Here is a 72,089-nt window from a genome sequence, read left to right as displayed (position 1 = left end):
TTTAAAACTATAGTTGATTTACAGTATATATTAGTTTCAGGTGTACAACATATTATTTCAAACTTTAATAGATAATACATCATACAAAGTTATTATAAAATATTGACTATATTCCCTGTGCTGTACATTATATCCCTGTGACTTATTTATTTTATAACTATCAGTTTGTGCCTCTTAATCCCTTTTACTGATTTCCTTTCTCTGCCACCTTTCTTCCCTCTGGCAACCACTAGTTTATTCTCTGTGAGTCTGTTTCTGTTTTATTATATTTGTTCATTTCTTTGCTTTTAGGATTCCACATATAAGTGAATACATATAGTATTTGTCTTTCTTAGTTTGACTTATTTCACTGAACATAATACCCTCTAGGTCTATCCATGTTGTTGCAAATGATGAGATTTTATTCTTTTTCTATGACTGAGAAGCATTCTTTTATTCACACACACAAACATGTATACATACGTAACACATCTTTTTTATCCATTTATTCATCACTGGGCATGGTATTTTTGTTCTCTTCAGACTGATATACAGTGATGGGATTACTGGATCTCATGGTATTTCTATTTTTAATTTTTTGAATAACCTTCATATTGCTTTCTACAGTGGTTGTACAAATTTATACTGTTTCTTTTCTTATACCCTCACTGACACTTGTAATTTAGTTTCTTTTTAATGAGAGCCATTAGGACATGAGTAAATGTATATTTCATTGTGGATTTGGCTACCATTTTTCCTCTTACTTTTTATGAAGTCTTTATGTATACATTTTCAATGTTAATTTTGTTATTTATTCAATTAATATTTATACAAGAACTGATAAGAAAGCTCCATAAGCACATCCTGGAATGGCTTTACTCTTTGGTAGAAATGTGCCAGGGAGAAAAATAAATTAGAGGCCGAGAGATTAGCTTTCTTTCTTTTGTGCTTTAAGTCATAGGGATCTTTGTTAAGGAAGGGGATTTCAAAAGCCTTTGAATAAGAGAGGAGTGACATGACTGAATAACAGAAATGTCGAACAGGATTTCCTAAAAGCTGTGAATGGAATAATTGGGGTGATGGAAATCTGTGATAAATGAGTGCAGTGTCTCAGTGTGTTTATATTTTGCCTCAAATAAATGTAAAGTGGAAATTAAATTCTGACCAGGTGTTAGGGATACGATTACTTCTGTTTTGTTAATCTGCAAAGGTGTAGAAGACCTTCTTGCCTGCCTGCCTGCTAAGTCGATTCAGTCATGTCCAACTCTTTGTGACCCTATGGACTGTAGCCTGACAGGTTTCTTTGTCCATGGGATTCCCCAGGGAGGAATACTAGAGTGGGTTGCCATGCTGTTCTCCAAGAAGACCTTCTTATGCAACTGCAAAACTGAAAAAGTCTACATTTGCCCTGTCTATACATTGACTTTTTTTTAACTTTTTTTTTTTGTCAATTAACATTGTTGTGATAGTTTCACATGAACAGCAAAGTGACTTAGCCATACATATCCATGTATCCATTCTCCCACAGATTCCTCTCCCATCCAGACTGCCACCTAACATTGAGCAGAGTTCATACAGTAAGTCCTTGTTGGTTATCCATTTGAAGTGTTGCGGTGTATATATGTTGATCCCAAACTCCCTGATTGGAATTTTTCTGATGATTAGTGATGTTGAGTATGTTTTCTTCTGCTTATTGACCATCTGCCTTTCCTCTTTGGAGAAACGTCTTTTTCTATTTTTACTATTTTATTTTTAAATTTTTACCTTCTTAAAGAGTTGACTTAGTTTACTGTAAATTTGAAAATAAAACATAAAATAATTGCAATCTACTATATAATTTGACCCAAATAATGGTAATACCAATTTTAAGAACTAAACCAGTTTGGGCATCTTGAAACCCCTTCCCTGGTAGGTCAGCTGGTAAAGAATCCTCCTGCAATGCAAGAGACCTTGGTTCAATCCCTGGGTTGGGAAGATCCCCTGGAGAAGGGAATGGCTACTCACTCCACTATACTGACCTGGAGAATTCCATGGACTTAGTCCATGGGGTCGCAAATAGTCGGAAAGGACTGAACAACTTTCACTTTCACTTTGATTCATATCACATGTATAGTACCCTGTATATCTTTGTGTGTGTGCTCAGTTGCCCAGCCCTGTCCGACTCTTTGTGACCCCTGACTCTGTCTATGTGTTTCTCCTGGCAAGAACACTGGAGTGAGTTTCATTTCCTTCTCCAGGGAATCTTCCTGACCCAGGAATCAAACCCGTTCTGGATTGGCAGGTGGATTCTTTACCACTGAACCACCTGGGAAGCCCAGGATAGCTATTCTTGGAATAGGTGGTTCAAGAATCCACCTGCTAAGCAGGAGATACAAGATACTTCTTGATAGCAAACATGTTCCTTAATGTGAGTTAACAGTAGATTATTAATTGGGAAATATATAACTTCAACCTCCTAACTGATGCACTTTTGATTACTGTGGTTCGTGTACACAAAACTGCACTAATGTAGATTGAACCCAAGATTCTACCTTGTGAGACATAATTGAGTTCTATTAGCAGGAGACTGATTTATTATATTTGTTTCTAGTAAATCAGTCATGTCTATGGTATTATGGAATCGAGAGAAAAGAACCACATACGTTTCTCCCTGCTAGTAGAAATGATTCAGTTCTCACCAAAAATTTTCCTTACTTGAAATGCTGGCATTCTGTTTATAAAAGGAACCATCGCACTGCAGACTTCTGGTGCAGTACAGTCCATGGGGTGGCAGAGTTGGACATGACTGAACAACTGAGCACATACACATACATTTATCTTATAATATCCAGAAAATATGTAAGAAACAATGCTGTATTACTAGCTTTCAAAATGTGGAGTATATAAAACAGTTGCCTGAGGCACACCAATACGTCCATTGTGAATACCAGCCTGTCACCACACCTAGGCCACATCTCCTGCAGGCCTGCTTCATCTGTCATTGCTAATACAGTTCATTTTCAAAAGAAATAAAACAGAGAAGACCATGCTCCTGAATACATCTTTCCTGTTTAAAAGCCTCAAATGTATTCCCATTATTATTTTAAGTAATTAACTCACAGTATCAGGCTCAAAGAGCAATTTAAATGTTTTCTCTAATGCTGTGGTATCTCTGGAATGTAGGTGATAAAAAATGCCCACATTCTAGATAAATCTTTGAATAACTCCTTGAAATAAGTTTATTCTTGTTGAAGAGAGCTGTCATTTCTCTCTCATCTCTTGATGAGTGGGATTTGGGAGGTCTCCTTTCAAATGAACTCATGATGGCTAAGTTTGTTGCTAAGATGGTCTGCGTTTACTGACTTCAGAGCATATGTTCCACAGTGTCTGCCTCTCTAAAGCACTGACAGATCTGCAATAACAAGTGAGTTTTAAAATTCAGAATATCCCATCACGCTTAATAAGATTTTCACCATCGAGGTCAAAATATTCAAAAAGGGCAATGTAAAGATGCAACCTGTGCAGCTGCAGATTTACTGACATGGAAGCATTTAATTTCAACCTTGGGTCTTAAAATAGATTTATGTCAGGCTATTGGAGGAGTTGTAAAGAATTGTGGATTATAATTCCAGAAGCTTTCATAGAGATACTTTTCCCAAGACTGTATGATTTGATTAGGCATCGTTACTTTGGATATTGACTTCAAAAATAAGTGCACTTACTTCCCAACTTATGTTAGGAAGGCAACCATAGCCCTGATACCACAACTTGATTAAAGATGCTAGTAATAAGCTGATATGCCTCAACTATAAATGTTAAAATCCTTAAGAAAATATGACACAAATTGGATTGGGCAATATATAAAGTGGGTATATCATTACCAAGTGGTATTATTTCTAAAATGCACTGAAAATCAAAATAATAACCCTCATTTAAAAATTTAAAGAAATGACCATTTATAATCTCAATAGTTATAGAAACAGTATCTCTTTATAATATAAAATTTATTAAGACAATCTTAAAATAGAAAGTAACCCCCTCACTCTAATAAAAGGTATATATGAAAAAAATCTTTCCGTAACAATGATGGAAGTTTGAAATATTCTTTTCATAGAGTATAAAACAATGCAAAGGTATTTTTTCTACTTGCCATTAGGTAAGAATTAGAAATTAAGAATTAGAAAGGTCACAAAGGCTACATAAGGAATATTTATTTTTCTGTATATTCTAGCTTTGGAAATTGATTTTAAAATTCACTTTAATAGTAGCATGAATAAATATCTGATGAATAAGAATGACTGTCATGCAAGATGAGTAAGATCTCTATACTGACTCCTATAAAATATTGTAAAAATAAACTAAAGACATAAATAAAAGCATAAACAAGTCATACTCATGGATTGTAAAACTCTACATTATTGATGTGTCTATTCTCTCCAAATTGATCCATCGATTCAACTCTAACCCATATTAAAATTTCAGTAGGTTCCTTTAAGGTAGTAGAGAATGTGGTTTGAAAATTCATATGGAGGTAAAAATAATCTGGAGTAGACACAATCATGAAAAAATATTATGAATTATTTGTATATATTTATAAATATATAAATAGTGTAATTATAAATTGCAGTACTTGAATTCAAGGCTTACTATAAAGTTATAGTTCTGAGACATTGTGATATTGAAATATTGGTAAGAAAATACATCAGTTTAACACAATAGAGTTCAGTAGTAAACCTACATATAGAAAGTCAAATTTTTCATAAGATGTTAGGAAAAATTCAGTGGAGAAAATACTGTTTAGCAAATGATGCTGGAACAAAAATATATTCATGTAGATTAAAATGACTATTATTGTCTCTCAAAATTAGCTTGAGGTAGATTATTGATCTAAACATAAAACCATAGAACTAGAAGAAACACAAGCAAATATCTTCATAACTTTAGGTTAATTTTAGATTAAGTCTGATGACACAAAAATCACAAACCATAAAAGAAGTGATGCACTGGAACTTATTAAAATTAAAATATGTTTTGATCATCAAAAAATGATATTAGGAAAATGAGTAGACAAAGGACATGATGTAAAAATATTTAATTATGCATATTAGACAAAGAACTTGTATACATAAAATGTTTCCATTAATTAATAATAAAAAAGTTTAAGTGTCTCCAAAATAGTCAAAAAATTTGAACTCTATAAAGAGTTCTCTATAAAGAGAATATAAATGGTCACTAAGCCATGTTCAGCTTTGTTAGTCACCGGGGAGATGCATATTAAAAGTCACAGTGCAGTACCACTTCAGACCCAGCAGAGTGGCAAATAAAGATTTCTGACAACACCAGTCTTGGTGAGAATTTAAGTAATGCTCATACCTTGCTAGTGGAAATGTAAACTTGTCAAGTACTCTGAAGAACTGCCTGAAAGTTTCTTACAAACTAATAAAATAATATTTAAAAAAAATAAATAAATAAAAATCATCATGAAGTTTAAAAATAAATAAATAAATAAATAAATAAATAAATAAATAAATAAATAAAATATTCCCAAAAAATTGATTATACATTTACCATATAACTCAGTTATTCAACTTTTGTTTTTCACCCAAAGGGGATGAAAATGTACCTATACAAAATATTGTAAAATAAAGTCCATAGTAGCTTTATTCAGAATAGTCAAATATTAGAAACTAGTCAAACAACAGAAGAAAGAATAAACAGCCTATGGGATAGCCATACCATCTAATATACTCTGAAGTTAAAAAAATAAACAAACTGCAGAACAGTAAAACAATAAGGAGAATCTCAAAACACTATATAGGCAGATAAAGTCAAATACAAAGGATTGCAGAGTGATTTCATTTATCTAAATCCAGATACAGGGGAAAACTAACCTATGATTAGAGTGATTGTGACAATGACATAAGAGTACTTTCTAGGGTCTTGGTGGTGTTGCTATTTTGATTGAGGTATTAGTTTCAGATGCATGCATTTAGCAAAACTCATTGAACTGAACTACTAGGAAATGTACATTTAATTACAGGCTAATTATATGTCAAAAAATAGCATATCGTCTAGAATATAGATATTCTATCTTGGGGAACTGAACTATCCAACACTGTCTATAAGTAAAATAGTCACCTCTTCTGTATTGAATTTGTGTTTATGTTATAAAAGAACCCCTTAAATGCTGCATTTCCTTTGTAAATACTTTATTATAAAATATTGTTTTCTTAACTTTCTTATTTCTCTTTGTGATACATGTTCATGTAAAAGGTGAATTCAAGAAACATAAAACTTAAGAATTCATATTACAAATCAGAAAACAAAGGCAAGCAAATAAAAAAACTCCACCATTAAACTTTTGTTGAATAACTTTCCAAATATATTAGGAAATTTCAAGACCAAATCCAGATAAAAATGCATTGCATCATAAAAAAAAAACACAAAAGAACAAAATGAATTTATTGAACCAACCATTTGCTGGAATGAGGATGTGTAATTGGAGGTAAATTTTAAATGGATAAAGGTGTTATCTAACAGCTAGTGTTTTGGCAAGCTTCCTTTATGATTAGTGGTTCCCTGGGGCATTGTAAACTGTAGTGTATAACTTCTTTAAACCCTATCCTGTCTTAATATCACTTTCTTACATTAATTCCTTATCTGTTGAAATTTTCCAGGGACACTTCTGTGATCACTTTAGGGCCCTCTCTTGATGAAGTCATCCACAATTACAGAGTTAACAACCCTCTTACACTGAGAGTCCATAAATGTCTATTTCAAATCTAAATCATTTTCTGAGATTTGGAGACAGCCTTTTAATGTTCACAGGTATTAAAGAGTCAACATGTTCAAGATCAAGACAACTGTCTCCTTCCCCACACTTGCTAACTAACCTACCATTTGCCATAGAATACGTTAAATAGACACTTTGCTGTACATGGCATAAACTAAAGAATCTTCTCAATTTTTCTGCTTCTTAACATTTTAACACCCACATGTCAAATTATGTTCACTTTATTTCCAAAATTTGTCATAAAATTTCTTATTCTCTATTGTTACTGACACTATATATTTTTAAATTCTCCAATTTCTTTTGCTGTTGCTTGTCAGTGCCCTGAAACTGTCTTTTTCTCTTATGCATCTTCTATTGGCTATCATGAAAATCCCCCTGTAATAGTAATCTTATAAGATCATTTCCTGCTGATATCACAGCAGGAAACATTCTTCCGTTTAGGCTATTCCTACATATTCTGAGTTTCAAAGCATGTGTAATTTTCTCAAAGGAGCTATCATTTATATGCTTCTTTGATTTTGCAGCATCATTTAACAAACCTTATAAAAGCACTTAAAACTCCCAATAAATTTTTGTCTGTCTTTGCTTCTTGACATTGACCTCAATCACGACAGCAAATTTTTCCTATTTCTTTATACTTAGCAACTAACCTTGGACTTGTGTACAGTAAGTGTTCAATAAATATCTTTGAATGAAAATCGTACATGTATTTTGAAGAGTAAGCATAAATCTGTTTAAACACAAAAATTTTGAATATAACTAGATAATTTCAGTATTGGTTTTTAATCCATTCATCATTTCAACAAATGTTTAATCAGCAAGTCTTTGTAACACACAGGGTGCTTGGTGCTGTGCATTTGTGATAAATTAGGCAAGATTCCTATTTTTAAAAGTTTCATTCCAAAAGTGAAAGATCCTGGTAAATAACAAGGGTTATCAACAAAAAGCTGTTGGCTATTCTTAAATTATAATATAGACAATTGGTTCTAGAGTGGGAAGGGAGGTTGTTGGAATAATCTTCACATTTGAAGTTTATCTTCAGTAATGAGTCAAGTAAAAAGAGTGTATCAATTTGTAGAGAAGATTTTTGATATAAAAGTAGTAGCTTTGACAAAGTCATGCAGGTGTGAAACATCTTGACATTTACAGAATGTTTATAGGGCCTCAGGATCCCTAGAGTAGGGAATAGAATACAAGTTTCTACAAGAAATGAATTTTGCAAAGACAACTAGTTTTTTTCAGGCTCCTGTATGCTATGCTAAGAATAATGGTGGAGGGATAAAGAAGTCAAACTGGGAGAAAAGAAAGCATGAAATGTAAGATAAGGAACAGGGAAGCAGGTAATGCAATGCAGAAGCCAGAACTGTAACTGGAGCCCAGGAGACGTTAGAAAGACAAAGAGGTAAGATGAGTGCAAGTGTGGGACGTGTCAGACACAGAGACAAAATAGCCAAAGAAGGATTGATGCATAGGGTCAGAATAAAGTCAGTTTCAGATATTATGCAGACTCTTAATAATTCTGGCTGTCTTCTCTATTTTAAGCATTTACTGCACTGTTATCTGGACATGGTGAAATGTGCTATGTTGTTGGACAGGCCGCTGTTTGTATTATTTCTGTTCTAAAATAGAAGTCTGTCATGGAGTATTTCATAAAAGAAACCTCCTCTAGGACATCCATCCATTTTACATAATCATTGGCAATTAGCATGTTCAGTTCAGTTCAGTTCAGTGCTCAGTCGTGTCCAACTCTTTGCGACCCCATGGACTGCAGCACGCCAGGCCTCCCTGCCCATCACCAGCTCCCAGTTTACTCAAACTCATGTCCACTGAGTCAGTGATGCCATCCAACCATCTCATCCTCAGTCATCCCCTTCTCCTCCCGCCTTCAATCTTTGCCAGCATCAGGGTCTTTTCCAAAGAGTCAGTTCTTCACATCAGGTGGCCAAAGTATTGGCGTTTCAACTTCAGCCATCAGTCCTTCCAGTGAATATTCATGACTGATTTTCTTTAGGATGAACTGGTTGGATCTCCTTGCAGTTCAAGGGACTCTCAAGAGTCTCTTCCAAAAGCATCAATTCTTCAGTGCTCAACCTTCTTTATAGTCCAACTCTCACATCCATACATGACAACTGGAAAAACCGTAGCTTTGACTAGAGGGACCTTTGTTGGCAAAGTAATGTCTCTGTTTTTTAATATGCTGTTTATGTTGGTCAGTGGATGAATTTAATTCCTATTTCTTAAAAAATAGATTTTCCAACCTTTTATCTAGAAAACTTTCTAATTGATAGGAAAACTGGTAAAATAGTAGAATCAACACTCATTATGTACTATTCACCTAAAATCATCAATTGTTAACATTCTGTAAGGTTTACCTAATGAAACTTCATATCATTTTCCTAACAGTAAGGAATTTCCACAGTATACCAATGCCATTGTCATAGAAAGGAGGACTCCTGATTGAGTTAGCTTAGTAGTGAAATAGTTATCTGCAATATTCCCCTTCCATTATAGCTGTGGTCAGATCCTCAGATTGCTCAAGGTGATGGCCTGATGGCTTTTCACCTTTTACCTCTCACAGAAATGTACACTTAAAGGGGCTTTTCTTCACGGCCCTTTCGATCATATTTCCCAACTCTATCATTTCAGTATGCTCCATTTTCATTACCTGCTTTATTTTTCTTTTCTTACATTTATTTACTAATTTTCTACATGTATATTTTATTCTCCCTCTTCACTAATGTGTAAATTCTATGAAGGAAAGGATTTGTCTTATTCACCATTTTGCACCAAGACTAAATTGATTTAGTGCAGGGCCGAGATGCAGGAACTAGTTCCTTCTACTTTTAAATTTACAAGTTTCCTTACATCTCCATCCCTTTTCAATTACATAAACAAAACAAAATAAGACACTTTTGTCTTTTTTTTTTCCACTTTCAGTATTAAACTTTTGATTCTGAACAGGGACATGTACTAGATCTTTTAATAAAAATCAGCATTTTCTTGCATACTGGTACATGATGAAGGGGTGAAAATAATTCACCTCACTATTTTATTTTATTTTTAATGACTTTATGAATTGAACATCATGAGACAGTGATACTACAGATACTCTTTGTGTTGGCTAGACATTAAGTCACTGTATTTTGGATTTCCTTATATAAACATTAGATTTTGTTTGGAACATATTCAGGTAAATAGGAGCACATGGATTCTATTTTCCAACGCAGAACTATTTAGAAAAAACTTCTATAGGACCCATGCCCAGAACCCTGATCACTTTCCATTTTGTAATCCTATAAAGTTTGAAGTATTTCTATAATTTGCAATTGCTGAATGCAGCTCAGTAAGCATTAAAATTAATGTTGCCTCTCAAATTTGTTTTTATAAGCACCTGAATCTGGAAATCTGTCAAGGGGCACTTTTGCTTACTGAAACAAACAGCTTGATTTAATTTAGCATTTGTACTGCTTAAAATGTACATCTTGTCATGTGATAGGGTATCATCCCACATGGCAGATATGTACCACCGAAGCTTTGTCAAGCACTTAAGCATTTCCATTTGGTTTGGAAAGCAGTCAAAGATGACTAGGAGTTCATCACAGAACTGCTGAATGTGGATGGAACTAATTTCCCTTGCATGCTATCACCTGCCTTTTAGACCTCCCTAAAGGAAATTAAAAAATCCATAATTTCATAATTTGTTCAGCAGACTTTCATATTTTGCATGGTAAGCACAAACCTTTAAATTTTGTTGAACTAAGCATTATTTTTAAATTTCTTTTTAAAATTTGTATTCAAATATAGTTGATTTACAATGTTGTGTTAATTTCAAGTGTATGGCAAAGTGATTCACATATATATATGTGTATATAAATATATATATATTCTTTTTTACATTCTTTTCCATTACAGGTTATTACAAGATATTGAATATAGTATGTTATTTTTATTATAGGCTTTCACATTTTTAATTTCCTTCCATTCATCTCTGTCTTTCATATACACATGCACACATCTGCACACTTATCATAGCTGAACATATTCACTCTTCCTTTGCCTTCTTTCAGATTAAGATTAGTTCTTTCCTCCATACCAGAATATGCCAACATACTTTATCCATTTTTTCAAACTATTTGAACCACATTATTAATACCATTAGAGAACTTGTTATTTATAAGTCACTCTGTTGGGAACTGATGAAAGTGATGGGATGATACTTAAAATATAATTTCTGTTTGCAGGAGTTACTTCATATTCATATACTTTCTGATGCTTAAATCTCTGCTAAGTTTATTCAAAATGTAAAATTTAGGTATTATTTTAGACTCATGAATCTGGCTAATTTCTGTCTTTTAAGCATGATTACTTGCTATACTAACATCTAGAGAACTACTTTTATTTAGTATCAGCTTTACTAAATGACCCAGTGTGATTTTAAAAACTATTATATGTGTGTTAGTAGTGTTTATAAATTTATAAATTATTTATAAAAATAAATGGATAATGTTAAAATTAATAACAGTAATACATTAAAATTTAAGAAAAAGATTTTAGTAATGATAAAACAAATTATGATCAATAAAATTAACTCAAGGTTCATAGGAATATACTTTCTTATACTGAATAATAAAGAGTTGTTAAAAATATATTTTAAGTAACAATGCTAGCATTTAACACAAGATATGAACTTGATGTATAAAAGAGAGTGAAGTCAGTTCAAAGAAGATGAAGGTATTCATTGAGATGGTACACTTACAGGCTCATTTTTGGGTGTTGGCAGGTACCTGATTCCTATTTATGAGCTCCCAAATCAGAAGGAGCTACATTTCTGAACTCCTGCTTAGAGAAGCAAGGATCTAACTCTTAGCACCTTAGGAGAGAGAAAGAAGTGACTGGCAGTTGTTCACATTTGTCTTGTAAACAGAACCTTTATTGATTCTTGTGTTTCTCTTCCTCCTGATAACTGAAGCCTGCTATTCCTTTGTTGTTGTTCATTCACTAAGTTCTGTCCAACTCTTTGCGACCCCATGAACTGCAGTACACCAGGCTTTCCTGTCCTTTACTATCTCCAGGAGTTTGCTCAAACCCATGTCCATTGAATCAGCTATTCCTTAACTAAGTAAAATTTCATCCTGTAACTATAGATAAGAAACTTAACCTGTGGATGTTTGGAAGTTAATCTTCTGAAAGACATGCATCCTCAGGGCAATTTTCCATCTTGCATATCTGATTTATCTGATTGTGGATAATATAAAGCCTGAGTGCAATTGTCAAATTTGAGGACAAGATAGAAGCCTTATATTTGACAAGTTCTTCTTTTTCCTTCCTGTTCTCAATATTGCTTCTATTGCAAATATGGGGGAAAAAATAGAAAACTTTCTTAATGTATTAGTTATGGTGACACATGAAGATAACAGCTTGTTATAGTTCATGAAAAAACATTTAACAGGCAAGACTTATTTTGAAGGAGTATAGCATACCTAAGGTATTTTCATTCATATTTCATAGTAACATTGTTAGGATTTTTCTGTTTTTCAATAATGTTTTCTAGGAACAGGAGATACTGAAGAAAAAATATCACTTTTGCCTTTTAAAAACCCATAGTCTGTAGGATTTAGATCTATGCTATCTTAAAGATGCATTTGAGGATAAAGTCACAAGGATAAAGAAAAGGGAGACATTAACTGTAAGACTAACCTGAATCTGAACTAGAGTCATCACATGCCTGATGCATAGAGAGGCTGAACAAACCGAAATATCACAGAGTTCAAAGCAGAGAAAATTTTATTGTAAGCGTCCTGCAGGGAGAACAGGTTGGCTCATGCTCAAAATATCTGAACTCGTCCGATGAATTTCAGGGCAGCACTCTTAAAGGAGAGATAAGGAAGGGGAGCCAAGCGTGCCTGATCCTCTTGGCTATGACTCTCTGATTGGTTGATGGTGAAGTAACAAGGCAGTGTCACAGGGGTTAACATCATCAATCCTCACACTCCAGAAGGTCTGGGGATTAAGTGCTCTTGGTCGTTAAGTAGTTAACTTCTTCCATTTGATGGGTATTTTAGCATCTACGAAATAACTCAGGAAATATGCACCAGATACTGTTGTCTAAGTACCTCAGGAAGAACTAAAGATTCTGTTGACTGCCATATGGCTGCTTACTATTTAAATTGTTACCAGTTTTCCTGGCCCACCTGCTACTTTCGTCACTACATGTTCACATCCTTTCAAACATTAATTCTTGAGCCAGGCTTTTGTAACCCAGGGGAGGCCCAGGAGGTTACAGCTTTTCTACAAATAAGAGGCAGGCAGAGGACACAGGGAGAAGAATCTGTCCCAGGAAGGCCCCATAAGTTCCGCTCTGTAACACTGATGCAGGACCTTAAGTAGCCTTTCTGATCCTCAAATACAATGAGAAGAAAGGTAGGTACCTGTCTGTTTTTCTTTGATTGGTACAGTAGATCAAATTATATGACATATTAAGTGAAATTGAATTATTGCATTTATCACTTACAAAAATTAATAACTGCACATTTGAATTTTGTTTATAAATCCAATCAAGGGTTGTTGTTGTTGTTTAGTAACTAAGTTGTGTCTGACTCTTTTGCAACTTCATGGATTGTGGCCTGCCAGGTTCCTCCATCCATGAGATTTCCCAGGCAAGAATACTGGAGTGGGTTGCCATTTCCTACTCCAGGGGATCTTCCTGACCCAGGGATCGAACCCATGTCTCTTGCTTGGCAGGTGATTCTTTACTGATGTGCTAGCTGGGATGCTCCCTATCTAGGGTAAACCCTTCTAAAATATTTCTTTTAAAATTTGACATATTTCTAGTGGCATTTATGTTGTTGGAATTTTATGAATTGTTACAAAAGAATTCTCATTCCTTTATCTTAGGCCTTGACACTGTTCAGCAGAGAATCTTACAAGCAAGCAAACTTATATTTTAATTCAATTACAATTTACCTTTTTCAAATTGATAGCTATATTTTCTACATGCTGACAGTTTTATCTAGACTTAGCCCTACATAATTGAGCAATGTTTATAAATAAAATCAGAAAAAAATAAATAAAGGGAAGCCAAATATAATCATATTCCATCCTAATATTAAATATTTGCAGCATAAGAAAAAGTATAATGGTTTTATCATAGGATTTTGACTTTATAATTTAGTTACTATTTGTTATTTGAAATAAAGATTGTTTATCAAACTAGGGTGTTAGATTAACTCTCTGAAATAGTCTTCATCTCCAAAGACTAGAATGAGTTATTTTGTCACTACACTGAATACTGTATATAATTTTCTGAATTTTAAGATTTTTCTCCCTCAGTATTGGTACTTAGACCTTTACTCCAACTCATCAGCTAATAAGTATCAGCAAACTATATCACATATAAATCAATACTTATATTCATTAATGGAAGTAATTAAAAATGGAAAATTATGCTATACTGCCAACTTATCTTTTCTGTACTTTAGAATATAATTTATTTTGCACAGTGGCTCAGATGATAAAGCGTCTGCTTACAATGCAGGAGACTCGGGTTCAGTCCCTGGGTCAGGAAGATCTCCTGGAGAATGAAATGACAACCTATCCCAGTATTCTTGCCTGGAAAACCCCAGGGATGGAGAAGCCTGGTGGGCTATAGTCCATGGGGTCGCAAAGAGTCGGACATGACTGAGCGACTTCATTTTCACTTTCTTTCTAATGTACTCATATTTATCCTGAAAGAAATGTTTCCAGTTCATATGAGAGAATTAAATATGTCAGCATTGAGAATGAAGAAAATTAAATATTTCTTTTGTCATGGGTACAAAAATCCTCAAAGAGCTCTATGACTTCAGGTGCTTTTCCATATTAGCACTGGTTTAGATGATCTTTAAAATCTGTTCCAGTTCTTCATTTCTATAATTACTCAATTAAAAATTAGATGTAGCCAAAATGAACTAAAACATGAATGTAGGCTTTAAATGGAATTATTGACTTTAAAAACACTTAGGAAAAGTAACTAAATGATGGGCCATAATTAGTGAGGGCTCAATCAGGGTCTGGCCAGAAAACTAAATACCAGTGATTTTAGTAAAGAAGCATTTTAATGTGAGAAATTGTGTAAGTATTGGAGAAGTGGAAAAGCAGTTAGGGAACACTGAGATATCACAGAGGTAGTAACTAAGGAAAGCAGGGCTGCTGGGGCTGAGGAACAAAGGAAGAAGTTAACAGTGGAAGGAGGCCTTGAGTTTAAAGGAGGGATCTTGCCCTCAGTGATGAGAACCTGACCTCTGAGAAAAGGACATTAGTCAGTGAGGGCTGGTACCTCAGCAGGTCAGATGAGGGCCCTGCCCACATGAAATTCAGTTTTCAGAAAAGAGGGTGCCAGCCAATTGTTGCTACTATTTCTGAGGAGACCCAGTAAAGCTGGTTTTAAGAAGATGGAAACAAACTGCAAACTGGAATCAGCTTCAACTGCCAGAATAAAGAACCATTACTGGAATAATGCTGCCAGGAGGGAACTGGAAGCAAACAGGAGGAGTGAGTCTTTTCTCTAGTTCAGACTTTCCATCTTCCTCTAGTGAAAATGAAGAGAGAGCCAGCTGGTAATTGAGAAATGCAGTTCTCCAAGTTCCAGTCTCTATCTCACAAAGCGATGTGCAGAAGGGAGGAGTTGAAGCTGAAAAATAATAGCTTAATAGCCTGTACAATGAGGAGACAATCATAGCAATGACTTAGAGTACAAGTAAATAATCAAAAGTAACATGAGGAAGAAACTGTGTTAGATTATTGAAGCAAAAGCAGCATTTTCCTGAGGTTTGTATTTCTCCAAGTGGTCTTGAAGTTACAGCATATTTATTTTATAGAAGAAAAAGTTCACCTACCTCATCATTATACTGAACAAGAAGTTATTTACTAGTTAGATGATAAGTAATGGCAATTAATAACTGCCAACTCTTTCCATTAAATGAAACCTGAAGCTCTTGTACAAAAAGTAGTTGTTTTTCTTCCCGTAGAATTCACATACATTATACATGTAAACACATGGTTAAACAGCTTTTTTTAAAAAACTTGATAATTTTATTTCCCAAAATGTAATATTAGCAACTAATGGGCATGCATTTACAAACTTTATGCCAGTATGCTATTTTGAGAATTAAAACCTAAAATATATGGTAAAGCACATACTTTTAAAAATAATTGGTCCATTTAATGAAAAGCAAATCAGAACATGAACTCTTTTTATGTCAAAAAGAAAAGAACTATTGTAGTAAAACACACTGAATCATGTACTTACAATTTCAGTTCAGTTCAGTTGAGTTGCTCAGTCGTGTCTGACTCTTTGTGACCCCATGAATCGCAGCATTCCAGGCCTCCCTGTCCATCACCAACTCCCGGAGTCTACGGAGTCTACCCAAACCCATGCCCATCGAGTCAGTGATGCCATCCAGCCATCTCATCCTCTGTCATCCCCTTCTCCTCCTGCCCCCAATCCCTCCCAGCATCAGGGTCTTTTCCAATGAGCCAACTCTTCACATGAGGTGGCCAAAGTACTGGAGTTTCAGCTTTAGCATCAGTCCTTCCAGTGAACACCCAGGACTGATCTCCTTTAGGACTTACAATTTAGGTAACTCTAATTGCAAAAAAATTGGTACAATGTTGCTGTACAGCTCTTGGAGTGTTCCAGCTGCATTGACGAGGTAATTGATCCACCCAATTATTTTACACTTTTGAAATTGATTGACTAATGGAAGTGACTCAGTTAATTAGTTACTTAGGGATAATGTGATATAACAGATTTGATTGAAATTTAAAATCTATTCTATATCTAATACTCAACATAATTATCAATGAAGATAAAAGTTAAAGTAGAAACTGCTAAACAGATGATACTTAACTTTGAGTAGAAGAAATTATGTGTATATATTTTATATATATACCAATATATATATGAATTTTATATAGCAGTTTTATATAACCATTTAGATATTAGATAGATATAGCTATAATTCATTTTGCAAAGCTTGGAAAAGTCTATACCAGTTTTTGTTCAACCACATTATAGATTTTAAGCCAAGTTACATTTATAGGATTATATTCAAATTTTATTTTTTTTACTAAAATGTGAACCTTTTTGCTCTTTATAATGTGATTTCAATGAGACTGGCAGAATTTAAATATTTTTGCACATGATTATGCACCTTTGAAACTTTAGGGGAAAGAGATTCATATCTTCATCCTTTTAGTTTAATTCACTTTGATAGAATGGAATCAAGATGCCAAGTAAACTATTACATGTTATCCAGTCATTAATGTAACATTCAGAAATCCAGAATAACTAAACCTGGGTGAAAGCTTTAATTAGTATTAAATTAGTTATAATTAAACTAATTATAACTTCAATTGCTACTTTGCATAATTCATGCATTAATAATTTTTAACTAAAATCTATTATGAAAGATGAGGAGAGCATGATTACACATTCCAGTATTCTTCCCTAAAGAAACCCAAGAACAGAGGGGCCTGGCAGGTTATGGTCCATATGGTTGCAAAGAGTTAGACATGACCTGAAGCGACTTAGTATGCATGCATTATGAAAGATATGGTGCTAGGAGCTATGAGGAATTTAAAATGGTTTAGCTCAGTCACAATAAATTCCAAGTTTTCTAAGACATATCAAAGTTAACAAGTTATCCCTATATCAGACCTATATATTTTAATTTTTAGTTCATAAATAGTCTCAATAGTATAAAACATACTAAAGAGAACTCTTGAGGTTCTTACAAGTAATACAAGTTAGTGGAGTCAGTAAATTGTATAAAAGATTAAATGCCAGACAGCTTCCTTAACCAGATTATTATATAGGGCAACAAGGATAGAATGGATAGCCTCTGAAGTCTTTTTTATGAACCAGAATTGTTTTGACCACTCCTGTTGGAATCTATTATTTAGTAAATTTTTAATCGCGGTTGCTGTGACACTCTGCATTATCTCAGGGATCTGGTGGCTTCTGGGAGAAAAGTCATCTGTTTAGTGATGTATCAGTGGCCTGTTTGAACTTTTCTGTGTCAGAATTCAGTAGTCTTGACAGTTACTATTGTTTTCAATGGCTGAATGTTGCAAAATTGTGACACCTGCAAATTCCTGAAATATTGAGAACTGAAAAATCTAGACAGGAAAATTGATGTCCATTACAGGTAATTATAGACTGAATTCCTGGGTACTTTTCCACATTCAGAGAAAGCAGCTGTTGTTGCTCTAAGTCTTGAAACTTTTTCTTGGAGAATAGAGGAATAGTTGTCTATCACAAAGAATTCTTGATTTCTGAAATAAATATGATTTTCTCAAATACTCTGATATTGGATAGATATATGAGGTTTTAAGAAGAGACTTATTGGCTCCTTCCTTACAGATACTCTCCTGAAAATGTCCTTGTTTTTGTGTCCTGTTCTTATGCATAAACGGATTTAGAGACAAACTTTTTACTTTCTGTAGTACTGTATTTGGCCAAAGAATTCTGTAATGGCCTCAGTCTGAGAGTGTTATGAAAATACGACTATGTATTAAACATGACACATTGTCCACAAAGAAGTAGTAGTTTCACAGAATTTTGTTCATTGCAGTGATGCTTCATTGGCCTGTAAGTTATTTCAAGGCAGGTGGAATAGCTTCTGCATTGTCTATTATGCTTTTCATGTTTTCAGTAGACTGTACCTAAGAACACAATTTAGAAGCTTTTAAATCCTTTAATACTTAGCTGCTCTTTTATTTAATAAATGCTAATATTGCTAATTCTTTTGACTAATTGGATAAACAATAAAAATATGTCTAAAATGTTTTGGTTCAGATCTAATAATCTTTCTGACAAAAATAGAAACATTTATCTACTTTGCCAATTTCTTTCATTAAATTCCTCAAGGAATTTTTGGTTTCTTTTCACCTGCTTACATGAGAAGTATATTGTCTCATCTTGTTCTCTTTGTTATTTATTAATTATCCTCTTAACCTAAGTTACTTTTTAATAAAGCTGCTAAATCACTTCACCTACCTTCCTAAAATAAACTATGTGCCTTTCCACTTTAATAGTATTCTTGGTTTTCTTTTGGAAAAAAAGACAAACTTTGTTATATTTCTGTCTGTTTTTCAAAAACAAAACAAAACAAAAAAACTAAATTGAGATATTTCAGTCCATTGCTTAAATTCTTCTGATGATTTCTGGACCATTATGTTGTCATTTGAATAACTGAAGACTTCCTTTAATGAGGTACCTATGCCAGGTTGCATTAGATGAGTGATTAAAAGCTCCCCCGAGGTCCACAGCTCTTGTATTTCCTTGAATCTGATTTGCCTTCTGAAGGAGTTTGATTTCCCACTCACGCTTTGTTTTTCCTTTTCAACTCCTAACTCCAAAGTAGTTTATAAATATCTCATTATTAGAGGTCATCTTTCTGAATGTACAAGCTTATTTCTCCTATTAATTTCTCTAAAAAAATCAATGTTGGTAAAAAAGATGAAAATAGTTAAAATTCCAAGTTCTTTATTGGGATATTGTGGTTGTTGACCCACTTGATATTCTGGTCTGGGGTTTCAGAATTGTGGCAAAGACAAAGCTTTTCTGTTGCATAAGACAGACAAAATAATCTGTAAGATCCCTAAAGGAAAGTCAGGCCATGATTTCAAGGTGTCATTGAGAGATCCCCATTCCACCTCACACAAAGAGCTGGTTTTTCAGAACCTGGTTTATCTGCTTCAGAAAGAGAAAGGGTTGGTTGACAAGACTTAAACCTCTGGCTCCAGGCAGTCTAGGCTCTCTCATTTGGATTCCTAGATCACTAAGCCAAGGCCTGCCACTCTCAGAAACTTAGTCTTTATACATAGATGATGATTATGCCAATCAAGTTGACTTTGTAGTAATACAAATTTCACCACCTTTCACTTCAAATGTATTATTGTTTAATCTCATCATGTGAGTCAAGTTGAATCAAGGTCAGTCTGTCATTTTTTCCTCCCAATATCAATTACGAGTAACTTCATTTAACTTACTTTCATGCATTTATAGATTCTTTTTCCTCAAAAAAATCAGAGTTGATGTCGACTAAATATTACAATCTTCTCTTATCTACAAAAATACAGTGAAAAACAAAGTACAGATTTATCTTAATTGCAATAAAATCTATGTTGTATGTTGATAATGATGTTTGTAAATCAAGAATTATAGAAATAGAACATGCATTTTGTGTTATTTTCATATTACCTTTGAGGAAAAACCCTTGCAAATCTCCTTTTCAGATCAAATTTGTTCTACATTTATTATTGTGCATATTTGGCTTTTTTAAGAGCTAGATCACAAATTTCTGGGCATCTGAAATGAGTAAATAGGGAAATATAACTCATAATTAAATTGCAGTTCTTTCGCAGGACTGGCAAAATGTTCATGGCTAGTTTAATCTCTATATAAAATTTTGGCAGGAATAATGACATAAGTACTTCTAAATAATAATATAGATTTTTATGCTGATTTTTAGAACAAATATTCATTAGCATGTATTTTCATTTAAAAAAAAGAAAATGTCACAATTGCTAGTGAAATATAGCAGTTAAATTTTATTTGTATTGAATACAGACAGAATAAGAATGGCAGATAGTACTGAATATTTATTTCTTGATATTGGCTATTACATGTACATATGTAATTTAGTAAATGAAATAAAACAATGGCAACCATTTGGTACTTAGGGAGATGGCAAATTGACCTTGTCTGTAGGTTTTGCATAACGTGAATTTGAAAACTTTTACATTATGATTGAACAGCATTCAGCATTAAAGTATTTGGTATTTGTTAAAAGAATCCCTTCAACTCTAAGTCATCCAGAATAATGTAACAATAGACACACCCCTTGCCCCTAATCCTAGAAAATTAAAAAAAGATCAAAGTTATACTTTGACCTGGATCTCTTCTTTTTAAAGATTATATATTCTGTCATTTTTATTCCTTACTCTTTTTCTCAGGTGTTTATACAATTCTCCCTTTTGAGGCCAATAGGGAAACAACTAAGTCATTATTTTTACTTACACACTTCAAAATTTGGCCCAATTTTATATTTCATTTGGATAAAGATGAAATCATCTTTGGGGTAAAGTTGGTTGTAGCTTATATACTCAAGCATAAGCCATCTTCTTCTATACATCATATTTCTCCCACATTTCTAGGCAAATTGAAGTATACTAGCTAGCAGTTCAAATATGTTTGACCCCCAAGTAACTGGAATAAACGAAATTCATTTTAAGTGAGTTTGAGACAAGAAAAGCTGAAAAAGTTATTTCTGAATGAACTGTACTGCAAGCTATTAAGTAAAAACATTCATAGTTCTCTTACGTACAAGATATCTGAATCAAAGATTATTTTTTATATATACCTCAGAGAAGCTCTGAAGGCACAGTATTGAATAATACAGCCGTATCTCTTAATTCTAACTTTAAGGTAAGAGAGAAGAATTTTACTATGAAAGTATGCCAGACTTGTTCAGTTACAAAGGTGTGTCTGACTCTTTGCGACCCCATGGACTGCAGCACACCAGGCCTCCCTGTCCATCACCAACTCCTGGAGCTTGCTCAAACTCATGTCCATTGAGTCAGTAATGCCATCCAATCATCTCATCCTCTGTCGTCCCCTTCTCCTCCCACGTTCAATCTTTCCCAGCATCAGGGTCTTTTCCAGTGAGTCAGCTTTTCACATCAGGTGACCAATGTATTGTAGTTTCAGCTTCAGCATCAGTCCTTCCAAGGAATATTCAGCATTGATTTTATTTAGAATTGACTGGTTTGATCTCCTTACAGTCCAAGGGACTCTCAAGAGTCTTCTTCAGCACCACAGTTTGAAAGTATTAACTCTTTAGTGCTCAGCCTTGCTAATGGTCCAAATATCACATGCATACATGACTACTGTAAAAACCATAGGTTTGATTATATGGACCTTTGTCAGCAAAGTAATGTCTCTGTTTTTTAACACACTGTCTAGGTTTGTCATAGATTTTCTTCCAATGAGCAAGCGTCTCTTAATATCATGGCTGCAGTCATCGTCCACAGTGATTTGGCATCTATTTGCCAAGCTATTCCTTTTGTAAAAGTGTAGAGTGTAAATTAGACTGAATTTAAAATATCTAAATTCTCATCCAGCATTTTGAAACTCCCTATCAATCAGTAGTCCCATCTTGCATTTTATACATTTTTTTCACATGCATCTTTCTTCATGAATATTTCTACATAATTGAAAAATACCTTATTGCATTTTAGAAAGCTGAATTCACATTCAAATTATGTCTCACTTTACTATTTTAGTGAAACCTCTAAATTAAGTTTAAAGCATTCATTTGACTTTATTCTTTTACCATTTATTCTGTCATGGATCCTCTCATAAATCAGAAAGCAAGTGGTATAGTGTCAAAAGTGTTAAATAGTATATAGGAAGCATTTAAGCAGAAAACAAACTTTATACTTTAATCAAATGGAGAATTACTTTGGCTGTCTCATTGCAAGATGCCATTATGTGAATGGCATATATTGGGTTGAGTCATACACAACCTGTGCAGCCATATACAGGAGCAAAAGTAGTCAAACAAATCGATATTGTAGAGACTCAATATGCATGCCTTACTTTCCTATCTTCCTTAACAATAGTAAGAAAAACTTTGCTGACTCTTTTTATTTTGGTGTTCCTGTAACCACACTAAAAAATAGTACCAAATAGACACTTACAATGTACTTGGCACTATTGTAAGCATCTGCTATTGATTCCCTTAATACTCACAAGAGTCCTATGAAGCAAATTTTATCCTCATTTTACAAAAAAGGAAATTGAGGTACAAGAGGGCCAAGTAGCCAAGGCCAAACATCTGGTAAGCAGTAAATATCCTGAGCCTCTTTAGATTGCCTTTTACAATTGAAGATCCTAGGATTTGTATCCGTAACTTTTCTTTTCTCAGTATTTCTTATTTATCTGGACATTATAAACCAGCCTATGGTTTATTATTACCTATATGTCAGTGGTATATTGAATGAATGAATGAACAAATGAATAATGAATGAATAATGTTTGTGTTGCTAATGATATTTCTCCTATTCTACAGATATACATAAATATTCAAGCACATGCATTCTACGTATGTATCTCACAAATGCTTTATACTGAATTGGTTCAATTCTGTATTTATTATCTGCCCCATCTGCACTTGCACCTCTAAGCTATTTACTCTACCTATGGTCTCTATATAACTGTGCTAACTATGTACCTATTTTTGTCTCAGAAACAATTACTCTTTTTTAAAATTTATTTTTAACTGGAGGATAATTGCTTTACAATACATGTTGGTTTCTGCCATATATCAACATAAATATCTCTTTAAAAAAGCAAACCAGAATCTGTGAAGAATTTGAAAATTGCATTTCTCCTATACTACTGGACTTCCTTTTAGTACCCGTCAGTAGCAATGCAGAGAGATTGGCCAGCAGGAGGAAGGGAGAATATAATTTCTTTCATGTGTTTGCTATTCCTGTCAGCATCGTCTTCGCAGAAATTGGTTCTAGCATCTAGCTCCTTCTTGCACACACAGAACAAGCTTTATTGTTTCCCTGCAGCAGCAAGTTACACCGGCTTTCAGGGCTCTGAACTCTAAATCCATAGAAACTTCCTTCTGAGTCTATGTTCTGATGACTGCAACTTCTTCCCTTTGTTCCCTCAGCTCTAGGTAGTAGCTGCTTCCTGCAATTATATATTTTGTTATAGCTTTAATTCTCCTTGCCTCTAACACCAGTGTAACCAATCACCTATATTGAATTCCATCTGTTAAAAAATCTAATATGGTTTCTATTTTCTATCTGGTATACTCATGTGAACTTCCTTTGATTAGATTCTTTCCCTATTTCAGGCGTTTTCTTTACCTACTCCAGTTCCTTTCTTTTCCACATTCAGCTGATTTCTGAAAAATGCCAATTATAATCTACAGTATGTACAAAATCTATCTTGTCTACTTTATATCAATCAAAATCCAGTGATGAAGATCAAGCAGTTTTAATCTAGAAGGCCTGAATTCAAACACTAGACCTGTTTATTAGCTTTAAAGACCTGGGGAAAATTTGTTGGTTAGCTGGTTTATCACCAGCCATCCTGAAAGAGCTAATTTAGGGAAGAATATTGATGACTATAACCTGAAAGAAACTGCTATTGAGAGAATTATAATCTTTGCACTTCATTGTTTCAGAATTATACTTTTGTCCTCTTCTATTTTGCAGTCAAAGAGAAGAAAAGAGTGTAAGAAAATGAGGGATATAAAGTGTAGAATGTCAGACTTGGGGTGAAGAAAGAATCCAGTTAGAGACAAAAAAAAAATGATAATTGTTTCAAATGAAAAGGCAGAAACACATAAACACATGCACGTATATATGAAACTGTATATTTGCAGACATATATATGCATATATATGCAAACATAAACACATATTTTTTATATATTAATATACAGGTAAACATATTTGGTATATGTTACATTTTATGTATCAGTTTTATGTTAATTCATAACTTTAACATAATTACATACATGATCATTTCATTAGTACTTGCAATCTGATACCGTGCTTGCCCAAATGACTCTTTTTGCTATTATTCCTTAAAAATTACGAAGAACTTAGTTTCTTAGGAATATGACAAATGCTAGATTTACTGAAAATAACCTGCTATTTAAAACATGTTTTATCTTTCGTCTTTTAAACAATTATCTTTAATAAAATCAATTAAAATTATATTCTGTTAAATATTTTAGCCTTGTTTTTGATGTATGACACTTTTATCAAAACTCCAAATATGGTTGGTGAAAGTTTGGGTGAAAAGATACCAAAATACAAATATAAATATTGACTTAAGATATGGTATACTTACATTGCAAAATTATGGTATGCTTATCTGGCTAAATGTAGCCTTGTGATTAATAAAATTACTGTTGTCTTGTGTTTAGATAACAACAAAAGGAATTAACTTATAACATCTAGCTTTTTAGAGCATTCTTAAGATGTATCTATATAATTCAGTTTGGTAGTTATCATTATGAATTGTAAAGAGCTACGGATGAGTCAATGGGTAGAAATTCTGGTGGGCAGAATGCCATTTTTACTGCTTTCAACATTTGTTGAGCCTTGACCTGTCTTGCCTAGGCAATATTAAAATATTAAAAGGCAATATTGAAATTTCTATAAGGAAAAACTCTTTATGTTCTTTAACTGTCTACTTCATTGTGTTTGGCATGATTCCCAGCTATATCCTTATTCATACAATAATTGTGTTGAGTTTTTTAAAAATTCATGTGAAAGAGGGCACTTCCCATGTTAAAAAGAATAAAATCAGTTTTCTAGTTAACTGTGCTGATACACTTTCCACATCTTAATTATTTTAAATAAAGGTGTTATGTTTTTTGTTTTTGCACCACAAATGTTTCTTAAAATGTTTGGCGTATGTGGTTCATGGAATCAGAACAAATGGCAAATTTTCTGAATGTTTGTAAAGTTAGACACAGGTGTTTCAATAATTTCCTGGAGATATAAGCTACATTAAAATAGTTTTACATGACAAATACTACCAGTGAAACAAATGCCGAGGTGATTTAAAAATAGCCGTAGGTATTAAAAAATAATACTTAGAACAGTCTTATTGCTTAAAATAGACTAAATAAAGGGCTTATGTCTCAGCTCATGAAAAGAAAGGGATTTGTGTCTATGAAAAATGCCTCCAGGGTAGGGAGCCATACCTTGTATATCTCTTTTATTTTTCTGAAGCATCTGGTTTGGGAATACATATATAAAAATGTTTTTACTTAATGACTACCTAGACTAATAATTGTTAATTTTTACTTATGGATCTCTAGAGATGGTAGGAATAACTCACTGCATTCAATCAACACATACCTATCTAACTGCTTCCTAGAACTCTGACATGAACTGAGGATACTATGTTGAACAATGCAAGTTTTGTCTTAGATTCCATGAAGTTAGAGTCTAATTGGGGAAATGGATAAAAATAAATAAATAATTGTAAATAATCAAAAAAATCTATAAAAATTAGTGTATTTACTAATATAGCTGACTATAATTTTGTATCTTATATAGGCTATCAATAGCTAAAAGTATAAGTGGAAAGGCAATCTAGAAACTATTTATAACACATATTATGTCAAATAATCAGTATCTAGAGTATATGAAATATTCATTGGAATCAAGTTTTAAAAGAAAGACAAAGCATAAAATAAATAACAGAAGAAATATGAATGGGGATTTCTTAACAGAGGTATCAAATTTGGTTAGTTGAACTGTTCATGCACATTAGTAATTAGGAAAATAAAAATGAAGACTTCAATGAGATGTATTCTTATATAACTTGCTTTGGCAAAAATAGGTATTTATACCAAGTGTTTGAAAGCATATCAAACAACCAGAAACTTACATAAATTGTTGATTGGACTGCAAATTAGAATAAGCTATTTCAACAGTAATTTAGTATTATATATGAAGATTTATATTCCCTACAACATCTGTCTACTTTTAGGGATATAGTCTATAAAACTCTTGCATAAGACTAGCTTCTGGAAAGGAGCTTGGCAAATTCTCAGGTGGTTTATCAAGCCACCAAGCATGAAATGGGCCAAATATGAGCCTGAGACATCTTACAGAATGCTTTCATTAGCAAAAATTCTAGAAATAACCCAACATCCATTGGCAAGAGAACTCACAAATAAATAGTGGTGTGTTCACACAGAGTAATATTATGCATAAATGAGAAAAATGACTTTGTATTATACTAACAACATAAATCTTATAAATAAAATTTTAAGTGAAAAAGTTAACCTATACACATACAGAAATTATATTATTTTTATAAATTCCTCAACAAAACATATATTGTTTATATATATATATATATATATATATATATGTATATTTGTATGCCTAAATCTATAGAAAAACAAGAGAATGACTAATTTAAAAAGTTCAAGATAGCCACTGGGGAAGTAAGAATAGGGAGAAGCATACAAGTAGAGATTCAATGTTATTGATAATGTTTAGTGATTTTATTAAGCAGTAGACTATTAGACTTGTCTTATTAGCATATTTCAAGAACTATACATATAACAGTACATGTATAAGACTTACATAATAAACATTATTTGTTTGAGTAGAGAAAATCAATTTGGGGGAATCTCTCAATTTGGGAAGGACATATTAAGTCTTGGACTTCCCTGGTGATCTAGTGGTTAAGACTCTGTGCTTCCACTGCAGGGGGTGTAAGTTTTATCCTTGGTCGAGGAGCTAAGTTCATACACGCCACACAGTGTGTAGTACATTATGGGCTTCTCTGGTGGCTCAGACAGTAAAGAATCTGCCTGCAATGCAGGAGACCTGAGTTCAGTCCTTGGGTTGGGATGATCCCCTGGAGAAGGGAATGTCTACCCACTCCAGTATTCTTGCCTAGAGAACTCCATGAACAGAGGAGCCTGGCAGGTTACAGTCCATGGGATCACAAAGAGTTGGACACAACTGAGCGACTAACACATTCACTTTCCATTAAATTTAAGTAGTCATAAAAATATTCAGTAATTGTCCCCACATAGACAATTGGATATATGAATTGGAGCAAAGAAAGGAGACCTGGCAAGTAGGGAAAAAATCTAGAATATAAAATCTTGGAATGCCATATAAACATACATATGTGTGTGCTCAGTTGTGTCCGATTCTTTGCCATCCCCTGGACTGTGACCTGTCAGTCTCCTCAATTCATGGAATTTTCCAGGCAAGAATACTAGACTGGGTTGCGATATCCTACTCTCCAAGGGATCTTCTAGACCAAGAGGTGGAACCCATGTCTCTTGCATCTCCTGCATTGGCAGGCAGATTCTTTACCACTGTGCCTCCATATATATATATAGCCCTGAGATGAAGTCATGCTTCACATAGGCAAAGGAAAACTGCTAATCAACGAGTCTGATAAGAACTGACATTTCTGATGGAAAGTAAACAAGCAATCAAAAAGCTGCTGCTGCTGCTGCTGCTAAGTCGCTTTATTCGTGTCCGACTCTGTGCGACCCCTTAGACGGCAGCCCACCAGGCTCCGCCGTCCCTGGGATTCTCAGGTAAGAATACTGGAGTAGGCTGCCATTTCCTTCTCCATCAAAAAGCTAGAGCTGGTTTAAGGAGGGCACAGTAACTGTATAGAGTCTAGTCAAGAAGCTGAATAAAATGGAGTCATAAAAAAGAATATATAATTGCAGAATGACAAGAGCAGTGGATTCCTAGATGTAGAGTCCAAAATGGAGTGAATTGACGAGTGGATGGAGAATATGCTGGAATACCCTGAATAAATTTCCATTATAAACACCCAAAAAGTTTAGATAAAAATAGCCAAATATTACTTTATGTGCTCTGTTGAACTGGAAAGAAAGTCAGGAAACATTCAGTACAGAGAAGAGCATGGATTCAGTGAGATGAGCTAACCCCTACCTGAAGAGTGACTCAGAGCCTCTAAGACCTGAGTGTTAGCTTAAGAGCTGTTTAAGAGACAGGAATAAATATCCACAATGTCAAAAAATTTTTCCTAATGATAGTAGAAAGTTAATAGCTTTTCTACTGTATTATATACAAAAGCAAAAATGGAGTGAAACTGCTGACATCTTTGAATGATCTAGGCAGTGGTAACAAACCAAACTGATAATTGCATCTTTTTTAATCACTATGCAATTGTAAAAAAAAGTTAATAAATAAAATTAAAAGGCCAGTTTGTAATCAAATTTTCCTGAAAGAAGCAATAAAAATTATTAATTGCAGTCATCCCTCAGTATCTGTGAGGTACTGATTTCAGGATCCTCTACTGTTGCCAAAATCTATGAATATTCAGGTCCCTTGTATAAAATGATGTAGTATTTGCATGTAAGATATTCATATCCTTCTATATACTTTAAATCATTTCTAGATTACTTGTAATACATAGTTGTTTAGTTGCTAAATTGTGTCCAACTCTTCTACAATCTCATGGATTGTAACCCTCCAGGCTCCTTTGTCCATGATACAATGTAAGTGCTATATGAATAGTTGCAAATACAATGCAAATTGCTAGGTAAATAGTTGCTGGTGTACTGCATATTCAAATTTTGCTTTTTGAAATTTCCTGGAAAAGTGTTTTTCTAATATTTTCAATCCCAGATTGGTTGACTCCATGGGTGTGGAACTGTGGATATAGAGGGCTGGATTGTATTTATAATGTCCACCCTTCACTACACATTTTAAAATTATTTTCTGTAACCATGTGGGAAGCATGTATAAAGATTCATGCTGCATATGACACTATGGTAGCTGTTTCAAGGAAAATACCTATATGATGCTTTGAGTTGTTAATCAGCCTCTTATTCATGGAACATAATGTTTTTACTTGAAATAAATAACTGACAGATAAACCATGGTTATTCCTATTTTGGTACTTGGCAGATGTCTTTTTGAAAATAAACAAAGTTAGCCTGTCATATCAAGGAAAACAGTTAACAGTATTTGTTGCCAATAATAAAATTGGAATCTTGGAACAAAATTTACAATTTGGGTAAATTGTCTCCACCACCCTAAACTTGACAGCTTCCCAGTTCTAAATGCCTTGTTTGATGAGATAATAACAAAAGTTCCTGTTTTATTTGTATCAGGAAATATGCTAACATTTGGATGATCTGTGTAACTCAATGAACCAGTATTTTCCAAATGATCAACTCATCATGCTTAGGTAAAGTATATATTTCAAGTGCAAAGATAAACTGATGAATTTTTTATATGTATATAATTTATTTATTTTTGGCAGTGATGGATCTTTCTTGCTGCGTGGGCTTTTCTGTAGTTGCAAAGAGTGGGGGCTACTCTCTAGCTATAGTGCTTAGGCCTCTCATTGCAGTGGCTTCTCTTGTTGTGGAGCATGGGCTCTAGGCCCACGGGCTTCAGTATTTGCAGCATATGGCCTCAGTTGTTGTGGTCCCTGGACTCCAGAACACAGGCTCAGTAGTTGTGAAACACAGGCTTTGTTGCTCTGTGTCATGTGGCATCTTCCCCGATCAGGGAGCAAACCTGTGTCTCCTGCATTGACAGACCAATTCTTTAACACTGAGCCAACAGAGAAGCCAAAACTGAGTTTAACGTGAAAGAGTATGAAAAGTTTACTGATATGATTTCATATTTTACATTGTTGCTATCCTTTAAGCTACTATCTACCACTTGTCAAATTTTAGTGCAATAGCAAAACAAAAATCCCTAGTTATCTAAAAAGATTATCCAAATCATCCATCCTTTTTCAGTTACATATCTTTGTAAGCTTTAGTTTTCTTCATACACTTCAACTAAAGCAACATATTGCAAATATTCAGCATTGTGCCTCCAATTCTGGCCTATGGAACAAAAAAGAAAAATAAATAAATTTATGCTAAATTTAAAGCAAGAATCAAACTGACTTTCTTTTTTTTAACTGTTGTTATGATTATCTAAAAAGAAAATAAATTGAAGAATAAATAAGAACAGTATTAGTATTAATAAGAGAATCTGGCAAGTTTGGTGAAAGAAATAAAATATTTTTGCTGTACATATAGATTGAGAAGATCCCCTGGAGGAGGGCATGGCAATATAGTCCAGGTTTCTTGCCTGGAGTATCCCATTTACAGAGGAGCCTGGCGGGCTATAGTCCATAGAATCGCAAAGAGTCATACCCAACTGAGCATGCATGCATACATACATACATACATACATACATACATACATACATACATACATATTTATCCTTGCTGGCTTCCCATCTTTCTTGCTACCCAAAACATTATGATCAATTAGACATAGATCCCTAGCTGCTATTTTGACCTAAATGCTCATTCAGTAAATATGCTCACTTGCTTCTTCTTTAAAAAGAAAATTATTGGAATATAGTTGCTTTACAATATTATGTTCGTTTCTGCTGCACAGAAACTGAATCAGCTGTAAGTATATGTATACGCCCTCCTTTTGGATTTCCTTTTCATTTAGGTTACTACAGATCATTGAGGAGAGTTCCCCACGCTGTAGGGTAGGTTTGTATCAGCTATCTATGTTATTCATACTATCAATAGTATATATATATATATATATTATACATATACACTATATAGGACACACATATACATGTCAATCACAATTTCCCAATTCATCCCACCACCCCTTCCCTCCTTATTGTCCATATACTATTCTCTACATCTGTGTCTCTATTTCTGCTTTGCAAATAAGTTCATCTCTACCATTTTTCTAGATTCCATATATATGTGTGTTAATATACGATATTTGTTTCTCTTTCTGAATTTTTTTCATTCGTATGACAGTTTCTAGGTCCATCCATGTCTCTGTGAATGGCACAATTTCATTCCTTTTTATAAAGGGAATGCATATGTACCTGAGTACATATGAACCACATCTTCTTTATTCATTCCTCTGTTCCTGGACTTTTAATTTGCTTCCATGTCCTTGTTGTTGCTGTTCAGCTGCTAAGTCATGCCCGACTTTCTGACCCCATGAACTGCAGCACGCCAGGCTACCCTTTCCTTCACTGTCTTCCTGAGTTTGCTCAAACTCATGTCCATTGAGTCAGTGATGCCATCCAACCATCTCATCCTCTGTCACCCTCTTCTCTTGCCCTCAATCTTTCCCAGCATCAGGGTCTTTTCCAATGTTGACTCTTCGCATCAGGTGGCCAAAGTATTGGATTTTCAGCTTCAGCATTAGTCCATCCAATGAATATTCAGGGTTGATTTCCTTTAGGATTGAATGATTGGATCTCCTTGCTGTCCAAGGAACTCTCAAGTCTTCTCTAGCAACACAGTTGTTTGGTAGTGTTGTTGAACTCTTCCATATCAGGAATCAGCAAATTTATTCTTAAAGGGCCAGATAGTGTATATCTTAATCTTGTGGGTCATATTGTCTCTCTGGCAACTGTTCAACTCTGAAATGTATATGAAAGCAACCACAGTGATGTATAAATAAATAAATGTGACTGTGGTTCAACCCAACCTTGTTTACAAAATCTAGTAGTTGGCCCATGGATCATAATTTCCTAAGTCCTGTTCTATATCCTTTTGGCATTTGGTCTACTTGGTGTATCAATTACTGTATGGGGCTTTAACATATCTATCTCTAATTATGGATTTGTTTATTTCTTATTTCAGTTTCATTGGTATTTATTTATTTTATGATTTGTAAAGCTCTGTTGTTAGGAGTGCATATATTTTAAAGTTGTTATGTCTTCTCTCTGAATTGACTCTATTATTATGTAATAACTTTCTTTATTTGTAAAAATTTTGCTTTTTTAAAGTTTACCTTGTCCATCGTAATATAACTAGTTCATCTTTATTTTGGTGAATGTCTGCATACCTTTCCATCCTTTTACTTAATACATTTATATCTCTATATTTTTTCTTTAAAAAAATTTTTTAAAGCCTTTACTGAGTTTGTCACAAACTGTTTCTGTTTTATGTTTTTGTTTCTTGTCTGAGAATCATTTGGGATCTTAGCTCCCAAACCAGGGACTGAACCCATACCCCCTACTTTGAAAGGTGAAGTCTTAACCACTGGACTGCCAGGGAAGTCCCAGTCTCTACATTTTAAATGAATTCCATGTAGACATCATAGTTTTTGCTTTTTAAAATCTCTATTCTGAAAATCTAACATTTGATTGAGATATTTAGACAATGTAATTATTGGTATTGAGTGATTAAATCTATAATCTTGAAAGTTTTTTTCTATTTGTTTTAACTTTCTACTTCCACTGAAAGTTCATGAAGATGACCTTATTAGTGTGGAGTTTGGCAGTTTGCCAAGAAATCTATGTATGATTTTTCAGGTCCAAGCATAGGCAAATATAAAGGCAAGAGTTATGAAATTAAAAACTGCCCTCCCCACATAGAATTTTGTTGCATATCAAAAGGATTTACAGTAAAGGACTCAGGAACCTTTAGCTGACCAAGTTCTTATGCATAGCTTCATTCCTGGCCCAAGTGCCTTCATTTGGAGGTTTCCTTATTAGGAAACTATGAAGATACTTTTCTCCACTTTTACTCAAAACTGAGTGCTTTTCCACTCTTCCCCCTTCTCCTCCCTCTTCCCAGCGACCCCACCTACCAATAAAACTGCAGGAGCCTTTTAGCTTTTGTTCAGAGCTCCCTGAAAAGTGAGAGGATTCCCGGGTCTGTGTCTATCTGCTGGTAACTCTACAGGGTGGGGGAGGGATTAGTAGGGGGGCATCTACACTTTTTCTGGTTTTAGAATCCTGCTTGTACCATCAGAGTAAGTGGCTAAAGTAAATATTATTTTCATTTTTGTTTTGTGACTTTAATTGACTACTTCAATATCTAACAGCTCAGCTCCCTATACAACTGAGCTGAGCTCTGGACATAGTGAATTAAAGCTATCCGTGTATCTGGGGCTCCTCAGTATTATGCATGGCCTTGATATACCACATTTCACCTTTAGTAATTAAGTGAAATTTTAGCTATTTCTCCCTACCTAGGTTTCCTGGGATATGGGTAGTAAGGGAATCTATGATTTCTAGACCATCTGATTATCCTGCAACTACAGCTAACTAATTGCTTCAAGAAAATATCTTATTTCAGTGGAAGTGATGTTCTTTCCAAGCTTCTAAATTTTAAGTGGAAGCAGAAATATCTGGCCACCACTTTTTCCCAGCTTCTGAGGGCTAACCCATCAGACTATTAAAATATTCTCCAAAAGACCTTGTCAGGTTGTTAAATCCAATGTTATGAGAGAATGCTCCATATTCGTAACACTCCTTATCTAGTTCCATATTCCACTCCCCTTGATCTGGCCTATGTATTATCCTCTCTGATTTATTCTCTCTAGATTCCCTCCTATAGAGATCCTGTGGTTCTCTTAGCATAAAATCCCACTCAGTCCTTAGCAGCCACAGCTCTTTGTCAACTGGGAATACTAATGTTTGGGACTGCTAATAGACATGCATGCTAAGTCACTTCAGTTGTGTCCAACTCTCAGTGACTCTATAGACTGTAGCCCTCCTGGCTCCTCTGTCCATTGGATTCTCCAGGCAAGATTACTAGAGTGAGTTGTCATGCCCTCCTCCAGGGGATCTTCCTGACCCAGGACCAGGAATTGAACCCATGTCTCTTATGTCTCCTGCAATGGTAGGCAGATTCTTTGCCACACATGCCACCTGGGAAGCCAATTTGGGTTAACATATGGGCCTGGGTTTACATATTGGCTTCCCTGGTGGCTCAGAGGTTAAAGCATCTGCCTCCAACGCGGGAGACCCGGGTTCGATCCCTGGGTTGGGAAGATTCCCTGGAGAAGGAAATGGCAACCCATTCCAGTATTCTTGCCTGGAGAACCCCATGGACGGTGGAGCCTGGTAGGCTACAGTCCACAGGGTCGCAAAGAGTCAGAAACGACTGAGCGACTTCACTTTCACTTTCACTTTATGGGTCTAAGTTTGAGAAAGGGCCCTGAGAACAGATGCAGGAGAAAAAAAACACAAAAACATTGTTTTATAAAGTTCTTGCCACGTGGAGGCGTTTGAACAGTCTTAAAGAGAAGCTTGTATTTTCAAACAATGGAAAATAGGCTCCTTTGGTTGCTTTAGATGACTCAGGAAAACCTGAGCATTCAAGGTCCTCACATAACTCCCATTCAATGTCTCAAGGTCCTCTCTCTGTTCCAGGCCCAGATGTTGCCCTCTGTCTGCTCTTAGAATGCTGAAGTTTAAAATCTCTCAATGGTGCCAAGGAAGCCATCTCATTTTCACAGTTCATATTAGATTAATGATAAGTAGATCCATGCCTATTGTGGTCTCCCTTCTGTGCCTCGACAGCCCATAGAAATAACCTCTTAACTCCACAGTCCCTTTTGGTTAGCAATTTCTTCCATACTTCTCAAACACCTAAGATTTTGCATACGTTAACACATGTCTTTCCTCCTGCCTCTTATCTCAGGTTACCACGTATGGAAACTCTAGCCATTGCTATGCTACTGCACCAGGAGCTATCAGTTTCCTGGCATTCATGAGGAGAACTTCAAGTTCAATCAGTAACTGGCTGCCCATACAGTATAATTTCCAGAGCAAGGGCAATCTATAGTGGCACATGGATTACAGGTCAATGTAATTCTTGTTAAGTCAAGGGGAATTTTCCAGAAAAGGGAGGAATTGTGAGTTTTAGCAGCCCATGTCTAGGGCAGCCATGGGAAGAATGCCCTAGCTAACAGCAGGAAATCTGAGGACAATTCCAACAGCTTCTGCTGTCGAAGAAAGCAGAGTGCTTTGCACAGGACAGCTCAGTGTCTCTCCAAAGATTTGTTGGCTTGTTCCACTTTCCTGTATCTTTTTATTCACTTGTATTCACTTTCTATTCAGTCATGTCCTTTTGTGTATGAAGCAAAATTTGGCAACAACTTTGTTAACAACTGCATTTCACATTGAATATTCAAAAAATAAAATTGACTTTGCCTAACATATTTGTCTACCCCAGTATCTTGAATACCGTTTTCCTGAAACTGGTTTTGATCTATGCCTGATGTCCTCCCTTGCAACTAGAATGCTCTTTTTAAGTATTCTTCCCCCCACCGCCCAAGCCCCCTTTTACAGTTTGAGCTCCATCAAGTTTTGATAGGAAATAATTCCTCCAAAAGACTTGTTTTTAAACACAAATCTTAGAGACAAATTTTTCTTCTCGTATGTTTGAGAGTAATTCTGCCAGTAATACTCATTTAGGCCTTTTTGCAAGGTGCAACATGTTATTGTTATTCATTCTTGCATACACTTTTTATCTATACAGCTAAACAAGTTTGCACACTTTATGGCTCTGTTCTTATCAGAATTCAGCTGTGTTCTTTTTATGAGTGAACTATGTAAAGATTTCAAAGTGAGGGATCAAGTCTATTTAATGTGTGTCTTAGGATATAATAGGGCTTCCCCAGTGGCTTAGCAGTAAAGAATCCGCCTGCAATGCAGGAGATTCAGGTTTAATCCCTAGGTGGGGAAGATCCCCTGGAGGAGGGCATGGCAACCCACTCCAGTTTTCTCGCCTGGGAATTCCATGGACAGAGGAGCCTGGCGGCCTACATACAGTCAATGGGATTGCAAAGAACCTCATACTGAAGCAACTTAGCACGCACGCACTGCATATAACAGTCTCTGGCGCAGAGAAGCACTCAGCAAGTATTTACTGACTGAATAAATTAATTAAGATTAAATCAATGTATGATAAGTATATATTCCAGTTTATCTGCCTATGTGTATATTTATGGGTTACATTTGATAACCTGATTTTTGAAATTTGAAAATGTTTTCTGAAATGGCAAGTTTTGTGTTCTTTTTTTTTTCTCTGAATTTACTTAGTCTGCTTTAAATTACTATGAGGAAATTTGTTCTTTTATTCCACATATAAGCCACATAGTGATGAGCACTCTTGAATTTATTTATTTCTTAAAACCACAGACCTACAGATGAGTTTGAATCTGATCCAAAATCTAGGGGTGCTCAAAAGCACATGGTGGCAGGCTGCAGTCTGTGGGAAGTTCTATAACCACAGGCACATGAGAGCTCGAAATTAATAAAACAATTTGGCTGAAAGAAATTGAACCACATCTTTGTTTGAAATAAGTTTACTAACTCTTGTTTATGAAATATCCCTTGAGGTGAAATTCTTAAGAAAATATTGGTGTACGTCAATGAGCTTCATTTATTTTTTGTGTGTACATCTGTACAAGACCTTATGTATGTTATAGTCAGAGTAATAAGTGGGTTCTGTAAGGCTGTTCAAGAGGAGAAGAGACTCGGCTAGTATTGCCGACAGAGCTGAAAGAGGAAGTACCAGTCTAATGAGAATATTCTTCCCAATCTAAGGAGCTTTACAGAGTGGTTCCACAAGCCTAGATTTGCACACCATAAAGAGCAAACATTTGAGTACTTGCTCAGGTTGGACCCTGACTATACAAGTGTTTACAGATTTTATTATTGAAAAATAATGAGGCAAATATTCTCTGGTGGACTAGACTATTTCTCTTTTTTACAAATAAAATACCACAGGGGGAACCTGTCAACTTTACTATGTGACCCTTTCCCACTTTTATTCATATTTTAGCCCTTGCAAGGCCAATTTTATTTCATTTCCATTACTATGACATTGTATTTTTTCTCATCATTTTCTTCATGTAGCTAATTTCTGATCACCAGCTGAGAAAGCTTTTAAATCGTCTTTTCATTTTTATCCTCTTTTTTCTCATGTGCCTCATCCATATAGAAAGATATGCCTTTACAGCGAAATTATACTAGTATTGCTCAGTTTGAATATGCTTCCATATTTTCTGTGTGCTGCTGTGTTTGAATAAAATGTGTTTACTATGAGATTGAGCTGCCTTGGATTACATATCTATCACCGATCCTATCAACAGTGACAGAATGCATGACCAGCCACTCCGCAGGGGCGGTTTTCAGTCAGTGGCCCTGGTTTGAGAGTGTGGGCCTGAGGGGATAAGCACTGACTCATACCTCCATTACTTTCTATCTCTTGAAGCATTTAACACATGACATCATTCCTACACCTTTCCAAAAGTGGTCATCCACCTCAACTTGTCCAACCAGAACATTTATTCATTCAGAATTTATTAAGTACCAAATATATGTTAGGTTAATTTGATGTTTATTCATATAAGGATAAATTAGGGATATAAAGTTGAATAAGACTAAAAAAAAATTCCTTATTTTCAAGCTGCTTACAAGAGGTAGGAAAACTATCAATTACTTATTGATAAATTAATAATTTTGTAACGAGCGAGAATTGAGAAAAGGGGAGAGATAAGGGAAGAGAGGTAAACAGATGAAAGAACATATAAGTCTTGAGAATGTGGAGAATGCTTTTGTAAAAATAAGACTAGGACACAGTGGAGAGAACCAAACTGGATTTAAAGATTTGGGAGTCATACATTCTTGGTGGATTTTAAAGCCACAGAAGACCTTTAGTAGAGAAAGCTGTTATTTTGTTATTTTTGAGGCATGAGGTGGAGAAAATCTCAGATGAACCTTGTTTTGCTAGAGTCTATGTGGGTGTGCTGTCACTTCAGTCATGTCTGACTCTTTGTGACCTGTGGACTGTGACTCGCCAGGCTCCTCTGTCCCTGAAATTCTCCAGGCAAGAATACTGGAGTGGGTTGCCATTGCCTCCTCCAGGGGATCTTTCTGACCTAGGGATTGAACCCAGGTCTCTTGCATCTCCTGCATTGCAGGCAGATTCTTTACCACTGAGCCACCTGGAAAAGAATGGTTATATTTGAGAGTGCATCAAAATAGCCTGGAAAGCTTGTTAAGACATAAAAACTGCTGGCCCACCATCTTAATTTCTGAATCAGAAACTATGATAATTTGTTTATTTTATAATCCCACAGTTATAATAAAGGGTCTGAGTATATTTTTATATGTTTCACTGAGGACATAAGTAAGTTTTTCAGCCTTACTCCTTTCTCTTTCTCTTCTGGTCACTTCTAGATACTACCAATTAAACAGCCCAGCCTTCTCCTTTGGTCCTGATAACAAGCTCAAATCCTTAAAAATTTCTGCCTGTGGCACCACCCTCTAACCACAATAAAAATCCTAGGCTAGTCTCCTTTGCCTGCTCTCATGAGACATATTTGGATCTGCTTAAGAACCATTTTGATGTCTCTAGAAAGTGTGCTTATGTGAGTAATAAGTCTTTTCATGCCTTCTTAGTGTATGTGTGGCATCATCATCATGATTGTCTTGACCCATAAACCAGACTTTGGTCAGTGTCCATCCTGCTGCTTCATTGTGGCTGTGGAGATATAATACTCATGCTGCTTATCTGGGGAACACTGAGAAACCCTTACTTAAGAAATAGCATGTTTTAATAAAGAAGGAAAGATTATCCAATTTTAAATGCTGATGAGAAATCAAGTAAGTTGAAAACAAAAGTTGGCCATTGATCTTTAGATAATTTGTGATCTTAATAACAGCTACTTTAGTGAAGTAGGTTGAAGATATGACAAATGCATCAGAGTAGACAGAAAGTCTAAAGAATTTTTTTAAGAAGCAGTTTTGTTTTTTTTTAATGTTAAGACATTCTTATAAAATGACTTACTATAAAAGCAGAAAACCGATCATGTGATAAGGAAAGAGGCAATTTATTAAAGTCCTTGAGAAGTGAGAGATGTACTCCATAACACAACTGGCTTACCCTTAGATCAGAAAAAGGCAGAATTGTTACATCATATTAGGAATTTTTAATATATATTTTGGAGGAGAAGAACAGTGTTGGTCTCATCTGATTGCATCTGTTTTCCTTATGACATATAAACTAAGATTAATAACTCAGAAGAGAGGAACTAATAATAGAGAAATAGTTATTGGAAGAGTGGTAAACTTATTTGCAAGCAATTTAATAGGATTTTTTGTTTATTTATTTTGAGAGTGATGGATACTTATCTGAGATGCCTGTTCATAAATGTAAAAGAAGACTAGGTAGTATTGGGCATTCTGAGTAATAGGGTAGGATTGCAGCTCTTAAGTCAGACATTCTGGGCTCAAATCCTGATTCAACCACTTATTAGTTATGTGACATTAAGCAAAATAATTAACCACTGTTCTTAAAATATTAATTTAGCATGGAACATGTCAACATTCAAAGGTCTGAATACTACTGTGTGAAACAACTTCTTGCTGTACTGAGAGTAGATAATTTACTTTTTTATCTTACTTTAATTCCAGGCCCATGGCAGAATAACCTAAGTCTGTTACACAAGTGGGTGGCCCAGTGACTAATTATGAAATGAGCATTGGATTTGTTCCTGGAAAATTAGGGTTTAATCCAGGAAGAACACGGTAAGAAGAAGGTCATGTTCTTGGTTTTGTCAAACATTCTCATCCCTGCTCCCTTGATTGCTTTGGTTTTGTTCCATCAGAAAGAACAAGATTGAATAATGAAAACAAAAAATAGTTGGCCATCTTTGATAGTTTAATCAGTTCTTTGTTAGAAAGTCTTTTCTCTAGTGAAAGCTCTCTGCTGCTGCTGCTGCTAAGTCACTTCTGAGCACTAAATCTGATTAAGTCTTTCCCCAAACTTCAGTATTATCTAATCTTTCGATTTTGCCACTTTCAAATCAATGAGCCATCCAGTCACCTGTTCCTTCTTACTTCAGAGGCAGGTGATCCATCTACTTGCACAGACCTCATGCTAAGAAAGCCCCATGCTTTGTTTAATGCTTTGTTTTACTGTCTTGAAATTCTCTGGCCTTGAGTTAAGTGAAGGCTGATGGAACAGGAGAGCTCGCACATGAGCAGAGGAGACATACTGAGGGGCAGCACCCTCACGTGGTCAGGTCCAGCAGCAGTCAGCACGTGCTGGTTCAAGCATGCTGGAAAGTAAGAATGTGGAGTAGTTGGCAGGGCCTGTAAGCACATGCTTTGGGGCATTTTAGGGCACCATGGGGACCGCCAAGCCAGGGTCTGAGACCAGACTGGAGGAGCATTGGCTATAGCAGCAGAAAATGTGCCAGCAGCGATGACTATGGGAGAGAGGAAATGTTCTGCGTGGGTATTTGGACCTAATTTGTGAGGCTGGCTTGCTCTTCTTTCTCCAGGGCCTGTCTGGAGACATCTGCAGAAATATTAAGTCTCCAGGCTGAGTGCTGGGGCAGAAACTGCTGCTGTCAAGCTGCAAACTATTTCAGTAAACTATTGCAAAATATAAGTTTACACATGGATTTTACAGTAAAGAATACTGGGAGTAATTAGAATACTTCAAAGAGTTTAGAATTTCCTTTTTGATAACTGACACAATACTGCAAAGCAATTTTTTGCAGGCTTGGAAATAGAAGTAATAGTTAAATATAATTTCATTGTTAGAAAAGAACATTATTTTCATATTAAGTTTTGGGTGACTCTATTTTTAACAAGGAAGACAATTTTAAATTAAATTATTTTCTTGAAATTGAAGATATAGCAATAGAATGCTTAGACATTTTGAATTATGTACAAATTCTGAAGTTGCTTTGTTTTTTATGCAACCTCCACAAGTTACAGGAAATGTCAGAAGAAACATTAAAATGCTATTTTGTAAATTTACATTTAAATTAAATTCAGACTTCCAGGAAACTAATTTGTATGAAGAGTTAAATCTTTTATAAAAAAAATTTCCTTGAGAATCATCAGATCCAGATGTACTAAATTTCATATTTGAAATAATTTATTAGAACTCTATTCCAATAGTATCACAGCCTGTAAAAAGTTCTTACCAGATCCAGAAACAGTTACATCAGCAGAAAGATCCTTCTCAAAATTAAAAATTATCAAAATTACTTGTGACCTTGCATTTACAAAGAGTGACAGATGCTTTCAGTTATATCAATTGTAAAAAATGTTGCTATAAATATAAATTTGATGATCTAGAAAATGAATTTGCAGACTAGTGAGAACCAAAATTCTATAGTCAATCGTGATGCTACATTAAAAATTATTGTCTGTGTTATTATATAAAATTATAATGCATTTTTTTGTAATTTGAAAATTAATATTTTTATGTAACACTTGTGTCCACATTATATAGTTATGCTTAGTGATAAAATACTTTTAAAGAAAGGTATTTTATATTTTTGTACCTTTAAAAACAAGGTACTAAGTAAAGGGCCCCACATTTTCATTTTGCAGTAGGTAATACAAATTATATGGCTGGCCTTATATAGTACTCAGACTTTATTTTAAATCCTACCTTTGGTTATTGTCTCCCTCAAGAAAAGTAAATTTTGAGATGCTTTAATTTTGAAAAAAAATGTTTATCTTTTTTAAGACTACCCCTGAGAAGGGAGGTAGGTGATCAAACATATATATGAAATGCTTGCTGTCCATCAGTTCCATAAGCAAATTCTTCTAGGTAGATTTAGATGCCATACAGTATACCACTGGTATCATATCCTGCCATAAGTAGTTTATGCCATATGTTTATAAACTATCAAGGTAGCCAGTTCACTAGGTAGCTGGTGAGCTATGCTATGGCATGTAAGCAGAACTTGATCTATTCAGATTTGACTCTGTTTTGTTGACATCACTTGCAAGTTGTGTGATCTCAATTTTTCACCTCAAAGTTTATCTGTAAGATAATGAAGTTCTCTTGATGTCTTTTGAGTTCCGTTCCAACTCTAAAATTTTATATAATGAAAGTGATTGAAAATATTTCATCACAATGATGAGTATTTACCCAAACATAAATGTCAGAACCCAAACATTTGAGAATATAATTTTAAATAAAATTAATAATTATGGAATTAAAAAAGGGTGTCATGATTTATATGTTCCTGGACTGCTCCCATGGAATTGTTACAGATCAACTTCCTGTAATTAAGTAGTTTAGCTTTACATAGAGCATATTGTGGCTGAAGAAAAGCAGTAGCAAAAACCTGGATATATCATTTACAAACTTGGTTACCGTATTTTGCAGTTTGGCCTTGTTGGATAGCCCATAATCCCATTTCCCTTCCCACATCCTCAATTCTCCCACCTCTGGGTGCTTAACATAAAATGTTTCAGAGATTATACTACCAAGCGTCGTACATTTTTTTCACTTAAGTTTACAAAACCATTCTAAAATCTAGTATTACTACAAGAAGAGAGTCATGCATTGAAAACATTCTTCATTTATCTTCATAATTTTGTAGAAAATGCATTTTTTACAATAAAGATGGGCCAATCAGTAATAACAAAGAAGGAAATTTCTTCCTGTTTACAAGGTGTCAGAAGTCATTTATTGAGGGACTGAGTGACAAATGTGGTATAGTATTATCTTAAGCAAATGAGCTCACAATGTGGTGGTGAAGAGTACCAAACACTGCATTGCATTTGCTGCAGGACTCTGGTAGAAATCAACAGCACTGAATAATTGATTGCAGTGACCACAATGCCTGTTTCTAGTATTCTTTGCAAGTTCTGTTTATTCTGGGCATACTCTTTCTTTGTTTCCAGACACTCTGCTGATTTCTGAACTAAGGTCAAGCTGTTCTTTCTAACCCACCCTTGTAAACAAGTGATGAGGAGATATGCAATACCCCAGCATGGATCTGAAATGTCCAAAGTTCTGTGTGGAATGCCTGGCACACCACACAGCACGGCCCTCAGCAAGTAGATGGATTTCAGATCAGTCTTTTACTTTTTAATTTCACTTTATATAATGGAGGAAACCATGTGGATAAAATTAGGAAATTTAGAATATTAGAACAAGACACTATTCTGAAATGGAAAGCATGCCTGTGCTGTGGAGTCTTCTTTTGGATATGATGTTGGCCAGAAACCTTATTGAAATTCAGAGGAAAGTCTGAGCTGTAGTCATTTGCTCCCCCTCCCTTTTTATTTTTTATTTTTAAATCATACTGTATTAAAACAAGAGAAAAAAAAAAAACAAAACTCTCTAAATTCTCTCCAAAAAAACTCTCCAAAATATCCAAGGGATAAATCACTAAATTGGCTAATAGAAATTATGCTTCATAAATAAATGTGACATCATTAAAAATGAATCATCAAAATAGCATTTTTTGTCCTGAAATAAAAAAGTCTTTAATTCAGAAATATATTATTCAAAATTTTTACACTTACTCTATTGAAAAATTGAAAAATGTCATTAACAATTTATCACTGACGCTATTTTTTCTAAATATAATTCAATTTAGCTATTATTAATAAAAACATAAAATATGTTTACTTAACTTCCAATATAGTCATGAGGAACAATTATTGATGTTTCAAATGCTTTAGGAGAATTCTCACGTGAATAAAACATAGGTGGCTCAGTGGTATAGAATCTGCCTGCAATGCTGGGGGTGTGGTAGGAGCCATGAGTTCAAACCCTGGTTTGGAAAGATCCCCTGGAGGAGGAAATGGCAAGTCCATTTTCTTGTCTTCTTGTGTGGGAAATCCCATGGACAAATGAGCCTGGCAGGCTATAGTCCATAGAATTGCAAGGAGTTGAACATGACTGAGCAACTGAGCACACATCAGTATTGCTGCTTAGCTTATCAATTACAAAACAGCTCGTAAAAACTAACAAAGCAGAATTATCTTCAACATCCACTTGCCCTAGTTTGAATGTGGATCATTAAAAAATGTTAATTTTGCACATTCAGGTGATGTTTATATCTAGCCAGTTTCTTAGATGTAAGAATATTAGATATAAAAAGTTCAAAAGTTTTCACAGCTCCTACTGCTGGGAGACATATCAATAACCTCAGATAGGCAGATGACACTACCCTTATGGCAGAAAGTGAAGAGGAACTAAAAAGCCTCTTGATGAAAGTGAAAGAGGAGAGTGAAAAAGTTGGCTTAAAGCTTAACATTCAGAAAACTAAGATCATGGCATCTGGTCCCATCACATCATGGGAAATAGATGGGGAAACAGTGGAAACAGTGTCAGACTTTATTTTTTTGGGCTCCAAAATCACTGCAGATGGTGATTGCAGCCATGAAATGAAAAGACGCTTACTCCTTGGAAGCAAAGTTATCACCAACCTAGATAGCATATTAAAAAGCAGAGACATTACTTTGCCAACAAAGGTCCGTCTAGTCAAGGCTATGGTTTTTCCAGTGATCATGTATGGATGTGAGAGTTGGACTGTGAAGAAAGCTGAGTGCCAAAAAATTGATGCTTTTGAACTATGGTGTTGGAGAAGACTCTTGAGAGTCCCTTGGACCGCAAGGAGATCCAACCAATCCATCCTAAAGGAGATCAGTCCTGGGTGTTCATTGGAAGGACTGATGCTGAAGCTGAAACTCCAGTACTTTGGCCACCTCATGTGAAGAGTTGACTCATTGGAAAAGACCCTGATGATGGGAGGGATTGGGGCAGGAGGAGAAGGGGATGACAGAGGATGCCTGGATGGCATCACCGACTCAATGGGCATGAGTTTGGGTAGACTCCGGAAGTTGGTGATGGACAGGGAGGCCTGGAATGCTGTGATTCATGGGGTCACAAAGAGTCGGACACGACTGAGCGACTGAACTGAACTGAACTGACTGATTGAACTGTGTCCCCAAATCCATATGTTGAAGTCCTAACTCTCAGTATCTCAAAATATCCTCTTATTTGGAAATAGGGTGTCTTAGCAGCTTAGACTGCTATAACAAAACACCACAGACTGGGTGGCTTAAATAAGGAGCATTTATTTTCCATAGTTCTGGAGGCAAAAGAGTCCCAAGGTGGTAGCAGATCCAGTGTCTAGTAATTTCTGGGCTTGTAGATAGCCACCTTCCCTCTGTGTCCCCACATGGCAGAGAGAGAAGATGCAACCTCTGTCATGTTTCCTCTTATAAGCACACACATCTCATCAGGAGGGCTGTACACTCATGATTTAATTACCTGTCAAAGATTCAATCTTGATAAAATATCGCTTTGGGAATTAGAGTTTCACAGTATGAAATTTGGATGAACACAGACATGCAAGTGAGAGTTTAGGGTCTTTATAGAGGTTTTCAAGTTAAAATGAGGTCATTAGGATAGGCCCTAATACAATGACTATTGTACTTATAAGCAGGGGAAATTTGAAGACAGACATGTATATGAGGAGAAAGTCAAATTAAAACAAAGGCACACACTAGGGTGATACTGCTATAGGCCAAGGAATGCCAAAGATTGCTAGCAAAACACCAAAGGCTAGGGGAGAGGCAAAGAATATACTCTTCCTCACAGCTTTCATAGGGAGCCACCCCTGAACACACTTTCATTTAGGATTTTAACTTCCAGAACTGTGAGACAATACATTTCTGTTATTAAACTATTAAGTTGTTGGTACTAAAGTTAGCCTTAGAAAATTAATGTAATAGTACCATGTAATGTATATAAACCTATATATGCAAGTTGGTAATTTCTTATATATTTCTGTCTTTCATGTACTACATATGTGTGTATGAATGTATGTAAAAGCAAAGGCTTGGAGACATACAAAGAAACTTCGTATCAGTGGTAATGAGGGCATTACAGAGGGATTCTTAAAGGATTGGTTTTATGGTCAACATTTTAGTTTATTAAAGGGAAACAAATTAATAGCCCCCGATGTGACTAAAAGTTACTTATAGAGAAAAAAATAAGTTATAACTTCAAGCTTCTGTTGAAAGTGTCATTGTATCTCATCTGGACAACTGCAATAGATTCTTACTATAATAGGTTTTCTTTGTTTAAAATTTCTATATTTATCATTTATCTACTTATAGAAATCCTACTAACCCTCCAAATACCAGTCTTTTATCCAAAATTGCCAGGTTAAATTAGTTATTTCCTCCTGTGTCAACATATAACACCATGCTTAGATTTCCATTATGGCCCCTTAAGAACTTGCTCTTTTACAGAGAAAGCTTGATATATTTTATGTTAGTAGAGTGTCAGCTTCCTCATATGAGACTTTACTGCATATACAACATATATCATTCTGTTTTGTATAGAGTGGGAACTTTGCAGTTATTTGAGGAATTTTTCCATACATTGGCTAAATGGGCATAATGCTATCACATTCAGGAGCATAAATTTTGAAGTCAAACATAGATTTTTTTTTTTTTAAATTTCAGCTCTGATACTTATTTGTTACATTACCTTGAAGTGAATAACCTAAACACCTACCATTTAAATAATAACACTTATACTGAAGGGATATTGTGTGTAGTTAAGAAGGACATGTGAAGGTTTTAATACCCTAGCTAGAATTTAGTGCTCAATAATTGGTTTATTGTTTTATTATATAGTTTTTGCTTTTATATAAATATACTTGGGCTCCTCATTAAATTTTTTAAATCTATCAATTTTGACTGGTAATTACAAACAAAACTCCTTAATAGTATAAGATCCGTGATGAAGCTATCAGTCTGGACATGTTAGAAGCAATTTATAATGCAAGGGGTAGCAGCTATCTGGGGATCCAGAGGCTCCTCTTTCACAGTGGTTACCCATTAATCATAACTTGTGTGTTCCTCAATCTCTCATTTTACTCCACTGATACTGACCTCATTCTACTTCCAGTGTGCCTGACATTTCTATTTTCCATTAGTTTATACCAAATCCTGATTCTGTTTTCCTGATCTCCACAGGTAATCTGAATATTCCTCTACTTTTTATTGACGATTTGGCTGTGTATTTGTCCCTGGAAGATCTTTTATTTTATAAAACCCAGCCAGAGAAAGATATGTGGAAAGAGATCTGAGAAAGATGACAAGGATGGTAAGTTGCCTGGAAGCACTTTTAAATGAAAAACAGTTGTTAAAGAAACTAGAGAAGAAATAAAATACTAAGAGGTGATGATAATAGTTTTCAAATATTTGAAGAATTGGCATACAGAAGTCACAGTAAATTTTTTCTGTCTTCTAAGAGATCAAGACTAAAAAGCAACAATTACAAAATAAAGAATAATTATAATTCATTTCAATATAAGATTCTTTATACATCTTTAAATACCTTTCTATATACTTTCAAGATTGTATTTAATTAAATGCCTATGATTCCCTTATTCCATTAAAGAGGTTAGAACTCTGTGGACAAAGATGCCAGAAGCAGTTGGAATATGTCATCTCTATAGACTATTTTACAGATGCCACCTCTTGTTCCATGGGCTTTCCTAATGGCTCAGTGGTAAAGAATCTGTCTGCCAATGCAGGAGACATAGGAGACATGGGTTTGATTCCTGGGTCTGGAAAATCCCCTTGAGGAGGAAATGGCAACTCATTCCAGTATTCTTGCCTGGAAAATCCCTTGGACAGCAGAGCTTGGCAGACTCTAGTCCATGGGGTTGCAAAGAATTGGACACGACTCAGCAACTGAGCACACACACACTCCCCTTGTTCCAGGCATGATGCATTTGGGCTCAAAAGCAAAATAGCGTCAGCAATTATGGTGTGGAAACACAAACTACTATTTGGGTCCTTTTTCAACCAGGGCAGCCGTGTTTGCTTCTCTGAGTCCTTCCTTCCTCACTCCTTGCAGGATCTTACCTCCTCAGACATTTCCTTTCATGTATCTCTTCTGCTGTCAAATCCTCACTTAATAGAGCATTTGGTTTTAAAGCACTGTTTCTATTCAAAAGACTGAAAATTCCTGAATCTTGAATGATATTCTTTGTTTAATCCCAGTGTCTTATTGAATGATCCATCCTCTAAGCATCTTCTGTAAATCGTCCTGTGGGTACAGCATCTGAATTCATGGTCTTTATGAGAATGCCCCATAGGTTAGCCAATGGATGATATGATTTTTAGAATCACAAAAAATTGATCACGCTAATTAAGACACTTTAGCAAAAGGTGTTTGCTCAACTATTAGCTCAGTTCAGTTCAGTCTCTCAGTCATGTCTGACTCTTTGCAACCCCATGGACTGCACGGACTAGGAATATTGCAATTCCTACATTAGCAGGACGTGGAAATATTTACTTATAGTTCTATAGAGAATCTCTTGTGCCCACTTAAAATTATCTTTACCTCAACTTTTACTAAAGACACTGCTCTATCCCTCTGGGTCTTCCCAGTGCACCAGCCCTGAGTACTTGTCTCATGCATCCAACCTGGGCTGGTGATCTGTTTCACTCTTGATAGTATACTTGTTTCAATGCTATTCTCTCAGAGCATCCCTGAGGGATCGGATGGGGAAGGAGGCGGGAGGGGAGATCGGGATAGGGAACACATGTAAATCCATGACTGATTCATGTCCATGTATGGCAAAAACCACTACAATATTGTAAAATAATTAGCCTCCAACTAATAAAAATAAATGAAAAAAAAAATGACACTGCTCTATTGACAAGCTCCAATAGGATTTATCCAGCTTCATGTAGGTATACATAGAAGTGCCTCATCTTGAAAATCTTGCCCATAGCCTTCTCTGATATTGCTACATGGGATCACCAGGACTTTACCTGTCATTTCGGACAGGATGTATTACTGACTGTGGCCATTATTATTCTTTGGGAAACTCCTGATGCTTAGTCTTCAATATGTTATAGTTACCCCACCCCCACAAAACAGCTCAAGTAGATGACCTCATACTTTCTATCCTGGAGGGACAAATAGGTCATTCTTACCAGAACTGACACCAATACTGCATATGGGTTTCTTTTCCTATGTTCAGTGTATCTACAAGCATCACCATCTACATGCTTGTTTTATCAGAATAGTATTTTGCACAATATTGTTTCTTGTCAAGGGACCTATTTTGTCAACAGAGGTACAATAATCTGCATGTAACTATTACATCTGCTGGTCTAAGGTATATACACTGTCACCCAGGAGCCACGGATCTGGTGAAAGGATGAAACAGCCTGTTAGTGTTTGTTTCTTTTTGTCCTCTGAGATATGGAATATATCTCTATAATGGAAGCATGTAACAGCAGGTCCTACCCTGCACATTTCTGCCCAGGGCTTTTCTGTTTTCATGTCTCTTTCCTATGAAGACGTATCTCTTGGAACGGTCTTTGAACATGGGGGTAGGAACTGATAAATGAATACTGCTTTCTTCTGCTTAGTAAGTGTTCATGAAGTTTCTCATATGGCCTCAAGACATCAAGTACCTTGTTTCCATAGTAATGGCCCGTTTGATAGCATAATGGCTCTATTTTCATTCCTGGTTCTCTTGCCCCCAACTCATTTCTGGTTCCTGGGTTCATTGTCTCAAATGAACTATTCATATGTCATCCTCTGTCTCAGGCACTATTTCAGAGAAACACAGGATAAGACAATATCTAATGTCCCTACAAACTCTGGCAATGTATCAATTTTCCTAAAGGTAATTGCAGTGTAAATCTGACTGACTTTTCCATAATAGCCTAGCAGAAAAATCTTAAATTCCTGTTTCTGAAATGAGCTGTCACTATCTGCCTTTGTTTGAAAAGCTGGGAGGAAACATTAAGTAACTTTTTCTTAGTTTATGACTTAATGGGTACAGTTTTATGATCTCAATCATTTGTAAGGCGAAATAGAGCTGAATCAAAATGACACGATTAACAGAGCCCAGTTTAGACATTAGCATCTGGCAGTAAGAATATGCAATCAAAGTACTTGGCAAAGGCTGTTGCTGTTGATTCATATAGATGAAAACAAACAAGTTTTTCTTTGTGGTCATGAAAACCACAATTTTATTATTATAACATAAATAACTCTAGGCAGAGGGTCTTGGCAGTCATAACTGGCTTACTATCGAGAATCTATCAATGTTTTTAAACCTTATGTATTTTTTTTTTCTTTCATTTAGATATAAAAGCATGAGAAATTCTACTACTTAATCCCTTGATGTGATTAGGTTTTGTCTGTTTTGTGAGTGCTACCATAATGGAGGTGAATTAGATTTATAGATTTTGGCCACTGGTATACCTAACTGATTTGTAATCAACAGAAATTGATTATGGATTATCCCCTGTGTTCACTCATAATGAATAGCTCATAATGGTATTTGAAACTATGAATGATGCAACAAATTTGTCTCAATCTTTTGTACTTCAGCCATTCCTACTCTATGTCTTTATAGGACTATATTATATATACATTTTTCACCATCTGTGCTCTTTTAAATATGAATCTGTATAGTACAGAAATCTGTAAATTTTAAAAAATTGAATGGCATAGATGTCTTACAGAGAAGTGACTTTTAAAATAAAATCAAATTATTTGCAGACTTCAAGAAAGAATAGTTATAAAATAGTGAAAATTAAATCATTCATTGTACTGAATATAGTAAATTAATCATGTAAAATAGTAAAATAAACATGTAAAACATGTTTTTCAGTTTCTATATAAGAAAAGCACTTTAATAAATAATTAAAAATAGAAATGTGATGGTGGCTCCAGCTTAGATGCTAAGAAGTGTTTCTGCTGCTCAGCGATTCACTGAATATGAAGACTTCTATGAATGTTTGCAAAAAAATGTGTTTAGCTTGCTATTTTTATTAAAAGCACAGCACTTAGTGCAGTATTGCCACTGGTGACCTTTTTGCACTGAAGTTATTGAGAATAAATTAAAATAAACACTTATACATAATTAGAAATTTTAGTACCTGCCTTTGTCAGGCTGTTTTGATGCCAAAGAGGGATGGAAATGAGTGAATTCTGAAAGCATCACTCTTCCATTGGACTGAAAACTCCTTTGGGATGGAGTTGAAAGTTTTAGTGGTTGCTGTTGGATCACAGAGGTGATCTACAGTACAGTGATTTGAATGACTAATGCATTAATGGCTGGAAGACAGACAATGGGAATTTTAGCAGAACTAGCTTCCAGGTGATGTGCTCCTCTTATCTCCCCCATGAATGCCACATCACAATCTTATGAAAGCATTTATACATATTATTATAAGTTCATGTGGTAATTATTTGCCAGTAAATTCCTTCATTTAAGGGGACAGAACAACAAAGAAAAAAGAGCTGGCAAGAAAGTACAAATGCCATGTATCCTTTTATCTCTTGTGCTCTGGGGACAGTCACAGAATAATACAAGCAAACACATGCTTTTACTTGTGTGCCAAAATTTCTCCAAGAGAATATTTCATTCAACACATGGCTTTGGCTTTGCCTGTCAACTAGCTTCCTTATCCCACCATCTTTCTTCCTTTTTAAAAAAAAACTAATTATTACATAATTCATAAGGGAATCAAGCCAGGTTTTTAGAGTTAATTCTTTATGCTACTAATCTATTCACAAAATTAATTGCTACCTGTTGATTCTTTTCCTCCTTTCTACTTAACCCTTTGAAAACTTCTTCTACTCCTGCCCTAACTTCATCAGTTTCCTTTCTTCAAGTTCATCATCAGTGTGTTTCCAGGGACCCATCACTGTCCATTCCAAATTGCTATCTTTTTCTTCAACTTTTGTCTCAAATTTTAATTTATGCAGCATTATTCATTTAGGGTCTTTTTCTGCTTTGCTGTCTCTGCTTTTCTTCTCTCCTTTATTTCTCTCTTTTCCACAAAAGTGTGTCTGTTTTCCACAATCCCTCAATAATAGTGTTTCCACAAAGCATGCACTCTACTTTGTCACTGTTGTCTTCATCATATGCTTCCATGACTTTTTCCATTGTAATTTTGAAATGATTCTAAAATTATATAGTTACTGTTAATCTTCTTTTCTAGGGCAAATTTGCATTTTAAAATATATATGATAATTACACATCAATGAACCATAAGCATCTCAAGTTCAGCATGTCCTAAACCAATCTTAATGTTGTCACTTTTTGTGGTAAGCAGATTTCTAAGATAGGACTGACATCCCCACTCACCTGGTCTACATACTCTTCATATTCTCTGAGACTGGGTGTTTTATGGATTTTACTCATATGATCAAGTCATATTTTATGGCATATTTGGTTTTAAGAAAAGGCAGTTATTCATATGGGCCTAACCTAATAACATGAAACCTGTAAATCTGGGTCAAGATATCTAGAGACAGAGGACGTCTCTAGAGGCATGAGAGGAATTAGGAACAAGGGAGGTTCTTTGTAGCTGGGTCTGAATGTGGAAGGGGCCACTTGACAAGGAATGGAGGCCACCCTTAGGAACTGAGATTGACCCCTCCTGACAGTGAGCAAGGTAATGGGAATAGCCTTGCAACCACAAGAAACTGACTTCTACCAACGATCTGGATGAGCTTGAAAGTAGAATTTCGCCCAAATCCTCCAGACGAGAATTTATCCTAGTGGGCACCTTAATTTTAGCTCAGTTATACCATGAGGATAAAAACCAGCCATGTCTAAACTTTGGACCCATATGACAAATGAGGAAGAGGTGAAGAAGAGGGAGTAAGAGATGTGTGAGGAAATATCAAGTCCTTTGGCAGAATGTTTTCAAGTAAAATTTTGAGTTGGCATGGTGAAGTGATGTATTTTAAGCAGTGAAGTAAAGGTTCTGTATTCAGCCTTGAGTTGAATCACACACATTCATCTCATTGCTTTATTTGGAGGCAAGGTACTTTTCTCTCTGGGGCTCAGTCCTTTACTTAAAATGAAGATGTTAATACTACAAAGTTCATACGATTATTTGAAAACCAAATGAACTAATAAATTAAGTACTTAGAAAGGTGTCTGGTTCATACAAAGCATTAAAAAAAGTGTTAGCTGTATTTTCTCAGTTTTTAAATTTACTATAGCAAATGTATCTATGCATGCCAAAAATCACTTAGCCTAGCATCTTGCTTAAAGTATGTACTCAATTCCTAATGCTGAATAGCTGATGTTGGGATAGACAATTTCCCCACCAGACATAGCCACTCAGCTATAATCATCCTGTAGTTATAAGTTCTGGGAGATGCTTTAATATTTGACACTTCTTAAAGCATGGCAAATATGTAAATATATGGTTTCATAGTCTCAAGAAAGTAGTGAATTTTCTCAAATCGCACAGGTCATACTCACATACAACCCCGACACTGCTCTGGTTCTAAGCCCCTCCTCTTACATTCCTCCCCCACCATAGATGACTCCTACTGGTTAATTCAATTCTGACTCACAACAGGCACGTATTCTTGAGAAGTGGCCAGCATAACTCTTACTCTAAATGTGCAAGCAGACACTAACACATTTGGAATATGACTTCTGCTATAGAGATTCACTTATCTTTCTAGCAACACTTATTTAAGAACATTGAGTTTAACCTTATAATACCTTTAACTTTGCAGAAGAAAAATAGTATCCTCAAATGTCACAGCGTGATAAGGATTTCAAAGTAGAAACAGGATATGTCTCCCATACATGATTCAGCTTCCTAATCATCTCTCAGAGCTTAAAAATCATATGGAAAGTAAGATAATTGTACTATTCTACACATCTTGAAATAACTTTTATCTTTAGTGACAGATTTTCACTTTCCATTAAATTTTGGATGCTATTCAATATGGATGATTATCTGAATTTTTCCTGTGCCATTAGTTGAGGTTTCTACTTTTAGATACCAACTTGAAGTGTAATAAATGTAAATACCTTGGAATTCTAACAGCGCTAAAATTTTATGCAAAGGTAAATTGTAGATTGAGTATACCTGTTTTTGCCAACAACATATTTATGGGTGATGTTTTCAATATTTGAAATTATGAAGCCTAAGTCATATGATTTCATATGTAAAAAAAGATACTTTAAAAAGAAAATGGAAGACCACTGAAGCCATGTCTTGTAATCAGTAGTGTTTTATTATTATTATTATTTTACATTGATTAAGCTTGGTCTAACCCCATATTACCTGCATTCATTATATTTTGAAATAAAATTTCAGCTAAAATGAGCATCATATTTTACTTCCCTTTCATTCTAAAAATCTGTTTCAAGTTACCATATTTACATAAATAACACAGCCAGAGAATTACGCATGTCAAATGGACACTCACTCATGCAATGCCTGTCTGACACGTTTTGCTCACCCACTTGCTAACTGCTGTTGGAGTTCAATTCCAGGTCAAAAAATGAATTATCTGAATTTTCTCTGAATTACATGGAAGCAGTTATTAGTCATCTAGGTTTTACCTTTGATAAAAAAGGTGCTATATTTTAAATATCAAGAAAAGAGAGAATAAGAAATTACAAACAAAAGTAGTTTTGTGATTTTAAGTTAAAAGTTGTAAGGAAAATAGGGCAAATGTGAATGACAGCTCGTAAAAAAAACTCAAACTGTTCATTTAGTCTTTTTAAGTATCTCAAGTGATATTTTAGCTTATATCACAGTTGATCAGATCATCTGGACTATTTGTGTCAAATATAATTTCATGTCAAATATAATTTCATGTTCATTTTTTACTATACATAACCCACTTTATTATCATCTTGGAAACATATTCGCAGTGATAAAAAACCAGTTAATTAGAGCCAAACTAATTGGTACACTTTACAAGTACAAATTCTAGTATTTTATTTTCTAGATAATGAAAGCCAAATAATTAACTAAGAATATGTTCAAGTAAAAGATATTTGGAAAAAAAAGAAAAAGAAGGTGAATCCTCAGAAACTAATATCTGACATTAGTGTGAAAATAGCCCTGTCTTTGTCTAAACAAGTTAAGTTGTTCTCTCTTGTGTGCATCTATGGCACAATTTAATAGATTTAAATAATTTAGAATTATTAGAGTGCTAACTTTTTATGAAAAGACAAATTGTATCTTGGACACATCTCTCATTACCAACAGCATGTTAATGGGTCGTGTGTTCAGTGTTTTAAGTTGCAAAACCTAAGTCATACGATTTTACACATACAAAAGGAAGATAGGACAGATCGCTTTTATTTGCTTACATTATTTTTTCTCTCATTAACCTAAGCTCATTGAGAGGGGTCATAGTTAAATCTTCATTTATTACTGAAATATTAATCCAGGTTCTAAATTACTATTTCTTCTCAGTAACTGTTACATTAATGACTTAAACTATGATGAATAGTTTTATTATATAGTAATTATAGTAACATACTTAATGATACCTGTATCACATAAAACAACAACATATTTGCAAAATTATAAAAATAAAAATACCAAAGAAACAAGGTGAAGTGGAGCCATAGTATTGAATAATATAGATTAATAAAATTTAGAATATTGATATAATAAATAGCGAAACACTAAAAATCAAGAATAAAATGTTAGTAGACACTATACTGAGAAGAATGAGAAGAAAATCTAATTCTCTAGTTTTAAATATAGCTGAAGATAGAAGTCTTTCATATATGATCATTCTTTTGCAAAAAAAAAAAAAAGTACGAACAGGAAAGATTGTGTCACATAAACAATGATATACTGATGAGCTTCTCTCCTAAGCTGACAACACATGAGAATTATTAGCCCATTTTTCTTTTTATTATATGCCTCTGCCAAGATAATCTGCATGCAGAAACCTGATGATTTTAAGGGAGTTTCCCACTTGATCAGCGTTGTAGTGAATGAGACACATGATAAATATACTTCCAGAACAAAGGAAGAAGTGTGATTTCAGAAATGTGAATGGCTTGGGAATTGTGATGTTTATTGGTTAAAGATCTAGTTTGGTTATTGACTCCTTTCTGAGTGTGGTTCTCCAATAAACTTCAGTTTATCCATTTGTGTGTAAAAAGTAGTAAAATATGTCTGCCTCATCCTAATTAATGTTGGCATTTTTCCATGGGTATACTCAATGTTAGTGATATTGTTATTTGTATGATTAAGTGTATTGTAACATTCACATGAGGATGAAGCCAACGGAGCTAGTCTACATCCACTCTCTGGAATTTCATGTTCACGTTAAATTTAGTTGTATTTTGAAAGAGAAATAAAATGTATTAACTGTCTTTAAAGACCACTGTTTCATCTTTAAGTGGAGTTAGATGCTTTTGTAATGAAATAAAGGAAAAAATTTATGAGACAAACACCAGTGGCAGCACATACAATTTTCCTGTAATTGGTTTTTAATATTGACTTGAGATCACTTGTTAGTAAAGTAGAAATGTTTAAGTAAACAATTGTGACATTTACTCACTAGTTACATATAAATACAAATGAAACAAATATTTTTAGCAGTTCATTAAAATTGGCTTTTTGGCTTCATATAAACAAAAACTAGTAAAACACTCTGTGTCATTTTTGTTATTTGACCACAGATTTCATTGTCTGTATGAAATCACAACTTGATTCTAATAAAACAAATTGGAAGTTCCCCTTATCTGGGAAAAACTAAGAACTTTTTATTAAAATAGTAAGAGTTACATCAAATTGAATTGTTACAATGTACTTAGATATTCACTTAGGAATCATCTTTTGTTTGATGACAAAACAAAGCTAAGTTTAAAGATTGATTATAGTTTGGACTATAATTTTTGGTAGAATGATCACCTGTGGTATATTTATGGAAAGTGACACAAGGTTTTGCATGACTGAAGCCTGTCATAGAACTAAAATTACATTTTTATTTCTTATACTTTACATCTTTTCCCCCAATTGCATTGGAAAGCTCTATAGCGAATCAATGCAAATCGTTCAATTGCTTGTTATATGTTGTTAAAATACTTAGATCATGAAAGACATCAGTTCTGTTAATGTTAGTGTCCAAATTAATGAATGTTAGTTAAATTATTTCTGCCATGATGACTCTATCATTTCAATTAATCTATTCAATAGCAGCATGAGTTATTTCTTCTTACATCAATACATTAATTCTTTTCACCAGTGTCACAATGCTGAACCTCAAGAACTGACAATCCTTAAATTAACATTTGGTTGAATATATTGAAATAATGTTCAAAATAGCTACCTTAAACATTAAAAATTTTATTTCTTGAATATGTTAGGTATCAAAATTAAAATGTACAAAATGATGTATTATCAAAATTAAGTAGTTCTTCCATCTCTGGTCACCGATACAGTTTTTCTCCCCAGAGGCAATTATTATTTCCAGATTATTGTGTTGATTCCAAAAATGTTCATTTGATTTCTCTCTGTAGTGTATGTGTATGTGTATGTTTTATTTATTATGGATACTGTTTCTCACTTTGCAAATTAAAAAAAAAGACTTTCCATTATTTTCCATTGACCTAGCTGTCTATATGCTCACCTATACCATGCTGTTTAGTTATTATAGTTAAATGTTTTAATATTGGGCTTCCCCGCTGACCTGATATGTGGTTAGAATAGTCTGATGAGAATAATGGCTACACTCAACTTTTGAAACTTTTTAGAATTTCTCTTGACTTTTTGGTTATTATTTATTTATTTATTTTCTACAAAGTGTGTCTAGTACTTTACTTGTTTTGGGCCACATCATGTGGCATTTAGGACCTTAGTTCCCTGACCAGAAGTCAAACCCTAGTCCCTTGTATTTGAATCAGGGAGTCCTAACCTCTGGAACACCAGGGAATTCTGTCTACTACTTAAAAAAAAAAAAAAAAAGTACTTTTAGAGAAACAATTTTAAATTGGTAAACTCAGTGAGAATCACTACTTTAATATTGTGGAAAATATTGAAAGTGTTAGTCACTCAGTCGTGCCCAACTGTTTGCAACCCATATACTGTATAGCCTGCTAGGCTCCTCCATCCGTGGAATTCTCCTGGCAAGAATACTGGAGTGGTTGCTGTTCCCTTCTCCAGGGGATTTTCCAGACCCAGGGATGGAACCTGGGTCTCCTGCATTGCAGGCAGATTCTTTACCATTTGTGCCACCAGGGAAACCCTTCTAAATATTGTGGAGTCCTTCTAAATAAGCACATGCGTGCAATGGTTTTTCATCTTGCAAAATGTTCTTTTGTATATCTTTCTAAACTTTTTTAATATAGAACTTGACCACTTATTGGGCTTCCCTGGGGGCTCAGAATCTGCCTGCAATGTAGGAGACGGAAGCTAAGTCCCTGGGTAGGGAAGATCCCCTGGAGAATGGAATGTCGCTCTAGTCCAGTATTCTTGTCTGGAGAATTCTTTGGATAGAGAAGCCTGGGGGCTAGAGTTCATGGGGTTGCCCAAGACTCAGACAACTGAGCAACTAACACTTTCACTTTCTTGACCACTTATTAAATATATTACCAAGCATATTTAAGTCGCTCTTGTTCCTATCATGTAATAGCTTTTTTTCCATTTTCTATGCTGACTGATCCTTGCTTGAATTCTATAAACTTTTAATCTTGGGATTTTTCAGGTCAAGAACTTTCACCTTCATATAACAATATTGCCCATTTCTCCATCAAATTCTACAGCTTTATTTTTTGTACTGGTTTTGTTTTTATTGCCTAGTACTGTTAAATATTGTTTATTTTCTATCATTATTTTAGTAGCAAATTTTCCACATTGTTGTCTTTTGGGATAAAATATATGTATTTTATTGTGTGAAAGAACTATCCATTCATTCCTACTTCTTGAGAGTTTTAACCAAAACTTTTTCTTAAATGTTATTTTATGTTATTAAATATCTTTTCAGATTTGTTTAGATATTTCCATTTTTGATCTATAAATGTGATATATTATATAGTTGATTTCCTGATAATCAAGGATCTTTGTATTTCTAGAGTAAGCATGTTATGTCATGGAATTTTATTATCCTTTTAATCAGTTGATGAATTATGCTTGTTAAAGATATATTTTTAATTTCTTCATTGATATTTTTCAGTGAGATTGATCTGGAGATTACATTTTTTAATTTATAATTTACATTCTTTGTTAAATTTTGATATACAACTTTCTTCATCAAAATACCTAAATGGTTTGCTTGTTCTTCTCTCTTAAGAAAGGATAGTGCTAAATGATTTATGAAAAATTTGTTTCTTAAAGTTTCTTTGAGGTATCTCTGTGGAAAAATGTAGGCCCAGTGCTTTTTCAAGGAGAATATCTCTGGGGATTTTATTTATTTGTTACATCATTATTTATTCAGTTTAGACTTTCTATATCTTCTGGGACAGTTATGATAATATGTATGTTCATGAGAATTATCTTTTCCCTAGGATCACAAATTTATGTCATGAAGTTCCCAAAGAACTCTCTTAGATGTTTTTTAATTTCTTATATATCTATGGAAACTTTTTTCTTACTTAACATAATTATATATTATCTACCTTTCTACCTTGATTTATATATTTTACTGTTTTATCCCTTTAAAAAGTTCTTTACAAAGATGTTAGTTTACTGATAAATAATTACATTATTCATACATCTGTTATTGTTAGCTTCAAATAATTTTTTACATGTGCAAAAATGGGGAAATGACATTATCTACAAATTTCTCTTCTCCTTTCCCTGGCATCACTTTTTATTCATGAATTTTTCAAGTTTTAAGGTTTATCATGTATATATGGTATATTGTGAACTTAAACTCCACATTCAACTTAGTCATAGTCAAACATTCCTTTTGCCAGAGTTTCGTCATCATCTCAAGGTTGCCTGAAGTTCATCCTCAAGTACTGAAAAAAAAAGTTTATGAGCAATATATGAGCAGTATATCCCCTGGGTTATTGCAAATCTAAAATGTCTGCCTGTTAGCTTTATACTGGATATAATTGAGTTGCATGTTATGTCCTTGGTCACATTTGAGGAACTGCACTGTTCTACTCTCATTCACCATTGAAGGGCTCAAGGTCATTTCTAACATAATGAGGATTATCTTTATGACACGGTTTGTGAGCAAATGAGTTATTTTACTGTTACTTCTCTCAGGCAACCGAATATGTTGCTTCTACTTCAGTCACTGTCCTCCACCCTGCCTCCTTGGCAAAATGTTTTATGAAAATATTGCTCATATGTAGGATTAGAAATCAAACCAAATCCAAGAAAGCTCCCACTGCCATTCCAAGGACCTACTTCCCACTTTTGTAAGAACAGATGTGTTGGTTTGCACCTTTGCTTTTGCCCCTTATTTTAGATAAGTGTTAGTTGCTGTTCAGTGTACCCTGGAGTGAGTATCCTGTGTCTTTCTAAATCCCTGTTTGACCATCACTGCATTTGGGATCCTTTCCTATTCAGTTGAGACACAAGGTTTGAAGTTTCTGTAAGGTTTATCAAAGATGAAATTTACATTTTTATTTCTCACTCCCTTCAGAATTATTGAGTAAATCCCAAGTAGAGAGAAGAAAAATATAGACTTAACTACATCCTGTAAATATCAAAAATTGTAAAATATATTTTTATTATTCCAAAAGTAATGACACATGTGATGCTAATAAGTTTTATTATTTTAAAGTTTGACATAGCAGAATACTTTATTATTTAAGAGACAAATATTCCATTCTGTTTGACCTTAAAAGAAGGAAATAGTAGAAGCCAGAGAACAAGGGCAAAAAATGATTTCAAACACATTTGTTATGTTTATATATGTCCTTTTATCAAATTTAAAAACAAAAGTAATTTTAAAAGTTTGTGCATTGATTAATTTGTAAAGAATTAATTGCAGTAGATAGACTGCTCTCTTTTTTAAAAAAGTTGTGGTAGAATTATAGGATGTGGTCCTCTATTGAATACACCTTATCCTGTAAAGAATTCAAATATAAAAGCAACATTCTTCCTTTATCCTTTTCATATTCTTCCAATAAGTGAATATTTATTAGTTTTATGAAAATGAAAATTTACATCCCAAATAAAATCTCAGTTCATCAGTGCCCAATAAATCCAATTGCTATGATAGTCCAGCAAATTTCTTTTCCAAAATATGTTAACTATTTTGAAATAATGCATTCCAGGATATATGTATGTAATTTTTTAAAATGTAAACTATTGGTTGTATGCAGCTAATGGAAGACTTACATTTTATCTCTATGAGATCTTGTCATAAAGCAGGTGTTTGATAGCAATGTTTTATGGCTACTTGAAACAATTACATATGAATTTAATGTATGTGATCAGCATCAGTTATCCACTACTGTGAAGCACAGTAAATCTTGCAGGAAATGCTGGAGGGCTGTACATTTATGGTACACATTGAAAGAAGTCCCAAGATTTTTGCATGTAGCAACTTGTTTATTGAACACCATTAACCTACCACAAAACTTTAATACTGTGAGAAGGACCACATAAAAGTTGCAACCACATTTTCAAGTTATTTGTGCCCTACAACCATAGCACAGCAGATATAACATGAGAAGAAGATAAAAGGTAAGAACATTTTAAAAGATTTTAAACCATACTTTTCCATTATTAATCCTAGTGATGAACTGTCATAGAATATTTTTAAGAATCCTACCTCTGGGGTTATTTCATCAGTCAATAACATCCTCTTACACTAAAATATGAGTTGAAATATGAGATTTTATAGTATTTTATTAGAGCTTTACTATTATCTTGGACATGTGCTAAAACAGAACAGAGAAAATCAAGGCCTATGAAATTCATTTTGCAAATGTAGTTTAATGGATTTTCTTACTAAATAATAAAGAGTTGTAACATGTGAAATTAAAAGCCATTATTTAGTAAAATATTTAGCCATCACTGTACTTCATCCTTTGTTTACATTCAAAAATATTTATTGAGCATCTACAATATATGAGGCACCACGCTCGCTAGGAGATTTAAAAGGCAAAAGCATGATATCTGATATTTTTGAAAGTTAAAAAAGAAAATATTTTGTTTATAATTCCTATTTTAAAAAGTATTCAGCTATAATATACATGCAGTACAGTGTATTAATCTTATATGTTCATCTTAATGCCTTTTTACTTCTGCTTACCTAAGGGTAACCGTTCTTCACATCAGGATGTAGACTATTTCTACCATCACAGGAATCTATCTCTTAAACTGTCAGTGCCATTGACATTCAACTACAATTCTGTCCTCTGTCACCAAGAATAATTTTCCCTGTTGAAAACTTGCTTCCACTCTTGACAGCACACTTAATGAACATAATGAAGAAGGTATAGGAAGGTTATTTGATTGCCCTTGTTACACGAGTCACCTGTTGCTACACCCTTGTATCCCGCTCAGTAATTCAAGCCTGTGCCCAAGCACTGTTGCTGAAGAGGCTGAAGTTGAATGGTTCTATCGAGACCTTCTAGAACTAACACCAAAAAAAAAAAAAAAAAGATGTCCTTTTCATCATAGGGGGCTAGTATACAAAAGTAGGAAATCAAAAGATACTTGGAGTAACAGACAAGTTTGGCCTTGGAGTACAGACTGAAGCAGGGCAAAGGCTAATGGTGTTTTACCAAGAGAACACACTGCTCATAGCAAACACCCTCTTCCAACAACACAGGAGAAGACTCTACACATGGGCATCACCAGATGGTCAATACCAAAATCAGATTGATCATATTTTTTGCATTGAAGATGAAGTAACTTCTATATAGTCTAAAACTTTCTATACAGTCAGCAAAAAAAAAAAAAAAAAGATCAGGAGTTGACCGTGGCTCATATCATGAACTCCCTATTGCAAAATTCAGATTTAAATTAAAGAAAGTACGGAAAATCACTAGACCATTCAGGCATGACCTAAATCAAATTCTTTATGATTATACAATGGAAGTGACAAATAGATTCAAGGGATTAGATCATTAGGTAGAGTGCCTGAATAACTGTGAATGGGGGTTCTAACATTGTATAGGAGGCCATGATCAAAACCACCCCCAAGAAAAAGAAAGCATAAAGGCAAAATGGTTGTCTGAGGAGCCCTTACATATAACAGAAAAAAAGAGAACTGAAAGGCAAAGGAGAAAAGGAAAGATATACCCAGAGCTGTATGGAAAGTTCTAGAGAATAGTAAAGCGATATAAGAAGGACTTCTTAAGTGAGCAATGCAAAGAAATCGAGAAAAACAATATAATGGGAAGGACTAGAGATCTCTTCAAGAAAATTATTGATACCAAGGGAACATTTCATGCAAAGACGGGTACAACAAAGGACAAAAATAGTATAGACCTAACAGAAGCAGAAGAGATCAAGAAGAGGTGGCAGGAATACACAAAACTATACAAAAAATGTCTTCATGACCCAAACAGCCATGGCGTGATCACTCAACTAGAGCCAGACATCTTGGAATGCGAAGTCAAGTGGGCCTTAGGAAACATCACTATGAAAAAAGTTAGTGGAGGTGATGGAATACCAGTTGAGCTATTTCAAATCTTAAAAGATGATGCTGTGAAAGCGCTGCACTCAATATGTCAGCAAATTTGGAAAACTCAGCAGGACTGGAAAAGGTCAGTTTTCATTCCAATCCCAAAGAAAGGTAATGCCAAAGAATGTTCAAAATACCACACAATTGCACTCACCTCCCATGCTAGGGCTTCCCTGGTAGCTCAGATGGTAAAGCGTCTGCCTACAGTGCAGGAGACCTGGGTTTGATCCCTGGGTCGGGAAGATCCCCTGGAGAAGGAAATGGCAACCCACTCCAGTATTCATGCCTGAAAATCCCATGGACTGAAGAGCCTGGTGGGTTACAGGCCATGGGGTTGCAAAGAGTCGGACACAACTGAGCGACCTCACGCTTCACATTGTCACATGCTAGCAGTGTAATGCTCAAAATTCTCCAAGCTAGGCTTCAACAGTACATGAAACTGAGAACCTGCAGATGTTCAACCTGGATTTAGAAAAGACAGAGGAACCAGAGATCAAATTGCGAACATCTTTTGAATCATAGAAAAAGCAAGAAAATTCCAGAAAAACATCTACTTCTGCTTCATTGATGATGCTAAAGCCTTTGACTGTGTGGATCACAATAAACTGTGGAAAATTCTTCAAGAGATGGGAACACCAGACCACTTGACCTGCCTCCTGAGAAATTTGAATGATGGTCAAGAAGCAACAGTTAGAACCAGACATGGAACAATGGAGTGGTTCCAAATTGGGAAAGGAGTAGTCAAGTCACCCTGCTTAAATAACTTCTACACAGAGTACATCATGCAAAATGCCAGACTGGATGAAGCACAAGCTGGAATCAAGATTGCAGGAAAAAATATAAATAAGCACAGATATACAGATGACACTACCCTTGTGGCAGAAAGCAAAGAGGAACTAAAGAGCCTCTTGATGAAAGTGAAAGAGGAGAGTTAAAAAACTGGCTTAAAACTCACATTCAAAATATGAAGATCACTGCCTCCACTCCCATCACTTCATGGCAAATAGATGGGGAAACCAATGGAAACCATGAAAGATTTTATTTTTGCTGGTTTCAAAATCACTGCAGATGGTGATTGTGGCCATGAAATTAAAAGACGCTTGCTTCTTGCAAGAAAAGCTATGACCAACTTAGAAAGCATATTAAAAAGCAGAGACATTACTTTGCCAACAAAAGTCTGTATAGTCCAAGCAATGGTTTCTCCAGTAATCATGCATGGATGTGAGAAATGGATCATAAAGAAGGCTGAGCACCAAAGAATTGATGCTTTTTAACTGTGGTTCTTGAGAAGACTCTTGAGAGTCCCTTGGACAGCAAGGAGATCAAACCACCCTATCCTAAGGGAAATTGGTCCTGAATGCGAAGAACTGACTCATTGGAAAAGACCCTGATGCTGGGAAAGATTGAAGGCAGGTAGAGAAGGCAACAACAGCGGATGAGATAGCTGGATGGCATCACCGACTGGATGGACATAAGTTTGCACAGGCCCCGGGAGCTGGTGACAGATGGGGAAGCCTGGTGTGCTACAGTGCATGATGTCTCAAAGAGTCAGACACCACTGAGTGAATGAACTGAGCTGATTATTACCTTGTCTCTCTTTTTTTTTCATCTTTTATTTTTTTTTTTTTTCATTTATTTTTATTAGTTGGAGGCTAATTACTTTACAATATTGTAGTGGTTTTTGTCATACATTGACATGAATCAGCCATGGATTTACATGTATTCCCCATCCCGATCCCCCCTCCCACCTCCCTCTCCACCCGATCCCTCTGGGTCTTCCCAGTGCACCAGGCCCGAGCACTTGTCTCATGCATCCAGCCTGGGCTGGTGATCTGTTTTACCCTGATAATATACATGTTTCGATGCTGTTCTCTCGAAACATCCCACCCTCGCCTTCTCCCACAGAGTCCAAAATTCTGTTCTGTACATCTGTGTCTCTTTTTCTGTTTTGCATATAGGGTCTCTTAAGGCTGTGCTGAACTCTGGGGGAACTGTCACATCTCTTCCTCACCTGGTCTCTGACCAATCCTTCAGCTACAGAAATTTGTTCTGCTATCATACCCTCTCCTGTTTCTCCCATTTCTCTTGTTCACATATTAAGTTTATATACCAGATAGAATATTTGTTTACTGTCATCACATTCGTGTCCTGGGAGGAAGTTTTAGCAAATATCTGAGATGTCTGTGATGTTTATTGGAAGCTTTACACTATGTTCTAATCAAGATTATTGAGATATAATTTACATACAGTGAAATTCAACCTTTTTAGGGCAAAATTCTATATGTTTTGACATACATATATAGCTGTGTAACCTCTACCACAATCAAGATATAGAAAATTTCCACAAAGACAAAATCTTCTCTGTACCACTTTATACACTAACACACCCTAATCCTCTGATCTTGGCAAGCACTCAGCAATTCCCTTTTGTGATAATTTCACTTTTTCCAGAATGTCATACAAATAAACGTACATGATAATCTGGTTTGCATAGTCCCCGGTGACAAGTTTTCACTAATCCTTATCTCTGTTCCTCTGTGTATCTTTTGTTCTCTGACTTCATGATTTTCTCTTTGAGTTTTCATAAATTAGAGTATAAAGCACTTAGATTTTATTTTGTATTATTATTTGTCCTACTTGGATATCGTGCTTGGATATTATTTGTCCTGCTCTGTATATCTTGGATATATAGTTGATATTGACATCTTTTATTATTTTTGAAAAATTCTTGGGTATTTGCTCTTCAACTATTTCTTCTTCTTTATTGCTTTATTCTCTCTGGAATTATAATTGAATATTCTTTTTTTCAGGGGCATCCCAGTTGTACATGCAAGACTATTTCATAGTTTCTTTTCCTATAGAAGCAAATCCTAATGATGTGTAGCCCCAAATTCATAGTGAAAGTTTTCTTTGTCACATATCACATTACAGAGGATGGAAAGCCAAACACTTTTGCAATATTACATCATAACTAGTGGTGACTACAAAGCTTTATTTCAGTCTGTGACTTTAAGTGAAAATCTGATACAAAAGCTTCTGAAATTTTTTTCTTTTTTAATTTTAGAGGAAATAGGAAAATGTAACTAGAGATAATTTCCTGCCTATTTTATGCCTTGAAGACAAAATTTTTGTCACTCCAACAACCATCTTGGATTCAAAGACCCATAAATGAATATGCTAAGGACTGTAGAGCTGAAATGCAGATGAAACCTGAATCATTGATATTTTTGAAGCACTGAATCAACCCTGACATTTCTATATATAGTTAATTTTTTTCTTTATAGTGCTGAAACAAATTAGTCAAATCTAAATTATAAATTTGATAAAAATGTGCTTCTAAAAAGAGCATGAAAAAAGACATTTTCAGACAATTGAAAGCTCAGACACCATGTCACTGGCAGAGCAAACTACAAGGAAAACTTTAGAATGTTCTTCAGAATGAAGGGATGTAATACTGAATAGATTAAAGACTGAAAGAAAGAATGAAGAGCACTATAAATGGCAAATAATTCTATATATATAAAAACTATGTTTAATTCTTAGCAAAATTTCTTTCAAAGAGAAATTATATTTTAAGCAAAACATAAGAATGCAGATTTTAAATCCTAAGTAGCCAACCATTGTAATTAACTTTATATAAAATAAATATATTTATGTACATTGGAAATAAACAATTGGAAAATAGTAAAAATAGAAAAGATTATAATGGCATTAAAGTAAAAGACTGAAGAATGATTTTTTAAAGTTGATTATAAAATCTGTACTTTGAAAACAATAAAATCTTTCTAAGAGGAATTTAGAAGCCCTAAGTAAATTGTAGGATATACTGGTTCATAAACTGGAAAACTTAATATTGTTATGGTATCAAATTTTCCCACATTGATCTGTAAATTCACTATACTCCCATTAAAGACTGTTTTGTAGATATTGACAAGCTAATCTAAAATTTATGTGAAAGAGCAAAGAATACAGAAGGGCAAAACAGTATTGAGAAAGAAAAAGAAACTCTATGATTTATACCACTTTGATCATTGAGACCTACTATAGGGCAACAGTGATAACAAGAGTACAGTAGTTCATAAGGACAGATATACAGGTAAATGAAATAGAATAGAGTCTATAAATAGATTCATAAAGATATGGCCAACTGATTTCCAATAAATATGCCAAGATTATCCATTTGAGAAAGGATAACGTTCTTTTCAGTGAATGCTCCTGGAACAATGGGATGTCTGTGGGTACAATGTGAACTTTGATGCCTATATTATTCTTACTAGAAATGCAAAACAAATATTACTCATAGACATAAGAACTACAAATATAAATCTTCCAGAGGAAAATATAGAGAAAAACTCGGCAAATTTGGGGTAGGAAGAGGTTTCTTGGAGACAGAAAAATGTTAATCACAAATGAATTAATTGTTAAGTCCGATTTCATAACAAATTTGTGTTTTCTTCTGAAAAACTCACATTGGAGGAAAAGTGTTTTTAAAAATATATGGAAAGGAGCTTATATCTAGAACATAAATAGACCTGTTACAAATTAACACTAAAAGACTAAGCAAAAGTTTTTTAAAAATTATTATAATTTTTAAAGATTACTTTCCATGCAGTTATTACAAAATATTGGCTATATGCCCCATGTTGTACAATACATCCTTGAGCCTGTGTTACACCCAATAGTTTGTACCTCTTCCTCCTCCACCCTTATAATACCCTTCTCCTGCTCCTCACTGGTAGCCACAAGTTGTTCTCTGTATCTCTGTTTCTTTTTTTTTTTTTTTTAATTCACTAGCATGTTGGATTTTTCAGATTCCACATATAAGTGATATTATACAGTGTTTGTCTTTCTCTGTCTTGCTTATTTCCCTTAGCAAAATGCCCTCCCATGCTGCTGCAAATGGCAACATTCATTATTTTTCATGGCTGAATAGTATTCCATTTATATATCTTCTTTATCCATTTATCTATTAATGGACTCAGATTGCTTCCATATCTTGGCAATTGTAAACTGACAGAAGTCTCAAATAGATACCACACAAAATAAAGTATACAGATGACCAATAAGATCATGAAAGATTCTATGTAAGTCAAGAGCTTAAAATTAAAAGCACAGTGAGATTCCATTTCACACTCACTAGAATGATCAAAACCTAAAGTTATTATAATACTAAGTATTGATTGAGATATGAGCTATTTGAACTCTCATAAATAATGAGGGTGTGACTTTGAAAAATATTTTGATGTTTCCTGTAATATTTAACCCCTTTTGATATTTTCCCTAGAGAAATGAAAACCTATGTCCATCAATTATATAAACAAGTGTTCATTGCTGATTTATTTATTTTATTCACTGAATGGAACAACCCAAATATACAAAAACATGTGAGTGGGAAACAAACTGATATATGTATATGCTAGAATATTGTGCTATGCTCATTCACTTCACTTTTTTCTGACTCTTTGCAACCACATTGACGATAGCCCACCAGACTCCTCTGTCCATGGAATTCTCCAGATAAGAAGACTGGTGTGGGTTGCCATACCATCCTCCAGGGGATCTTCCTGACCCAGGGATCAAACATACATTTCTCGAGTGTCCTGCATTGCAGATGGATTCTTTACCACTGAGCCACCAGCCAATGTGTGGACTTCCCACAGCCCAAACTCACACATTAAAAGAACAATTTCCAATACAGCCACAGCACACATAACTCTCAAAATGCTAATCTTAGTAATAGAAGGCAGATGTATAATACTCCTTTTTATATGAGATCCTAGGAAAGGTTAAAAATCAAGTTATTTTGATAGAAATTGGCTTAATTGTTGCCCTGGGTCAGGTTTTGGGAGAGAATTGAATGAATAGGGACATGAACATATTTTTTGGAGTGACAGAACTTTTTGATGTCTTGTGTTGATAATTTAAAGGTACATAACAGTTGTCACAGCCACATACTGCACATGTGAAATGTGGTCATTATTATAATACGTAATGATAATTCACAAAAGTTGACTCCAAATGTTACATTCAGAGCTATGCTTTAGAAAGATAATTTGCAATGATGTTCATATGGAATGAAAAGTAGGAGGGTTAGAAAGATTGAGGTAGCTAGACCAAATGGCTTAGTAGATAAGGAATCTGGCTGCGATGCAGGAGACACAGAGGATGCGAGTTGGACCCCTTGGCTGGGAAGATTCCCTGGATCCCCTGGAGTAGGAAGTGACAGCCCACTCCTGTATTCTTACCTGGAAAATGTCATGGACAGAAGAGCCTGGCAGGCTACAATCCATGGGGTTTCAAAGAGGCAGGCATAACTGAGCCTGTGGCAGGAAGACAGATCAGATAAGACAGTGTTGTCATATCCTAGATGAGAGGTCAGGCAGAGCTGTGATGGAAAAGATAAAGGAAATTTAAGAAAAGAGAGAAAAAGATAATTGAAGACTTTAGTGTTCTGCTTTGCTAAATTTCTGATGTTGCAAAGCCAAATTCTTACAAACGTAGCCTCTATATTTTTTTTGTTTGAATCTGTTCTAATAATGGTGTATTTCACAAAAGAGTGACAGATAAATAAGGGTACACTGAAACTAACTTCAACTTCAAATTTCACACTTAATATACTATGGTGAATTTCTCATTTTAAATGGGTAGGAATATGCTAAAAACCAATGAAAACAATATTTGTGAAGTATTCACTCAATATACCCAGGAACTTCATCAAAAACTATCACACTTTGGTTGAAAGTGCTGTGGATCTTTGGCTCAATTATTTTTACAAGTTTTGGGATGCAAATTTGAAAAATATAGGAAATGTGGGGAAAATTTATACAACTTCTTTGTTAAAGTTTTCAGTTGTCATCTTTGTAGCAGTAATGAAATAGAAAGTTCATGGCCTACTGAAGGCATTTAAATATGTTAAATGATGCATTTTAATTATGCTAAGAAAAATTGGCCTAGTTACCTTTTAAAGATAGAATTAAAATAGTATTTTTTCACAATACAAAATTTTTATGAGGAAAAATTCCTCTTACTTTGTCTAAGTTGTGTGGTCTTTCAGTAAAAACAAAACTCTTACAAAAAAGAAGCAGCTGGAATTTCTCTAAAAGGTGAAATAGAAGTATTTTGACAAGATCGCAATGGATTAAGGTTAACTATGCAGGGAAGGCCAGAAGTAGCTAACACAAAGAGATTAATATTTTGATAAAAAGAGAAAATGTCTTAGAGAAAGGAAAGGTTAAAGGTTAAATGCCCTAGTATTTGACTGTTGGCCAAACAATACTCTGTGGTTTACATTTTAGTTCAAGATCTGAGATGTAAACCTTTGCTTTTGCACAAAAACATAATAACAAATAGGTTGTGCTAATATATATTTAAAGTGAGGAATCTGGAGGGGGATAGATTTGAATTTTTCAAAGGCAGAGAAACACTGGGACCTGGAATAGCTTTGGCTCTGATTTTAGCAAAGGTGACATCTTTAGGGAAATGGATATGAAAGTGTCTCTCTCAGAAAGCATTATTTCTTGAGTTTAATAATTCCCAAGTCATTAACATTTGAATTGTTAGTCAGTATATCTTAAGAGATCATATTTATAAGATAAAATTATGATAAGAGTAAGAAGTTTGTAAGCAGTTTTTAAATTTTAGGAGAATAAATGTGTTATCAAAAACTTGAATATAGTCCTGATTTAATTTAACCTTTCTTATATCTGATGTGAAAATGCATATTTGCAAAGCTGTTCCATTCAAATAATTTTGATTGGACTATATCTCTAGGTATACTTTTTGTGATTTTTTTTCCCCAAAAGGCTGCGTGGCTTACATACAATTCTTGTATTTGCATTATGCCGAGTCAGAGGACCATCTCAGTATCCCTAGACTGGTTTTGATGCCCCACACACAGTGCTTCCTTAGTGACAGTATTTTAAACATCTTAATACCTTTGAATAAACTCAGCAATAATTAAGTAATAAAGCAATGGTTCTGAAATATGAAATTATGAATTAAATTGTGTTTGAGCGTGTGGTGAATCCTTCATTCCCATTTTTTTTGAGGCGGGTGGGCGATATCTGGTCTAACACCAGTAGTTCTCTGTAAGTCTTCCAAAGAAGGAGAATACTGTTGTTATCCTAGCCACATCACTGAGGCTTATGGGCTTTCAGTCAAACCCAGAAAACTGTTTTATGTAGAAGAAAGGATAGAATGAGATGTTTTTCCTGATAATGCTCTAGGCATAGGCATCATATCATGACCAAATGAGAAGGCAGAAAATAAAAGAGCCATGGTGAATTTTATATTTTCTCTCACTTCCATTGCTTTAAAAACATTCACGGACTTCAATTAAGCTTCAAAAGAGACATTTGTCGTTCATTGTTTAGTCTCTAAGTCGTGACCTCCTCTTGGGACCCCATGGACTGTAACCTGCCAGTCTCCTGTGTCCATGGGATCTCCCTGGCAGGAATACTGAAGTGGGTTGCCATTTCCTTCTCCAGAAGGAGACATTGCAGATATAAAACAATACTCTAGTACTGAACTACTTTTTCCTCAATTTCTGCAAAGTAATTGAGAATCTTGACATTTCCTCCTGTGTTTAAGAGAAATTTAATCTTTGGCTAACTTGGGCATGCATTTTGTAAATGTGTTTTATCTTATGATGACATGAAAAGTCTTTTTCCTGAAACAGATCTTCAGTGTTAACCTGTCCATATTTTCACATTTGAAGAGACTCAGACATAGAAATAGTAAGGTTACCTGACCTGGCACAGTGTTTATAAATCTGGCTGCGGAACCAGA

General features: G+C 34.7%; 1 non-coding gene across 1 annotated transcript; it reads left to right on the top strand.

Annotated features, from left to right (window-relative positions):
- The first annotated feature begins 34,053 nt into the window (after positions 1–34,053).
- Positions 34,054–34,125, top strand: TRNAW-CCA (transfer RNA tryptophan (anticodon CCA)). The gene has a single exon. It is a non-coding gene; the product is annotated as a tRNA-Trp (tRNA).
- The last annotated feature ends 37,964 nt before the right edge of the window (positions 34,126–72,089 follow it).

Source organism: Muntiacus reevesi, chromosome 6, assembly GCF_963930625.1.
Source record: "Muntiacus reevesi chromosome 6, mMunRee1.1, whole genome shotgun sequence".
Classification (NCBI taxonomy): domain Eukaryota; kingdom Metazoa; phylum Chordata; class Mammalia; order Artiodactyla; family Cervidae; genus Muntiacus; species Muntiacus reevesi.
Note: the sequence above shows the minus strand (reverse complement) of the source record. Positions and strands in the feature narration are given on the sequence as shown.